This window comes from Vigna umbellata, chromosome 2, assembly GCF_029865625.1.
Source record: "Vigna umbellata cultivar VRB3 chromosome 2, Vumbellata_1.0, whole genome shotgun sequence".
NCBI classification, from domain to species: domain Eukaryota; kingdom Viridiplantae; phylum Streptophyta; class Magnoliopsida; order Fabales; family Fabaceae; genus Vigna; species Vigna umbellata.
In genome coordinates this window covers 24,317,113-24,389,201 of record NC_142166.1, presented here as the reverse complement: position 1 = coordinate 24,389,201, position 72,089 = coordinate 24,317,113, and the positions used below count along the sequence as shown (strand labels likewise).

Genomic DNA, 72,089 nt, shown 5'->3' with positions numbered 1-72,089 from the left:
TTTTCTTTATTTTTTAGTTGATTTTGTTGTTTCATCGTTCAAAGTGTTATCATAAATTAGCCCAATCTACTATGTTTGATATACATCTTGTGGCAATGGTGACCAATTTTGGGATTGGATTATCGTATACAGCGCAGTGTTATTTTGTTTAAAATCCTTACTTTTTGAATGTGTCAAAGAGGTGATGTGAATATTTCAGATCCAGAAAAACCCTCATTTCGGCTGGTTTTAATAAAAAATTACTTTTCAGAAAAGAACTAAATTGTTGTTGCTTCTTTCTAGAAAACGCCATTGATGTTGCTCCTTCACAAAAATACATAGGGGCTTCTCCAAAAGTCCCCCAAATCACGACCACCATAGGTTCCCTCTCACTCCTTTCTGCCTACAAACAAAATGCCTTTAACCCTTGTAAAATCGCTTTCTCTCTCTTCAATGTCTGTCTCTCTTTCTTTCTCTCCCTCTCTATTTCATGTTTTTTTTCTCTGCTGCAATTTTAGAATTTTAGATTAATTTTGGAAGAGAGAACAAATTGTTTGTTGAGACAGAAAAGACCAGAATATAAGGCGGGGAGAGTTTCTTCTCTCCTCAATGGAAGGCGGCGAACAAGTTCCTCCTTCGGCCACCGCCGCCATTACAACGGTCGTTAATGTCATCGCCTCGCCTCCTCCGCTCGTGGATCCCTCTGTTAATGTCACAGCAAGGAGAAACTACCTTGGTTGAGAAAGATCAGCTTTCGACCTGCAATCGGAGGCACCGCCAATCGGAAGCGTCGTCGGCCCGTTCCCTTCCTCTTCCAAAATGGGTTCACCAAATCGCGAGAAACGCCGAATCGTGCATCCACCACTGGCGCTCCAACCACCATTTCCACTTTTCTTTCCCCATTTCTTCTTTCTTCTTTATCTGTTGGTTCTCTCTTTGTTGTTTGTCTCTCTGGGAAGAAGATTTCTGGGTAGGATTTCTGGGTGATGTTTGTAATGGAGGATGATTTTTTTTTAATATTTTTAATCAAACATTTTTCAAGTTAAACTTAGGACATTCCACGTAACACTTAGCTTATGCCACATTTTAAAAAATTGACACATCAACCTCCCACCTGTGAAAAAACTTAACCCCGTTAAATAAATTTAACGGTAGGAGTTCAATTGATTCAAATTAACACTTTTAAGGACTCAATTGGGAATTCCAAAAAATAAAGGGTCAAAATGAGAAAAATCCACAAAAATAAGGACAACTAAAGTGTTTAAACCATAAATATATTATTCTCCTAAGAGTTCAATTCACAATACTCAACGTAAAACTCAATATTTAACTATGAGACTCGATTTTGAGACTGAACTCTCTAATATTTTAGTAGATTTTATCTCATTATTATTATGTAAATCTTATTTTCTTAGTGACTTAAACATTAAAGAGTTTTTTTTAGGTAGTTCTCTCATTTTCTTAAAATTTGAAGCTTTCTCACAAGAGACAACAACTTAGCTCTAGAGCCCTATACTTCACCTCTTCGTCAAAATTTGGTAAGAAAGTTTGGTGCCCACCGTGAGGTTTAGCTTAAACTTTATCCTATCTCTATATTTTATATATTACCATTACATGAAGTGATGACTCATTATCGAGATGACTGGTGAAGATAGTCCATAATTGCTAACAATTGTCTCACTCATGCTACATGAGCATTTACGGTCAAAATTTTGCAATACCTTTGAAGAGTGTTATCTTGACACTTCATCTCTATTTTACATTAACATTTCATTATAATATAATATGTTATTGAAAATTTATGGATAGTGGTGTCAAAACAATTTTTTTCCTTTGCTTTGATAATACTTCCCTTAATAATTGTTGCAAGTTCCAATAAAGGCCATCCTAAGGATAAGCGAGCCCACGAATACTATGGTCCAATGGTCGAGGGTGAAATGGTTTTACAACTACTCAGTACCACCTTCGCATGTAGCATCGCCACACCACTGTCAGATTCTTCCCAATAACGCCTTGACAATGCTCCATCTCGCCTCTAATTAGGACCAGGACCGAGCTTGGACAATGGAGACCCGTTTACACATCACGATGTTTGGTCCAAGTAGTGACATCTCCTTCGCACATCATCTTTGTGCTTTACCGCACGCATGACTTCCACATAGAGATTTCCATCTACTTCAAAAGCTTTGTCATTCCCTTCGGCAAGATTGACCTCTTCAACACTTGCACAATCTGGAAAGCATAATGGCAACCTCTATGTCGACACCTCCCTTGTCGACTTTGATGACCTCAAAATCTAGTTCCTTGACCAAAGCCTTCCTTTTCTCGGCAATGATAATCATGTACACGATGTTCACTCCTTATTCTCAATCAGGGTAGTTCTCCAACTACAATAAGAACAAAAATGCAGGTGAACATGTATGAGCTATTGCAAGGACTCTTTTAGGAAAAAAAATTACTCACACTATGCAACAAACTCCAAGTCACCTCTTTCAACTTCACTAACTATGACAAGAAAAGCACAACTCGTAAAATGCTATGACTCTCTTGATGTCCACCTCGAGCAGTGGTACGATGTCATTGCCTCCAAGAGCCCAAAGATCGTTGCATTCTTCCACTTCCCCACCAAAAAGGGAATCACCCAAGACTATAACTTGAACACCAACATAATCAAAACCCAAGTACAACCTACTTGATGACACATTGAGCCTGAATGACATCCCTACTCCTCGACATAATTGAAATGCTCCGATCCAACCTACTTGACGACATAATAAGATTGAGTGGCATCTTCATCCCTCGACATAATCAAAATGCCCGAGTATAGTCTACTCGATATGATGGCATATCCCTACAAATAGACTCTTATGTTGGAATGAATATTCTTTCCAACACTTACACCCAACACAAGACAAATAAAAGCTTCAAAGATGTTCCTAATCTCCAAGACCGTGATCATTTATTTGATTTAAGGTGTATCATTCTTGGGAGCTATATTCTTCATCTACTCATTATCTTAACACTTGTTCTAACCTGTGTTATAAGATGGGTATTTGACCGCGGCGAAAAAAAAGAGCACAATGACTCCAAAGAAGATGAAGAAGTTTGCCTTAGAGCAAGTTGAAGATTTGAAGGCAAATCCTTTTCAAGAGGGAGGGGATGATGGCATACCCCCTAGCCATGGTCAACCATTTACAAGAAGAGTTGAAGTCATCCATGAAGATGGTCTAAACTCTACCCTTTGGACCACCTTTAGAGCCATTATGGAGCATAGCTTGGAGTAGTGTAGGTTTCTTTAGACCATGTATTTTGGCCAAGTAGGTAGGTTTTCCTAAAGTTAGACATTCAAAACAAGTGGAAAGTGTGTGCCATGTGTCATGGTTCGATTGGAGATGATTTGCTTTTAGTAGTGACCACATGACACTCTAGAAATGGAGAGGATTGTGTTTTGTGAGTGGCCACATGTCCTTCCATCATTGGAGAGGATTTGTGGACACTTGTCAACTCCTTAGAAGACCACTTTTTTTGGCCAATGAGAACAAAGGTGAGAGATCATGCTTTTAGGGTTTTTAGGATACACCCTTAGCCTATAAATAGACGTGTCTCTATCATGTATTCATCTATGATGTTGAGTAATGTTATGCTGCCCATTTTTGGCCATACTATTCATCTTAGATAAAGACTAGAGCAACTCATGAAACCCCTTTAGTCACCCTTCTCTTTGAATTGGCCTAACCTCTCTTGGAGCCACCAAACACGACACTACCATCACCATATCTCCTAAAGGTCGTGAGCTTCTACCCCATCCACACCTTTGCTCATCAACCTTAGACCATTTACCACTATATTTCCACATCATTCATCCAAGGAAATACCCATCCATGCACATCTCCTAGCTTTAGCCTAACCTAGCCAAGGAGGTTGTTATCACGATGGCACGTCGAGCCTAAGTGGCATCCTCATTTCCTAACATAATTTAAACGCTCGAGTATAGTTCACTTAATGACACATCCAACGTGAGTGACATCTTGATGCAATCTCATTTGCTAGGTTAAGCCAAAGTTATAAGTGAAAGCCATGATGAAGGGTGAAGGGTGAGTGTTTGCAGAAGTTGGTGGAAATGAGAGCTAAGCTCATGGTTTTGTGTGGTTTATGCTGATGAAGGTGATTTTTGATGATTCTCTAAGAGAAGTTGGGCCAACTCTTGGAGGAAGGTGGCTAGAGGAGGCCACTTGGGTTGCTCTAGCCTAGGGTGACCTACAAGAGTGAATATGACAGCGTAACAATACTTTAAATCAAAGGTATCTAGAGTGAGAGACACCTTGATAGGATACAACCCAACAAGCCTTCCAGTGTCCTGCCACTGGTTCATTGATGCATATTGTATGGTAGTTTAGTTAAGCTTGAAGCATGGGTTAGTATAAATACCCAACTTCACCTTTGTAAAAAAACATTTTGTGCATATATGAAAAGCTATTATGTTGACATGACTTCAGAGCCTTTTCCTTGCAAAGTCGTGGCTACAAAGAGGGTTGACTTCCTCTAGCCACCTTCCTTATATAGGTCATCCTTTCTAATTTCATAATTCATTACAAACACCTCCACACCTTTCCCCCGAGCCATTCTTCTTTGTATTTGCCTCATAACTTCCATTACTTCATTCTGCTTCTGTTGTCCACAACTGCTACCTTCACTCGATCTACATCTGCTTGGAGTTTCTAGCTTCAAGGAGTGTATCATGTGGTATCAAAGCAAATACACCAAATGATAGAATTTACAAGTGGAAATGAAAAGGCAATCATAATCAAAATTTGGACTTAAGTGCACTAACCAAAATTTTGTTTTAAAAATGAATTGAATGGAATAAAAATTGTCCCTCTCGGTCATATATGAATCATTATTTTGTCCTATTCACTTAGCTTTTCGCACCGAATTGTATTAGTGAATTATGTTTAATTCTCCATTGTTGTCTCATTTTCTCTCTTTAGGCTTAATTTGACTAGTATTTCTTGTTTTAATTAATTTGAATTATTTGAGCTTAATTAGTCCAATTATTATCTGCAGGACAATTTTTGAATCATATTTTGGAACAAGAAGGGTATTTCCAGGTCATTTACCATTACCCATGTCAACATTTTATTTTTATTTCGTTTTTATTTCGTTTTTAATGTAATTGGGTTAGACTTTATGACTTTGGGCCCATTTTTGGTAAATTTGGAGAAGCCCAATGGGGGAGCTGAATTGGGGCTCAGGTTTAAGTACCCAAGGGGACCAAAAACCCTCTCTCTCTTCTTCCATTATTGCTTTTAGCTTGGGACGTTTTTCAGCTCCCCTCTTGGGGGTTTAGGTTTCCTTTTCGTTTCTTCTTTCCCTTAATGTATTGAATTTTATTTTAATTGAAGTTTCATTTCCGTTGTGTTATTGTTTCATTCTCGTTTTCCTATCACAGTCTCGTTTACTTTCTCTGCATTTATCTTTACAATTCATCTCCATTTACGTTTCCAACTTTCCATTCAGAACACATCAATGCACTCAGTAATCATGTACTAGCATAGCAACGAGTTTTAATCTATTATACACATAATGTAATTGGTTAAAACTTTGTTTTTTGCCTCTGATAAGATGTACTGATATATGATGAATTTTAACAGATTAATCAAGCAGTTAATCGATTATTTCATGCAGATATGCAATGTGCAAAGTGTTTCAACCAATGATTCATTCTCAATCAATGAATGGATATAACAAGTAGTTCAAGCACAACCATAGATATAATCAATCAACAATTTTTCCATTTTGTTTGTGCAAGAAATTATAAAACATTTCTTTTGTCATCATCAAAAACTCATATGTGAGATATGGGTTCAACTGTACAACTCCGCCTATCAACAATCTTCCCCTTTTTTGATAATGCACAACAAGAAACTGTTTTCGAGTTACTCTTCCCCTTTGGGCATTAGAAAAAATGGCAATACAAGTAACATGGAAAGAAAGTGCTTAAGAGATACATCAAAAGAAATTCTTACAGACCATTGAAGAATATGATGCTCCCCCTATCATGAAGTAGTGTAGTTTTAAACAGTAGGAGTAATAAAAAATAGGATTTATAACAGTATAAATCAGAGCTCAATGAATCAAATGAAACCAGTATGACAGTATATATATATATATATATATATATATATATATATATATATATATATATATATATATATATATATAAGAGTATATACTGAGTTGAAATGAGATACTAAGATGTATCATGTGCAATTTTGAAAAATACTCAATATGATTATGAAAATAATGTAAAGCACATAGTATAATTGCAAGATTAATGCATGATACTATCTTATATAGCAGCATAATTGATATAACATTTTTGAGAAATTTTGCAACATTTGGAGCAATTTTTCAAAATGAAGCATATGTATGATTTTCAAAATATTTTTGAACAATATGCAACACTTGAAGCTTAAGATGTATAAAGTAACAATCAGAGCATGTTAAGCAGTACATATAAGCAATTATAAGCGCATAAACCAAGTAACTAACTTTTAATTGATTACATTATAAGTGTAACTGATTATGCTCTTTGCTAAGCGAATTTTTAACATATTACTAGTCTATGTAATCGGTTAAATTTCGCGAAAGGGATCAAATGCACAATTTTGATCATATATCCTTTAATGATTAGTATTCAACCTACAAACACAACTTTCTCATCGCAACCATAACAATGATAGTTTGACGAAGATTCCTTGTTTTCCTTCTTTCTGCCTTTAAATCTTCTTGCTTTGGACTTCATGAACTTGTTGAACTTCTTAATAAAGAGACTCATATTTTCTTCATCTTCTTTAGAGTCTTCTTCTTTATTAAGATGTTTGCTTTTATCAATCTCAGATTTGAGCATCAGAGTCTTTTTCTTTCCTTTCTCTTCATCCTCGTTCAATCTCCCAAGATCCAGTTCATGTTCTCTCAACTTACCAAACAATGCAGCCATTAACATGGTGTTGAGATTTTGTGACTCACTGATGGTAGTCACGTTTGATTACCAAGTCCTATTCAAAGATTTAAGAATTTTGATATTTAATTCATCATTTTCAAAGGACTTACCTAACCCAACGAGATGATTTACTATATGCGTGAAGCGCTTGGACATCTATAATTGTTTCTCCCTGCTTCATGCAGAACATCTCATACTCTTGGATTAGATTATTTCTTCTGGCTCTCCTTACATCATCAGTTCCTTCATGGGTAACTCTCAGCATCTTCCACATTTCTTGAGCATTCTTACAAGTTGAGATCCTCTAAAACTCATCAACAGTTAAAGCAGATGACATAATGTTACGATCCTTTACATTCTGTTGGGATCTTTTTCTATCTTCAGCATTCCATTGTTCTCGCGGTTTGGGTTCCTACAAATTGTTAATAAATACAGTAGGAACAAAAGGACCATGTTAAACTAGCTTTTAGTCGCATCAAAGCCAACAAACTCAGTTTCCCCACTAATGTAGTAAAGGGATAACCAAGGATCAATCCAAGGACTCAACTATGATTAAGTTTCACAGTGTAAAGTTAATTCTTGTAATTATTTACTATTTAACTATAAAAACAAGGTGGGGAAATAGAAAATGAAACAATGAACTAAAAAAAATAAGAAAATTTGTTTGAGGAAAGAAAGAATATGAACTAAAATAAAAAAAATATATACAAGAAAATAGAAATTAAACTAATATGAGAATTATATGCAACTAAAATGACTTAAAACTAAAACTGGAAACAAGCAACTCAAATTGGAAATTTAAAAGCTATATGAACGAAATTGAATTTGAACTATAGAATCTTAATGCTGAAACAAAACAATACCAAATTAGAAAATTTAACATGCACAATTCAACTAATTCAAAACCTAGGGAATCAACACAGAATCAAGTCGATTAATATCAAAACAATAAAAAATCTCAAAGCCGAATTTAATTCACAGATAAATGCACATTAGAGTGAATAAAAGAGTGTTACGAGTCTCAGGAAGACATCCTGTTAAGGTGAATCCCACCATGGGGTATTCTAGCTCATATTTCAGAACCTAATTTTGACTATTTCCACTCATTCATTCCACCAATATACAAAACACCTCTGAACTAAATCAACCAGAAATCATGAAGCAGAATCAAAGAATGCTATTTCTACAAAAGTAAAATCATGTGCAATCAAAAGATTAACAAAAGTATAGACAGAATAGAAACACAAATTCAAATGACTCTTGCATTGGACTCATCTCTGACTCGAGAAGACATCTCGAAAATGAATGCTCACTACGGAGTCATTTGATTCCAGAAAGGAATTTCAAAGATGCAGAGAATCAGAGTGCAATTCAATTTCTCAAACATAACAAGCACAGAAATCAAAAAACAGTGAACAAAATCAAAACGCAAACGAGAATACGAATTTGAATTTTATTAATATGAAAAAGGAAAGTTACAAACACTTTACCAGAAATCATCGAATGAGGAGCTCACGGATTGTCACAGTTCCATGAATCTCATCAGCGAAATCCAGAATCAAGAACAGTATCCTATTCTAATAAAAGCGAATAAAACCCTAACTCTAGAACAGAGAACTGTAAACTGAAAAGGTAGAAAGTGTGTGAAGAAGTGTGTTTTTTTTTCTGTACATGGTGAAAGCCCTTTTTATAGGGTCAGAAAAACTAAAAGAGAAAAGAGAGAGGAAAAGTAAAGAAAGAAACTTGATTTCGACGCTTCCAGCTTCTAATCGGACGGCCACCTTTCTTTATCTACTTTGATCACCAGCCCTCCGATCATCTTCAACCTCTCCACCGATTCAGCTTCCCCTTCCGGTCACGTGCCAGTTAGCTCTGGTCATCTCCCTTTGCTTGCTGGTCAGCTCCGGTCCAGTGGAGCTCTCCTCTTCTTCCTCTCGCTTTACTCTCTCTTGGCTCGTGTGTGCTACTGCCTCCAAATGAAGTGATGGAGTGAAGAACCCCAAAGGAACAGAACACCAAAACGATGACGTTCCACTAAAGGGAAAAGCCCACTGCAGTAGCGCCAATCCACTCAACCCAATTCTCCAAGCCTGCACTGTCAAACCAAACGCAGCGTTTTACGAATGGCCTAATAATCCAAATGTGGCAGCAGCATTGTCAGCCCAAGGCTGGCTTCTCAGCGGCCCAATTGTTGCTCCTTGCTGTCCAATAGATTCAGCCACAAAACACCCCAAAGAGGGATCAGGGCCCAGTGTCTCTGCTGGCTATTCAAGCCCAAACCATATCCAATCTAAAAATGAATAAAAGAGTTAGAGTGCAAATAAGAAGAAATACTATGAGATTAAAACCTAATTAAAATAAAAAAAAATTATTAAAAGAATTTCAGAAAAATACTAATTTCCTAATTATTAACAAAGATAAAAATTACATCTAAAAACCTATTTTTAACTAAAATTTTACAATTCTAAAGAATTAAGAGAAAAACATAAAACTAACCTAATTCTAAGAAATTAAAAACTAAAGAAATCTAAGAAATGATTTTTAACAGATAAAAATATGTAAATCTAGAGTGTTATCAGACCATTTGTGACAGTTTCCCAAATCTCACTTCAATAGATTCCATGAAAATTTGCATTTTCACTTTCCGAAAAGCATAGTTTTCTCCAGTAAACAATGGAGGTTTGTTGATAAAGGCATCCTTAACAAAGGTTTGATATGTTGCCCCGTCATTTTGAATTACTATAAAAGAAAGCTCTGATACCTTTAATAATTTTCTCATATAAATTCAATTCCTTAATACCAAATTAAACAAATTAAAGAGTAAGGATGAAAGAAAATTGCACAGGTGATTTTTATGTTGGTTCGGATCACACAGATCCTACGTCCAGTTGTTAATCTCAACCGAGAACTAACGCTTCACTATCACAAAGCAACAAACTGTTACAATCACAAAGAAAATAAACAAGTTGAAGGTTAGAGCACCTTTCTTGTTATCCCAAGAGATGAAACTCACTTCCCCTAAAACCCACAAGGGATGAATACCTCCTCTAAATGTTTCACGAAGGATGAACACCTCCTTTGAATCTTCACAAAGGATGAACACCTTCTTTGAATCTTCACAAAGGATGACATACTTTCAACTCAACAACAAGAAAAGCACTCAATCACAACTCCAATAAAAGTTCTCGCTCTATAGCAACACCAAGTTCTCAAAGCCACTGCACAAATGTTACACAAACCCTAGAACACTTATCACCGCACACAACAAATAAGAATATCATATTTTAGATTGAGAGTCCCAATCTAATTTATAGAGATCTCACTCAAGGATATCTCCAAAAATTCGTTGTCAGCTATTTAACGTGTGATAATCGATTATCCACTTATGGTAATCGATTATGCATTTAATGAATGCACAACTGTCGAAAACTTGCTTTAAAATCTCATAATTGCTCGTTATAATCGATTATGGCAAGTCATAATCGATTTCTGATAATCAATTATCATTAGTTGCTAATCGATTATCTTGAGTATAAAATGAAGTTTTCTGATTCAAAACACATTTTAACGCAACCTAAGGTATACAATACAAAGAATCAACGATAAACTACACCATATACATAAATCTACTAAAGTACAAAAACTTTAATATAAAGCAAGTCTTCATGAAGATCTTCTTGAAACAAAAGCACTTGAGACTTGACTTTGAGATATCATCAAAACTTCTACTCTTCAGCTTTATGCTAACACATTTAACTCTTTGTGAGTAATATTCAACTCTCGAAAGGCGGCATCCAAGGCGTGTTGTGCATTAAGTTTAGGAAGAGATTAATGTTGACAGGGACAAAGGGTATTCGGTCATATACAATATTTGCTAATTCCATGAGTACATTTTAGAGAGCACATATGGACTTACACATAAAGATATCTTACTCTGATCAAGTTCTTGAAGGAATTGAAGATACATGGTTGATTTTAGAGTTAGAACAATATGAATGTTGTGACATGACAAATCAAATTACAAAGAGATCACATGAATGAGTTTTTAAATTGTTAAAAAGTGGACTTTAAGTCTCAAACGTGGAACTAAACATTAATGAATGGTCCGATAGCGAGCAACAAATTCAACAAACAATACACTTTGTTATGATAGGCTCTAACTCAACTCAAATAACTTGTTAAAATGTGAACTTTAAATCTAACTCAACCATACAACAAAATTGATTTGTAAGGTGAGGTTTGTATCTACTTAATATATTATAAATTGGTCTTATCTTTAATTGATGTGAAATTTTCAACAAATATTTATTACGATCGTAATTATACGAGAAACCTAAAATGAATGAAATTGAGCAAAATATGTGTGTGTGTGGTGTGTGTGTGGGTGTGGGTGTGGGGGTGTGTGTGTATTATACGAGAAACCTAAAATGAATGAAATTGAGCAAAATATATATATATATATATATATATATATATATATATATATGTATGTATGTATATATATATGTATGTATATGTGTGTGTGTTGTGTGTGTGGTATGTGTGTGTGTTGTGTGTGTATGTGTATATATATGTGTGTATGTGTATATATATATATATATATATATATATATATATATATATATATATATATATATATATATATGTATATATGTATATATGTATATATGTATATATGTATATATGTATATATGTATATATGTATATATATATATATATATATATATATATATATATATATATATATATATATATATATATATATGTATGTGTGTGTGAACAACAACACGTGCCTGATTTGATGAACACATAAATTTTCTTATACAAAGTGCCTTCTGCTTCATCAGCAAGATATGTGCATATCTTCAAGCGTAAGGTCCATAAGTGCCTCTGAAATGTAACAAATGCATGAAGTGCTGCTATAGAAATTGGAAGATGTGAGGGTGAAAGTAAGGTTTTGATTTATAAGGTGAAAATAGGGTTGTGAACATATATAGAGGTGAATTGCATAGATAGTAACACATTACCGTTGGGATCAAGGTGAGTTACTAGCTATATTTTCATCAACGAAATCTCCTCGAAGCTACTACGAAGGTGAAGAGAAATTTGTGAACCTCTGTTATCCTTGCAATTCTCAGCAACACTCGGTTTGATACCAAACAGCAACGGTGGTAGCTTCTTGTGGTGATACCAACAAGGCGTGCTGACTCAAGCCATGCATGAGACAAACAGTTTTTAACCTAATACTTTTCTTCCTCAAATGTATAATGAGGTTGCCGTTCATCATTTTTATGTATTTTGCAATTTTTATCTTCTTTATTTGTATTTTTAGCCTTTCATGTAATTATTAACTATCACGAATTCAGGGTTTACATACTTAATTTTATTCAGAACTGAGCTTGCCCTGTATAAATTTTTACATAAAATCTTATAGACACTTATGTAATCTTTTTATCAATAAAAGAAATTGTATAAATGAAATATTTGAGATATATTAATTAGTTTACAAAAGAATATATATATATATATATATATATATATATATATATATGTATATATATATGTATGTATGTATGTATGTATGTATAAAAGAGAAAAAAATTAATTAATAATACATTTATTTTTCTGTTCCTCTTAATCAAAACCAACTCCTAATAACAACATTTCTAGTATTTAATAAAGCTTCTTCATTTTGATAACAATCTATCTATTTTACCAAACTGACCATTAATTTAAGCTTGTGAAATTGACACTTTATTTCTACCTCAGACTCTAAGATTATTTCTTATTATCCAATGTAATTATAATAGATAGGACACAACGTCTATAACAAATAAATAGAGAGACTAATTATTTTATGTGTATTGTATCACTTTTTACTCATAAGTCACTTCAAATCTAATGGAAGACCTCTTCTTAATATCATGAAATAATCTTATCTACACATTGCAATAATCAGACACTAATTGTATCTCTGAAAATCACAATGCAGACCTACTATTGAGAATTTACTTTACTTAAAAAGCCACTTTATAAGATATTGTTTGTTTATAAATTATAAGAAAACCCTTTATAAGGATCAATTTTAGTAATAAAAAATAATAGATCACTATAATATTCAATTTAAATATATTTATAAATTAAAAATTATTGGTAACTAAAATAGTTTAAAAAAAATTATAATTAATTTATAAATTTATAAATAAAATAATTTCTATTATAATTTAGTCTCTAAAATTAACTATCAAGTTTATGACTATAAAAAAATTGGTCTTTAAACATATTTTTTGTCACCAAAATTTAACATTATTTAAAAAATTTCTTACAATATATAAAAAATTTCTATTCATAAAAAAAGAGATACTTTAATACATGGGTATTTTAATAATTTTTATTTTTAATTTAAAATAAAAAAAAATTATTCAAATACCCTTAATCTTACAACTTAGAATCCATGTATGATGTTATTTTTGTCAAGTAAAATTTGATACACTTTATAAGAGGTTACATAAATTAGCAAACCATATATATATATATATATATATATATATATATATATATATATATATATATATATATATATATATATAATTTTATCTTTTAATGCCTAAATGAAATAGGTATTTTTGAACTTTTAATTTTATTTTACAATCATAGTGAACTAGCTTTCATTTTGTGTAATTTAGTTTTTTTCCTTAATAAGCTCTTTGTTAGTGTATGTATATTTTTTTTCTCTCTAGTGTCTATATGGAAACAAATGAAAAGGCTAAATAGTGTATATTGTATTTGGTGTTATGATATTAAAAGCATGTGCTTGTAACAACTTGTAAGCGAAACACCTTGTTATGATTTTCTCAAAGTACACTTCTAAAATAATATGTATTAATCACTTCTAAAATCTCACATTTTAACAAAGTTTTACATTAAATCCCTTACTACATCAATGTTATATGTGAAAATTTATAATAAAAAAGTCTTATTTATTTTACGTAATCACATTCATTTCTGAAAAATATATATTCCTAAAAATATGCCTAAAGTCATGGACGATAAATAACTACTTTTTATTTTTTTTATTTTAAAAAATAACCATTACAGCAATTATAAAGTTATGGATGATAAATAATTATCTTTTATTTTTTTATTTTAAAATTATTAAAATATCCTTGGATTTAAAGTATGTTTTTTTAATGGGAATTTTTTTTAACTTAAAATTTGGTACACTTTGCTAAAATATACCAACTAAAAAAAGACTTTATATAAATTAGCAAACCACATATATATTAACAAGCTCTTTGAGTTTAATTCAAGTAAATATTTGAATTAAAATTTTGAGACGGTTAAAGTAAATTGTAAATTTAATTAAAATTTATCTTTACTTATATATTATAATTTTGTTGAACTTTTAGTTATTACGAGATTTTAACATTTTGAATCATAACACTCGTCAAACTACGGTTGAAAGTGTAAATGTATAAAAGAGGAAAAAGAGAGGGAATTTAAGGATGCAAATAAGGTTCTACAATTCTAATTATTTATAAGATAAGGATTTAAGTTGAATCACTGGTAATTAGGAGGGGTGTTGCTCCCTCCACCACCACACATTTCTCCCTCCACCTCCCCTTTACTATTTTGCCCCTCAGTAAAATTTTATTTTTAGGGTTATTATTTTTTAATTTTACTCATTCACAATCTATTTCACTAATAACCTATTCTAGTCCCGTACATCAGTAAAATACTTTTCTTTCATTTTAACATTATACTTCTTTCTCTCTTTCGTCGTTGTGAGATACTACAAGTTGCAAAGGTTGGTGGTGGTGGAAAGAATTATCAAGCAGTCTCCATCTCGTGGTGCAGTGCTTGTCGTGCTTCCTCTAGGTGCGTATTCGAATAAACCTTGAAAACAAACCCTAAAATAAAAAACGTAACCTTTAAACGGAGGTCACATCCTTCAACGGATGTCAACATCCGTTTAAGGTAAAACGGATAAACGGATGTTGACATCCGTTGAAGGATGTCACCTCCGTTTAAAGGTTACATTTTTTATTTTCGGGTTTGTTTTATTAGGGGACATTCGTTGAAGGATGTCACGGTCGTTGATGTATACTTCCTCACGTTGGTCGACGCTCTGGACGCTCCTCCACACCATGACGGCGACACTCCTTCGCACTATGGCGACAATGGAAGCTTTCAAACAAAAAAAAAAACTCGGAAGAAAAAGGAATGTAAGCGCGGGAGGTGGGGAGGTGAAACGGAAATGGGAAAAGGGAAAGAAAGTTCCGTGGATGGGTGCTGGGAAAGTAAAATTAAGGTTTCAAATTATTTAAAATAGAGTAAAAGTAAAAATCTTTTTAACTTAAAAATATAATTATATTTAAAATAATGTGGGGAGTGGAAAAAGTATAAGGTGGTGGTGGAAGGAGCAACGTCCATTACGAGGTTATAGAGCATAATTGCAAAGTAAGTTAACCCATTGCCGTGACGGTCAAGGGGAATTACTATTACTCACATTTTTCTTGGCAGTTTCTTTCTGCACCTTTATAAATTTCCTCTTGTATTTTTATATAAAATAATTCATCTTTACTTTTAGATTGTATTATCTAAAAACTATTTTCGGAAATAAGAAATAATTTTCAAATTATATAATTCATAAGTCAAATGACTTTCAGAATAGTCTAATCCAAAAAAAAAAGATTAATCCTTTTTTAACTTTCGAAAGTCAATTACTTTTAAATTATACAATCCAAAAAAAATCAAATTATACAAATTAAAAATAATTTTTATTTCCAGATTACAAAGGACAAAAATGGAATGTTATTATATGGAATGCAGGGAAAAAATTATGAGAAGCCGCCATTTTCTTGAACGAACTCTCCTTGACGCTACTGCGAAGATGCAGGGAAGTTTTCAAACCTATATAATAAGCTTTTCCTTTTCTTTTTCCTCCCCACTGCAGAATATTTTCTGAACAATTCATTCAATTTCATTTTTCCGAAGTGATGGCAACAAAGACAGCAAGGGTGATAAGTTCTTGTCTGTCATAAGTACAATATTTTGTTTTATTGACCAATAATGAATCACGCATGGGACAAAGATTTTTTTAACTTCTGAGCTATGTTGCTGTTACATTGAATGTGTGGAGTTATATTTGATGCCACATTGCAGGAATTTTACAATATAAAATCTATATCTATTTACGTAAATGTTGGTAGAGAACTAAACTGGAAATGAAAATCTCATATGGGATAGAATTAAACAAAAAAATAAATAAAGCAAAGAAAATACCTACATATTTATTTCTTTATAGTTTTGAATTAAAGTAAGACATAATCTCTTATCGGTAAGGTATACTAAAATAATAAAAGCAAAGAAATTAGTTAGAAAACGTAGAAAACTACACCGCCCGTGTTTATCTTCTTCTCACGCCTATCTTTCACTAAGCCTTCCTCCATCGTCCAATTTCTCTCAAATTTTTCTTCTATCTTCGTCTATTCAAATTTTGATCTTGCCATAATTAAAGAGATAAAGAGCATTTTGAACTGATTTGATTTTCAAAGCATAGTAAAATTTTATTTACTTTATTGAATTCTTCTTCTCTAATTTTGGTGTGTTTTGGTCACCAATTTTGTATAAACATTAAGAAATTTTAATTTACCTTATACTGAATCTTTTTCTTGTTTACATATTTTGCACTAGGCATCTTAATGGGGATAAACTCAAATTATATTGAGTTGATGAACCATAGACTTGAAGAAAACTATATTAAATAAGAGAAGCTAGCAGAAATACTAGAATACTAGTTATTCAAATTTATGGTGATAATGATAAGATGGTGATAAATGCCTTTGATATTGAACTTTGTTTATAAAAGTAATTTTAATGTTGTGATGTGTATTGTTTTGATAAGAAATGGGATGGGATAAATGTTTGGATATGAATATAATGTATTAAATTCATCAATTAGTACTATCTAAGCATAATTTGAATTAAAAAAGACTCATTTTGGTACAAGAAAGAGGAAAAATGACTGAAATAGATCCTATAGATCAATGATACCCTTAAATCAAATGTTGAATTTTCCCAAAGGTGTTAGGCACCAAAGAATAATTAAAATGACCTTTAGGGTTTTGGACTATTAGGTGAAAGCTAGATGTCAATGGGCATGCTTAGTCCATTGCGAGAGAGGTACATGTCATTGGGTACCAACTGGAACTTCAGTTTCAAGGAGCTCAAAACTTTATCTTCGTTGGGTGGGTCATTCCCTTGTTGGGGGAGCTTTTTCCAATGTTCAACGAGCCAACATTCATTTGTTACAGTTGAGGCCTTTACCTAAGCGAATAGAATTTTGACTAGACAAATTCCAAAATATGCTTAATTCATTGAGTCAGACAAATATTGGTTGAACGATTAAATGTTTTATAAAATTTAAAAATTTAAGTTTTTAAATGTTATAATAATTATATCTTTTACTGTTTTGATATATGTGATTGGAAATTATAATTTAGTATTATGTTAATGTAATACAAAATAAATGATGAATCATTTAAATTGAAATGTGATTTATGATGTGATAATTTTGGATTGATGTAAGATACGTATGTATGGCATGTGTGATGATTTAAATTCATTTCAGAATGTGATGATCTTTTGTGAAAGTGTGAAAATAAATGGTTTAAGGTTTTGAAATAAAAAAGGTGAGTGTCTGGCTGAGTAAAGCAAGAGTGTTAGCCATAATCTACTATTTTGTGTGGGTGATGGGCTAAGTAGAATGAGGATTTTAGTCATAATCTACTATTTTGTGTGGATGAAGTGAATGTAATGACTTCTAAAAGAATGCTATGTGGATATGATGTTAAGTAGTGTATCAAAAGGGTTTCCATATAAAGACTATCATGATTGTTAATATCAGATTCCAATAAGAAAAATGTCTAGTATTGAAAGTCGAAAAAAGTTCCTACAATCTGGAACTTCGATATGAAAACAGATCGCAAATGTCAATACCTTAGTCATAATTGTGATGGATTGTGATCTTATTATCTGAATTTATAGTTATAGCTCCTAAGAAACATGAGTGAGATATGACTGGTGCATAGTCTTTGAATTCGTTCAATGGTCTTCCAGAAACATAGTCAAATGAAAATGTTTTGATTTAGCCAAGAGGGCTATGATATAATGATTGAGCTATAAGAACTGTCAAAAAAAGATGTGTTGTGTGATAGACATTTAATTTTTGATGTAAATTGTTGGTCTTGAGCTAATAATGTTATTGTTTTATGTGGTATTATATAATTTTCACTAACTTACCCTTTGTTTATGTTGTGATTTTTCCACCAATAATAATTGTATGTTATGCCTTAACAGAAGACCCTACAGGTGATAGTGAGAAGCAAGGGTGAAGGTTGCAGAGTTTCTTTTCCTTTTTTTTTTCTTTTTGGAAAGGTAAATAAAATATATGTGTGTAATTATACACCTTTGTATATGGTAGAACCTCTTAGACATATTAAGTTAGGTTCTTTTTGAAAAGCTTTCATATAGAGTGCACATGTGTGTATATTATATATGTACTTAGTACTGTCTATTACTGTTTATGTTCTTTTTGTGAACCAAGGTAACATAAGAAATGCATTTATGAATTTGAACAAAATTTAACAATAAAATAGAAGCAAATTGCCACTGTAAACATGAACTGCAGAGGAAAATACAAGTCCAATAAAGTTCAACTAGATGCATAGTAGAGAGTACCCTCTCTACTATAGACTAAACTTCTAGATGCACCTGCCTCTGATATGAACAAATCCCCCAATTACCATTCTAATATAATCAGTCAACAATAAAGTATGTGAGATCTAATAACTAGTTTAGTCAAGTTTGGAGACGTCTAATTCACTGAATTAAGTCCCTCACAGAACCTATCCAAGCCATCAAAGCTAAACCAATCTTTTTTCATCTGCAGAATTTCAAGTTTCAAGGTAAATGTCAAACATAACTGAATGAAAATGCATATTTTAATAATACATTTTAAGAACAGAAAATGGATAGCTTACAAAGTAAGGGTATCCCTCCATGCTGAAGTTATCAGGAGCATGCTCCAAAAACAAATTAATGAAATAGAGCACGAAAAATCCACATTCATTACCATCTCTTTGTTGTGGCACCTACAGTGTTTTTTCTTTTATCATTGGTTATTTGGTTACACTTGGGCTGAAAATCATAGGAAGGGTGATAATTACCTCAGGCACCAAAAATGGAATTTGGGATACAATTCGTTTTGTCTCAGGCCGGTCCATTGATTCATAAATATCTAGTACAAATCTGAAAATGAAGTCAACAGCTTGCTTGCTTATCAATATTTCAACTGGGCAATGAGTAGATATTGTTGAGTAATAACACACCTTCTGATCTCAGGTTCAAGTCGCCTTGGATTGGCCATTTCAAGTGAATCCAGCAACAACATGCACCGTGATCTAGAAGTTGATTGCGAGCTCTCACCAAAATGGCAGAGGATCAAAAGGCTCCAGTGACCCCTAGAACAATTGGGATTTCAAAGTATGCATTCTATGAATTAACATTTAACAGATAAAGAAAAGACATTTTGGTTAGAAAGAAAATTGAGTGCATTTACCAGCAGACTATGGGAACAAAAACATATGCCTTGGAGAAAATAGGTTCTTTTTTAATCCAAGTCAGCACCTTATCCTTAGATGAAGAAGTCCTGTAAAGGCTAAACCATAAGCTGTCAAAGCACATAAACTGTGCCTTCCTGTCTTCTGGGAAAATTTTCCACATCTTCCTGCCAGAAAATTTATATTACAAACAAGGCCTCAATTTTGGAGTTGCTCCATTGAATAAAAAATCATTATTAGACTGCCACTCACATCAAGAAAGTATAAAACATTCCACTGTCTAGCTTTTCCTTGGGTCTAGAAAATGCTTCCTTGGGTCTAGAGGGTGCTTCCTTTGGTCTAGAGTGCACTTTGTTGGGTCTAGAAAGTGCTTTCTTGCCATTAAATTTTCTCTTCCGTTTTGTCCGCAATCGCTGGGGAACATTGCTCCAATCAAAGGGAAATGGCGAAGAACTAATTTCCATCACCTAAGGCTTCAATTTTTCTTTCTTTGAGGAGTCGAAGACTGTCTTGTTTCTATATCCTTAGTTGATTTTCTTTGTTGTTTCACATACACTACTCTCATGAAGAATAATGACAGACAGAATCAACTTCTCCATTTGGTTCTCAAAGCATGTCAGCTTTCTAAACACCAACAAACATATCACACATTATATTAATACAAAAATAGTTAAAAAAAGAAGAATAAAACTAACCTGGAAATGCAAGAAAACGCAAACTAATCAAGGAAACCTAGAAATCACCCGCATCAATTAGGCCAGATACATACCTAATAAACAAATTCACATGTTCATTAAACTACTGAGGTTGTACAGAAACATCACACACAAACTAATTATACCTCTGCTCAAGCAATTTTTTTGTACAGGTATTAGGGCACAACTATTATACTAAGATTCAGTGTTTTGTCCGCAAACAAACTGATCATGTGTGTGGCTGACAACTATCATCATACAAAAAAGTAACATTATTTGGTCAAAATTTGGGGAAAAATAGAAACCCTCAAAATGAAGCTTACTACACTTTCTTTCATCACTGTTACTAAAATTGTATATCAACTTATTCTTCATTTAATAGAAATAAAGAGTGTGATTTTGCAGTGAATCAGGTTGTGATGGTTTTAGTTTCAAAAGTGTTGTTTCCATTTGAAGAGTTACAGAACAGAAAGGATTTATCACATAACAATGATATTAACATTAAAAAGATAAAACAAATAGATACTAACCAGGAAGCAGAGGGTGCTCTCAACACTTTAAGAGTGTTCCGTTGGAACAATCTGCTGATGGCATAACCACGTTTGAACCCAATGATGGTTCTAGTTTTCGATAAAAGTGCTATGGTTTAATCTCTAATTCTTATGAAAACTTCATAAGATTTTTAATTTTTATTTGATTCAATATCGTGTTTTAATTTTTTAAAACGATCTAGTTATATATTTTTATTAAATAGATGTTAGTTAAAATTTATATATTAAATCATTTTATTTTAAAAGTTTAAATTTTTAAATTAGGTAAAATGATTTGATATATAAATTTTAAAAAATATCTAACTTTACTTTAACATAAATAAATTAATTAAATCATTTTTAAAATTAATAAACTAAATTAAATTAAATTAGAGGTATAATTTAATTGAATTTTTTTATAAGAATTAAAGAAAAAAATAATTTTAGTATTAATTACTTTTTTTATTGTAATTTAAAAATCTTTTTCTTCCTCCTCATGATGTTTACAAATACTTTCTAGAGTTGTTATACTCTAGTTTTAATTAGTGTTGATTTTAATGAATGGATTATTTTAATGAATGGTTTGGAGAGCAAATAAAATTTAAGTAGAAGACACAAAACTAAAATCAATTATGGTATACAAAATAGAGTAAAACAATGCTAGCAAATTGTTGTAGATTTTTCATATCGTAGTTTAACTCTTACAAGTTACAAAACAAAAATGTCAAAAAAATATAAAATTTTTTATCTACATTGCTTAAAGAAAGATGTTTTTTTTTTTCAATACTTTTAATGAAAGGGGCTGTTTTTGCATGTTTCCCATAAATATATGCAGCTTTGAAAAAACGGAAGGCCTATTTTTTATTTTAAATAATTTTATTAAATTGTAATTTATCTATTTTTGTTTTCTTAGTGTGGATTTTTTTTGTAATTAATCTTTGTTTATTATTTCAATATATTTTCTGCATATAATTAGTCTTGCATTTCAATATATTTTCTGCACATAATTAATCTTATACATTTTTGTAATTTATAATTTACTTTTTTTTAATAATATTTATGTATTAATAACAATTTATAAAAAAATTAAATTTTATATCTATTAATTTATAATCTTGAGTTTATTTCTTAAAATTTATACTTTTTTCTAATTCATTTTTATCTTTTTGTGAATTATTCTTAAAGTAATTTATTCTTTGTCAATATATAATTATAATGTTATATAATTATAATATCATAATATTACATAACAAATCTAATTTAATATTTTCTTTATCGACAATTCAATATATATTTATCTTTATTTTTATATATAAACAAAAATATGGTTCAAAGTATGGCTGTTTACATTTTTATATTAGGTGTGTTTTTTTCAGCTCATTTTATGTATTTTTAAACCGCCACTGGTTTTATGGTTAAAATAATAGTTTTAATCATGTAATACTTTTATAAAAATTTTCATAAATTTAATAATTTAAATGTATTTGTAATGAAAATGTATAGGTAATACTTCAATTGAGTAATAAAATAAAAGAATGATATGTTACATTTATATTGTCTTGTAAAACAAAATAACTTTAAATCAATCCCAATGTTATTTTCTATCCTCTCTCGAGTCAATCACGTCCCTGGAATATCTGTAACATTATCTGCTCACGTATAACACATTATACGATCATCGCCATAATTTCATTCACAAATACACAAACAGAAACATGTATGGGATAAGCTATCGATAAAACAATCATAACAACAAGATATATACATACTAATTATATCAACCATAATCAAACACATAACAAGATACACATCTTCTAATTATACCAACCATAATCAAACACACAACAAGATACATACCTTCTGATTATATCAATCATAATCCAACAACCCATACATAGTAGTAATAACAATAGGATTCCTAATCCTCTAACATTAACAATTCAATCATACTGAATTACTCGATTCTCAATCTCTGATCCTTGAACTTCGATCATCAATCCTTGATATCTAACCCTTGATGTCATCACTAACAACTCACACATAAATCTTTGATCTATCCATTCATTAGCACTCATGCTAACTATTTATTATAACCATTATAGTAGCACCACTATCAACATAACATAATCTGGAGCATCTAAAGTACCATGATCATCATCATAGATACACCACCATCATGACTATCCCAATCATGAACAACACCATGAGCATCACCATACTATAATACAATAGTGGAAAGTTCATCCCACTCATGTACCCTACCTCACCGACTGTAGTCGCTCCTACAATCCACCTGTAGCCTCTCCTACAGGACATCTGTAGTCTCCCCTATAGATCATCTCCTTTCAATGCACACAAGACAAAAGGAAGCACTTATCCACAGATAGAACCAGAATTTACGAGGTACAACAAGTAGACTTACCATCCACTCTCATGCTCATCAATCACATACTCAGGTACATCTCAACACTCACTCATGTTCCACTCTCAACCACAAGTCAAACTGACCCTAAACATAACCACTAATCTCAACCTTTGATTATCATCATGTTCCACAACTCCTTAGGCTTTGTTCGTGTCCATTCTTCATCAAATTCGTCATTTTTCACCAAAATGCATTGTGATAATCGATTATTACTTAAGATAACCGATTATCTTAGTGAAATTAACCCAAAAACATCACACAGGAAGGGATAATCGATTATCATCCTAGATAGTTAGATTATTCCCAAAACCACACTCAAAATCAACGTGTAAATAATCGATTATAACTAATTATAATCGATTATTGTCGAATCGAAACATATTCTGGACATGATTCAAGCACTCAAACATACATACATTAATCCTAGATCACGTGGAAACATAGTTAACACATCATACATGCATTCAAGCATCACATACCCATGTAAACATACTCAAACACATATAATACATCACTTGAATCACCAGATCCAATCATTGACATGTTATACCCCAATAATAGGGTGCAAAAGAGTCTGTTTTCTCCCAAATTAGACCTCCAATGGACAATCCAAATGGTCTAATAAAGAACCATACGTCTGGAACCCACTGTCCAAAAATCAACCCGATCCAACGGTGAACGACTTCACAACAACGAAAACACCAGTGTAGATTTTATGAAATTCTCCAAAATAGAGCTTCTTATGCGAGGCTGTTTTCTTCCAAACTAGACCTCCGATTGACAATCCGAACAGTCCGACTGAAGAACCATACGTCTGGAACCCATTGTCCAAAAATGAGCCTGATTTAACGGTGAACAACTTCACAACGATGAAAACACCAGTGCAGGTTTTATATTATTCAAGAATGACTTCTTATCTTCCTTTCTGAAGTAACTTAGAACAGCCCAAGGCCTGAAGTAACTTCCTACCTTGGGTAAAATACTAGTACACACTAGTTTCCAAGATCAGGCAAACGTACCCCATTTGAAGTAGTTTATGGGAGAGGCCATCCATCCCTAACACAATTCGTGTTTAGGGAAACAACAATGGAGGCAGTGGCCCAATAGTTGTAGAGCTGAGATGAGACCCTCAAACAACTACGCTATCACCTATTAAGACGCAAAAGTAATTGGTGAAATTTGCCAACAAAAAACACAAGTCGTCGACAATAAAGGTAGAATATTAGGTTTATTTAAATATTAGACCTTATAGATAAGTGTTAATGTCACCCAGACTACATCCAAAACTCTCAGCCAAATACTATGGCCCCTTCCAAGTGCTCTAACAAATGGGATCAATGGCTTTCTACCTCCAGTTGCCAAAGACAACACATATTCATCCAGTCTTCCATGTGTCTCAACTCAAAGTAGCGGTGGAAACTCATGAAGTAAAGAAAGACCTGCAAAAAGACTTGGCAATTTGGTTTCCTATCAAGGTGCTAGAGAGGAGGACCAGTCAACAACAAGGAGAACAAAGGCAATTTGGTTTCCTACCAAGGTGCTAGATAGGAGGACCAATCAACAACAAGGAGAACAGTACAACATGTTCTCATTGAGTGGCAAGAAGGGATATCAGCTAACGCTACATAAGAAGAGAAGACTATACGGGATCAATTCCCAAAATTTTACTTTGAAAACAAGGTTGTTTAGATCGCAAAAGGTAATGATAGGACCATGAGGATCTATTTTAGGAGGGGATTAAAAAACAGAACATAGACTATTATGAGGTTTGGGGATTATAGGTGGTTAGGTTGTTAGGTTGTTATAGTGTCCCTTGGAGGGAAGGCCATATAAAGGAGGAAAATGTCTTGGGAAGGTTGTAATTGAGTAAAGAAAGACAGCGTCTGTTACATCGTGTGAGAAGGGAAGTTTTGTCCCTTGGCTATTTTCGAACATCGATATTGTTTTGGAATAATAAGACTCTTTTCCAGAGTTGAGTTTGTTTGCCTGTTGTGTTTCAGAACCAAACCAGTACAATCTGGGTTTCTTGTCACCAAGAAACCTAACAAAATAATGATTAAAAAGCAGCAAGTAGACAAGCAACAAAACACATTAGTGGAAATTGGTTCATTTACTTTTGCTTATTATAGTAGCTAAATATGATTTTTTTTTCTACATATTTGAATCATTAAAAATGTTTTCTTCACTTAGGGTGTCGAAGCTCTCAAATATATATGGTGGCATCTTTCTCTAAGAATTTTATGCCATCTTCACTCATGAAAAGGTGAATGCGGTTTCGTCTGTATAAGTTGATGACTAATTTCTCCAACATTATCATGGAATGGAAATCTAATCATCCTCCAGCTTGTTTTCTTGTCCGCAAAAATATACTCAGGATGTCATGCAAGCTCCACATGATGTGAACGAAACACGCTTCAGTTGGATAGGAATATAGAGTGCGTTGCAGTAGTATTTTAATTTCTCACGCTCAACCTCCCTTGCTATTCCATTTCGTGCACAAACTAACAGCCATGCATGCATTTTCAGCATCAGATGAGACTCGTCTTACTAGAATGCTCTATGAACATTTTGTCTCCTATACTTCGTAAGTCAACACTTGATCTGGTTGCTTACATACACATTGTTTGTGGAGGTAATCCGACTTCTTGATCATCTAAAAACGGTGCATTATGACTTGCTTGACTGAGATTTCCAAGCGGAATTTCCACTATAGTTCTGCGTCACACCTTCTCTATGACAAGATAGATGCCGTTAAATAGTTTCAATATAGCAATAAGTATGGTTGAAATTATTAACAAAAGTTAACTCATATATTTCTCGTACAATAAGAAAGATTCTCAATAAGTATCAAAAACCAAAACGGATTCGATCAAGTTGATCAAATGTTGTATATCTTTCCCTTCTATCATCAAGCAAATATAAATTAGTTAAATAAAATTGAACTTTTTATAATTGAGTAATTATATTAAGTACCTAAAACTGGTGGAAAGAGACGAGAACCTCAAAATTAATAGGAAAGGAGTAAGAATAAATAAGTTTTAAATTTCAAATGTTTCTGAATCAGAATATAAACTTTAGTGCTGTACCAATATAGAATACTAAAATATACAAATCCCTAAGGGAAAACGAGGAATATCATATTTGAATACAGATTGTATCTCATAATTAAAAGGGACCCTGCCTTTTTTTGAAAAAAAAAATTACCATTTTTCTACTTTACAAATTATAAAAAATAGAATAGCGTATAAAATCTATTGCTAGAATATCAAGTTCATTTTCATTTATGTCTTTACTTTTAAAAGAAAAAGGTTTTCATTATATATAAGAAAAACCGAAACGTAAAAAAAAAGGATAGATTCTTATGTAGCGAATGAATCAATGACTATTCACGATTCGATAATTACATACTGTATCTAAGCTAAGGGAATGGAAAAAAATGTTAAATAAATAAGGAGTGGCAGAAATAGCATGACTTACAATTTATATGTTGGGCTAGAAGCCACTCACTATGGCCAGAAGCATCTTTAATCCCCATTTAAGTAGGGAATTTTAATGGTAACATTGGATGTGCCAGTTGTAAGTGCAGGCCCTGCCTTGAGTGAACTTCTTGCTGACTCCAAAGCTCGGGAAGTTTGAAGAGCCATCTCGGCATGTAGTTGTAGACATGTCATAGCCATCTAAACAACAACAAAATCCTTAAACATGGCATAGCCATCTATAGTTAAATAAAAAAATTTATTGGGAACAGGAAAATAACAGAAGTTAAACCAAAACATAGAAGAGGATAGGGGGCTTTGCAAAGCTCTACAGCAGAACAAAAATGACTGAGTAAAAATTCCTAAGGATAACAAGCTACCTGGGTTAGTGTTAGGTTTCTGGGTATGGAACCTAACACTCTCACAGCACTCACTCACACAAAGGCACCCGAATGGTAAGAAAAGAATGAATTATATGTATTCTTATCAACAAAAGTAGTGTACAATGAAGCATAACATCCCTCCACAGGACCAACGTTTCTGTCTATACTCAAATGAATACAAAAATCAATAACCCCCGTACAGAACTCATTCCCTATTTATAAAGTTTCTCTTCCCCTTCCCACTGACTAACTGTCAAATAACTCTTCCCTCCTAACTGCCCTCTCATTTCCTCTTCCTTCTATCTTAAACCCATTATATCCTAACCCTATATCCTATCAATTAGGAATAGAACTCTTGACAGATGCTTATCAGTTAATACTTTAAAAGCAAATATATTGTCATGAACAATTAAAATAAATATCAATAAAAGTCCAGAATGAGACCAATATGTAACCTTAGCACCATAAAATAACAGTAGACCAATGCAGAAAAATCTAAACCTTTTCATATGACCAAAGTACAAGCAGATATAATTTAAAAGCTTGTGAGAACTGGCAGAATGGATTTAAACCTCTTGGAACCTTCAAATTTTCTTTTGCTTACCGTATAGCATTCTTTATCTGTGTCTAACTCAGCTATATCAAGGGCCCATGTGCGAATCCATTCAAGGCCAGTAGAAATTTCAACATTCCCATCAAGCAAGGCAGATGAAATGGAAGTAGGGTGAAGGGAAACCAATACACATGAGGCAGCAAAAAGAACAGCTCTTCTCACATACGCTTCCTGGTGATGACAAACCTCTCTGCATGGATTAAAAAGCAAAGTTGAAAGTTTTCCTACTTTAGCACACTAGAAAAACAATATAGCAAGAGGTATAAACATATACAACTAATAGGACACCAAATTATCAACTCCATTAGCATGTGCAAACACAGACTTTTTTGGATTATGTCAATCCTCATGCTGTTTCCAATTAAATAAACAACTTGTATCTTAGCCAGTACCTGGATCTTAACATATTCAGGAGCAAAGGAGCCAGTACAGAAGCTTCTGGATGCATGGCTACAGATTTCATACAAACCCCAAGCATGTAAATGAGTTTCCCCAAGACAATGAAATCCCTGCCAAGCAAGTCAACACCATGCCTTTTCTTATCATATCCCTCCATGGCAGGAAGCATGAATGCAGCAGCATACAAGGGAAACTTGTTATGGGAATACTCCATCTGGTTTTGTGGTGCAGGAGATCGCAGACTCCACCTGCGTGTTTTCCCCTTCTTGTTCTTAACCTGATTATGTTTAGGGGGAAGGTCCCTCTCGTAGCTATTTGACCAATTCAATAAAGAGCCAGCACCTGAAATCTCTTTCCAGGAACCAGCACCAGCAGTCCCTGTGCTGCTAGGTAGGAACCAAGGACGGGTATCAGAAACAACTGAAATAAGGGAACTAGTATGATGTTTGGGTTTCATAGTTTTTGATTCAGCAAGCTCTTGAGCTGCTTCTGTCATAACATCTAGAATCATTATGCGCTGACTGATATCAACATTAGGTGAATACAAAAGCTTGTTTAGTGTCTCAAGGGATTCAAATGGGCAGGTGACTGCCAAGGCAACTAATGCTCTTTGTCTTTTGTCTTCAGTTGATTCTTCAGCACCTTCTAAAGCAATATCAGAGCACCGAACCTGAACAAGAGTTCTGGTTAGATCCCTTGCTGCATGTTTTAGTTCGTCTGGGGATGCTCTTATGAGCTTTTCAGCTACATCAATAGCCATTTCCACCTGTAATAAATTTTTAAACATCAAACTTCAGCAAAAAAGTAGGATTATCAAGCGAGAAGTATAAACTGATTTGTTCAATAGCTCAGTCTAAAGTCTAGACCCATTATATAATACTTGGTAATTGCAGTAATTCTTGAACCCTGCAATTCATAACCAATTAATTTTTCTCACAAGAAATAAAAAAAAAACATTAAGCATAGACATATTTTCTGAAAGCAAATTACAAACCCCTTCAGCATCATCAGATTTTCTAAGAGCCGCAACAACTTCAGCCAGCTGTGAAAATTTTCTTTTCAAATCTGAGTCATCATCTTCCAAATCATACGGCTGTAAAGATGAATCACTTGAGGAATATGAATTCTCACTTCCACTGTCATCAACATCCTCCTCATTTTCGTCTGAGTCATGATTCAGTGATGCTGGATCAATAATCTCATCTGGATCAAGCACATTAAACTTCAATAACTTCTTTTTGCCCTTTACATGTGTACTTTTTCCTTTATTGGAAGGGGAATTAGTGTCCTTCTCTGGACCTGAAACTGTAGATGTTTTAGTCTCTTCAATACCTTTTTCTCCACAATTTGAGGCAGCCACATTCCCTTTCTTGAGGATAGTGAATCCAAATTCCCAATCAATTGTCTCCTCACTGCAGCTATCATCAAGATACAAGGGGTTCTTTGGATCAATAATTTTAGACAATGCCAAAGCAACACAGCTAGCCATTTTTCGAACTAAATGATTAGGACTCTCCAGCCTACCTGAAATAATTACACAAAAAAAATTAAAAAACAACTCATTCTGGGAATAGGAATACCAATTTTACAGGACTACGGAATTAGTGTATATGCACAGGACATGCAGTACCTTCTAAGCTGAGTTTATTTTCATTGACAGTTGTTGTCAGTTAGTTATTCTTAGCTGTCGGCTATCAGAATTGGATTTCGCTTCACATAAAATTACCTGATATTTATTAAAAAAAATGATTTAAACCCTCTCTCTTTTCCTTTGCTCTTTAACTTTCTCATATTTTCTTGTACTTTCTTTTCATAAGTTGATAGTGGAGATTACTCTGAGTAGGAGTGGGATGGAGATGGATCCACAACAATTTCATCACAGCAGTCAAAGTTTTAGTACAAACCATTCTATCTTGTTTTGCAGTATTAAATTTTCTTAATGAAACTCCAGAATATGTCTAGATAGCAAATAGAAAAACTTTTAAGTGATAGGTTAAACTATTTGTAAAACTGAAAAGAAAGGTTGAATCAGATAGAAAAACAATCTTGGCAAGTAATTGAATACATTTGTTGAGTTATTATTGGAATTTATTCATGGTTACTAGTTCTTATTGGAATTAATTCATGGTTACTAGATTACTAGCACCACCTGGATACTGGAGAAAAGTCCTTAATGCAGCATACTTTCTTACACAGCAAAAAGTTACAAATATAGCATGGAAATGAAGATTTGGGAAAGCTATCATATAAGCCCTACAGTTGTTACAAATTATATACTTCAAACAACTTAATTTTGATAAGATTGGCACATTTAACTTGACAAAATGCAAGATCACACAATAAAACAGCCAGTTCAAATGGAATCATTCCCTATATCCAGACGGCCCCAAATTACACAAATTGTTCCAGATCTAACACATGCTTCCAATGAGCAGGGCCTGCTATTAAAAGCATTATGAAGGATTAAGGGTAGGCAATATGCAATAGTTCCAATCCTGCATAACCTCTCTTTTCATCTCTAGTATCAATAAATTAAACAATTAAGTAAATGATTTGTTGTAATTAGAGGAAATATCTATAGAATCTTCTTAATTAGAGAAAATATCTATAGAATCTTCCTAATTAGAGAAAACATTTGTAGGATCTTCTAGATTACTTTTCAGTGTATTGTTTCCTTATTTCCTTTTTTTAGAAGATTAGATTGTTTCAAATAGAGGTAAGGAGAATGTAATTGATATCAATGAAAATAATAAAGTCACTCTCTTTTTCAAGTTGATATTAGAGCTTCCGATCTTGGGAGCTCTGTTTCCACTGCAACAATACCTACCGCCGCTGATGTCCAATGTCCTATCATTTATCACTCTTGATATGAAAGCTTATAAGGAGGAACCCGAGCGCTTGAAAGCAATGGTTGAATCAATGAGTAAGCCTCTCGATCATGTACTCTGTCCAGGAAAGGTTAGATTTGTCTTGATATTGTTGGTCATGTGTCTCAAGATATTTGGATTTTTGATTCAAGAGCAACTGATCATATGACACCTTTTCGTGTGTCCTTCGATTCATATGGCAAAAAAAATAGAAAACAACTTATTACAGTTATGAATGGTCAGGGTATATCTATATGTCGCTTTGGGAATATAATTTTGGACTGATCTATTGTATTAAAGAATGTTTAACATGTTCCATAATTAGCCAACAATCTTATCTCTGTGAAAAAACTCACAAAAAATTTAAATTGTTCATATTAACCTTTTTCTCAACTTATTGTGTTTTTCAAGACTTTGCCAAGGGAAGACGATTTTAACTGCTAAGAAGCAAAGTGGGTTGTATCTGTTAGAGTTTGATGACCAAAGCAAAACAAAAATCATGAGTCAACAAGTTACATTTGGACGTGGGCAAATTCCCAAATATGGTTACATCATAAAAGGCTTGGGCATCCTTCATTCAATCTTATTAAGTCCTTATTTACCAAGGAGTATGTTGAGTCTTTTAATTGTAATATTTGTCAGTTGTCAAAACACTATTGTGTATCTTATCCTATTAGTAATAAAAAGAGTACTTCTCCATTTGATTTAATTCACTCTGACCCTTGGAGACCTGTCGTAGAATTTATTTCCAGAGCCAAATGGTTTGTTACCTTTATTAACGATTGTACCCATGTCATGTTGACATACCTTGTGAAAAATTAATCAGAAGTTTTTCAAATCTATTAATTTTTTTCGTCTTTTCCAAAATCACTTTGGAAAAAACATCAAAAGAATCAGGTCTAATAATGCCACGGAATCTATGAATCATGAATTTTTCAATTTTTTGTCTCATAATGGTATTGTTCATGAGCTAACATGTGTAAACACCCACCAACAAAACAGGGTTGCGGAAAGAAAGAATCGTCATCTTCTTTAAGTAATTAGAGCTCTTCTTTTTCAAATTTCTGTTCTAAAAAATTACTAGGGAGTAGTTGTGTTAACTATCACATATCTCATCAACAGGTTACCCACCCATATCTTAAATGGCATTAGTCCTATAGAGTCTCAGTTGATTTTTGTTCCTTCTTCCCCTCTAATAACGAGTCTACCTAGTCAAGTCTTTGGATGTATCGTTTTTGTTCACTCTCATCGACCTAACCGTAGTAAATTAAATTCTAAAGCTCTTAAATGTGTCTTTATTTGATATCCTTCTAATAGAAAAGGGTACAAATGTTCTTCTTCAGCCGCAACTCAAACCTTCTCTAGGGATTTTGATTCCTCCAAATTCTTTGCCTAACATGGTTCTTCAAAATGATATTGATTTGTTGAATCCTCCCGCTGAGATTGAGAAGAGGAAACACAAACTCAAGCATCTTGTTCAATCCCCAAACTCTTCACCAATGGATGTCACCTTTCATGAAACAATCCTTTTATGTCAATCCACCACTCCAGGGGGAGAAAGCACTTAAAGTGGATAAACTCTCCTTCCTGTCATTACCATGTTTGCCTTCGCAGGATTCCGAAAATCTGAGCAATGAAGCTACCATAGTCCACCATAGGAAGAAGAAGAATAAAATTTCTTTGGCAAAAAAATATGAAACAAGAAAACAACCCACTTTGATTCTAGAGCAAGAAAAATTGTCTAATCCGGAGGTGAGGATCCCTGAAGATAACAATGAGGTAAGTATTACTCAGGATTTACCCACTGCCCAAGATCTAAGCAATGAAGCTACCATAGTCCACAGTGAGGAAGAGAAAGAAGACAAATTTTTTGGCAAAAAAATATGAAGAAGAAAACAACCCACTTCAACTCGAGCAAGAAAAATTGTCTAATCTGGAGGTGAGGATCCCTGAAGAACAATGTGGAGGTAAATATTACTGAGGATTTACCCATTGCATTGAGAAAGGAAAGAAGATCATGTCCTAAATATATTATTTCTCAGTATATTTGCACTAACAATCTCTCTGATAAGCATAAAAGCTTTATTGCTGCCATTTGTTCTACAAAAATTCCTACCTCAGTCCAGGACGTCATGAAACTTGAACATTGGAATCAAGCCATGAAAGAAGAGATGAATGCACTAGAAAGAAATACAACTTGGGAGATTATTGATAAGCCAAGAGACAAGCAAGCAGTAGGGTGTAGATGGATATTCACAGTGAAACATAAGGCAGATGGGACAGTAGAAAGATATAAAGCTAGATTGGTGGCAAAAGGATATACCTAAACTTATTGGATTTACTATGAGGAGACGTTTTCCCCAGTGGCAAAGATGAATACAGTTTGAATTGTTCTCGCTTTGACTGCTCATTTTGGATGGGACTTACACCAGTTGAATGTGAAGAATGTCTTTCTTCATGGAAATCTAGAAGAGCAAGTGTACATGGAGATTACCCCAGGTTTTGAAGTTAAAATAAAAAAAAACAAGGTATGCCTCCTAAAGAAAGCATTGTAGGGTCTTAAGCAATCCCCTATAGCATGGTTTGGAAGATTTACAAAAGCAATGGTTTCCTTGGGATACAGCCAAAGCCAAGGAAATCATACTTTATTCATAAAGCACTCTTCTACTGATAAACTCACTCTATTGCTTGTCTATGTGAATAATATTATTATTGCAGGAGATGATGAAACAAAAAAAATTGGCATTAAAAGAAAAATTGACAGCCCAATTTGAAATGAAAGACCTAGGAAAACTCAAATATTTTTTTGGAATAGAGGTTGCTTACTCCAAGAACGGAATTTTCATCTCCAAAGAAAATATGTACTTGATCTCCTCAAAGAAACAGGAAAGTTGGGATGTAGAACCTCAACAGTTCCTATAGAACAGAATCACAGAATTAGAAGTGAAGAAAGTGCTCCTACAGAAAAGGCCCAATATCAGAGATTAGTAAGAAAATTGATTTATCTATCACACACAAGACCAAACATTGCTTATGCAGTTAGTATAGTGAGCCAATTTATGCATGATCCAAGAGAGAGACACATGCAAGCGATTGACAAAATTTTCCAATACTTGAAGTCAAGTCCAGGAAAAGGGCTATTATTCAAAAGGGAAAACAAATTGACTTTGAAAATATATATTGATGTTGACTATGCAGGTTCTATTACTGACAGAAAATCAACTTTTAGGTATTGTGTGTTTCTTGGAGATAGTCTGGTGACGTGGAGGAGCAAAAAGCAAGATAGAGTATCTCGTTCTAGGGCAGAAGCTGAATCCCGAGCTCTTGCTCCAGGAATCTGTGAAGAACTCTGGATGAAAATCATTTTGGATGACCTTAAAGTTAAGGTGGACAACCCTTTGCAACTACACTGTGACAATAAGTCTCCCATTAACATTGTCCATAATCTAGGACAACATGACAAGACCAAACACATTGAGATTAATAGACATTTCATCAAAGATAATCTAGATAGAGGCTTTGTGATTACAACTCATGTTCCTACAAAACTTTACATAGAAGATATTTTTATAAAAGGGCTCCCTCCGGGTAGATTACAAAATCTTGTAGACAAGTTGGAAATGATTGATATTCACTTACCAACTTGAGAGGAAGTGTTGTAATTAGAGGAAATATCTATAGAATCTTCTTAAGTAGAGAAAATATTTATAAAATCTTCTTAATTTGAGAAAATATTTGTAGGATCTTCTAGATTATTTTTCAGTATATTGTTTGCTAATTTTCCTTTTTTAGAAGATTAGATTGTTACAAATATAGGTAAAGAGAATGTAATTGATATGAATGAAAATAATAAAGTCACTCTCTTTTTCAAGTTGATTCTTACAGCTAACCCCTTGAAGAATCAAATGCATGCCATTCTTCATCCCATCCAATTCCTCCTTAGACATTGTCTCCAGAGAAAGACCTAGAGCAGCAGATATGTCTGAGATAGATATAGGAAAAATAAATAAATATGGTACCAGATCCAGTGAATACTTAGAGGAGGAAGGTACATGAGATTGTCATAACTACAATGCAAAATTGGGTGAGCCATGCCACAAAAGGAAGGCCTCTAGCAACTTGATGAAGGTGAGATGTAGTGGTGGAGAAAGCCTTTCCAGTTACAAGGGTAAAAGCAATAAACTTGCCCTTCCCAAATCCCACAATGAAGGCAAATTCATGCACTAAACCACCCTTTCAAACTCAAAACTAGAAGCTATGTATTCCTCTATTCACATGCTTTTCACTTTCAGTATACTGGTGAAATTAAAAAGGATACAAGCTTGTTGCTCAATAGGTGCTGTTTGCACAAACTCTTTCTTAGACCATACTGCCATCAGACGTTGGACAGTATTCAAAAGCCCAGGGCGATTATGTTCTGATAATAAGGAACCAGGTGGGCATTCATGAACAGCAAATTGAAGGATCCATTTAAGGCAGCTAACAGGGAATACTTTCCATAGCAGGAATTTGTCAACAAACATAGACCTGAGGGGAGACAAGGCAACATAGCAAAAAACAAAGGGGCATAAGCATACAAAAAGTATTAGTAATACTGAAATTTCATTACAGGTTATTAAACAAAAAATAAATAAACAAAAAGGAAAAAGTGCTTATGATGGTGTCAACATGCCTACAGGCATGCTGTGTCCCAATAGTAGTCAATGGTGGGAAATGCCGGCATGGCAGAGGTTTAGCCCCTATATGACAAAAAATCACTGAGTACCAGTTTGGCTTAGAACATGGCTCTAGCAGTCATGACTCTTTTTCAGTGCAAAAATCTCTTATGCGGACCTAAAGTGGTGTCATTTTGGTGTGGCTGTTATAGGAGGACAATCTTGAGATTGTTCCCCTTTTTTATTTAAACAGAACAGAGTCAGGAACCTTATTGGAACCCATAACTTAAGTTACACAAACTTAACCCCCACTCTTCTCTCCAATGATGTAGACCCAACTTCTCTAGCGCCAATGCCAGATTTGCAGCCACATAGTGTTTTCAGGCAATTTTTAGCAAAGTCATCTCTGATGAGCTTGTGCAGCTATGTTCTGAACTACACAGATTTCTCAAGGTATGAAAGAGATCTGCTACCTCTTTGTTCTAACCTCTGGTCTGTTGTTCTTGTGATTTCTGCCCTACAATGTACCCTATATTTAATTTTATTTTTCTAATTGGGTTTCGTCATCCTAGTTGAAGTATGGTAATTGCTTCATCCACTCAACCACACGGATCTACACCAATCACTGCCTCCACCTCTGCATTAGTTTCTTTCTCGTACACTGAACTCTGCATTTATTTTTCAAATTTTGACTTTTGATCACCAATTACAAATGTCTTTAGTTTTAGTGTTTTTAATTTAATTTTTCAGCACACAAATATATAATGTGTATCTTAAAACTTTAGACCTGTGGTCATCCAGTAGCCAATACAGCTTTTTCAGAGTCAGACACTCTGCGCCACTATTTAGAATTGACTGGTTGTAGCTCATTCCGAACAAAATCAAAACAAAATGATTATTTCAATCACCTGACAGAAGCCTGAAGCTTAAAAATTCGATGGAATAACAACCACAGCAGCCAATACGCATGAATATCATTAGCATCTTGAGTAGCTAACTTCTGCAAAATCACCTCAGAGATTCTTTCTGTGGTATAAGGATCACTGATGGATTCCATTATTCTTGACCAAAATACCATGATAGGTTTCGACACGAGCAACTCCTTAGTAATTGAATCATTATTTGATGATAAGCAACCATTGACAAGCCTTAGAACTTCATGTATTAATTCACTAGATAGAAGATCTACAAGAAAGAGACTGAATTAGGAAACAATAAAAAGCTAGTCCAGACAGAGACTAAAACATAATTCACAAGACTACCAGCATAGGAGTAGAGTCATAAATAACCGCAAGTCAAAAACTTCATTTATCTCCTTCAGCAATATAAAAAGTAGATTTATAGTGTTTTCCATTAAATATAGGATAATAGTTAGAAGACAGTCAATTTCAACATGATATTTCCAGTTTCTCAAACAGTAGTTATTAGTCCTGATCACAATGGGGAGTGGCCAAACATAAAAACACATGGCTGGATGGTCACTATAACAATGGTTAAGTATACAAAATAATCAACTTACACGACACAAATATAAATACTCTGAAAAATAAAATAAAAAAAAAACAAAAGTAAGAACATTCATAATTAATAATCAAACGTCATTTTATAGAGTATGTGGGGGAGGGGAGAACAAATCTATGAAATGTGAAGAAAGAACATAATACGCTAAAATAATAAAAAAACAAAAACAGAGACCTGCAAGCTACATTGTGGAATTTGAACTGATACCAAAGCATAAAATAATAGACATGTGGGAATACTGAATAGAGACATAAACACAACTGTTGGAAGAACATCAGGACCTGTTGGAAGAACATCCGGATATGTTGCATGCACAATTTACTCTACTATTTGCAGATAAGCTATTCTACACACATCCACAGATATACAGATCAAATATAAAAAGTGGACATTAGAGACAAAGGAGATATTCACAAAATGTTCTTCACTTAAAGTCATGCCTAAAAAGAACGTGCAACCTACTTCAAGCAAAGTAATGAAAAAACATGTCTGCTCTGACAAGTTGACTTACCCAACTGTTGTTGTATAAAGAAAGAGAAAGCACGAGTATCAAGGCTAAAAGCTCAAGTCTACCGGACATATATCCATGAAGCCTTTAAATAGAAGAGTTTTCAAAAGAAAAATCAAGAGGATAGCTTAAGAGGATAGTCAAGTGAAAAGCTTACAACGAAACATCCATCCTACAAGCATTCAAAAGAGAAGAAAAGAAAAAGCTCAAGACAAAGAATACATCTGAGTTGAAAAAGAGAAAAAGAGAAGAGAAGAGCAAAAAGAAAAAGAAATACTCTTGAGCTTCATTGTAATATTGCTTACTATTATAAGAGAGAAGAGAGAAACACCTGCAAATATTTAGACTGCTTTGTATTGTTTTTACATCCTCTTTGTGAAAGTTATAGTCTTAACTACTTATAAGCAATCGTTGATTGCAATTCTGAAGAAGAGATTGGACATAGCTCAGTTGGAGTAAACCAGTATAAAAATATTTGTGCAATTATCTCTTCTCTTATCTAAATGATCCTCTTGCAAAAACATGCAGTTCTATTTTATTTACAAATATAAGAATCTTCGTAGCTAAACGATTACCTTTCATAAAGGAAGTTCTTACAAAACGCTGCAGCATACATATCCTGAATAGCACGATAAAAAGCAACTATCATTTTCCAACATTTATCATGTCGAGCGTCTAAGCTTTCAAAAAAAGAATTTCAAGCTCAATAAAATGTTATATCAGAAGGGTTGCGAAAAGTTTTCCATTAACACTATTCAACCCCCTTCTAGTGTTTTTCAGGTACTTCACAATAGGATTTTGTATGGTATTTTGGATTATAGGAGTAGAAGACTCAATTAATGGGACAGGTAGAACATTTTGAATAGAATTAGAATCTTGAGTAGAAGTATGGAAGAAAGGAGATTGCTCAAAAAAGGTGACATTGGTAGTCGTATTATTGGATATCAGATAACAGAAAATCTTGGAGGACTCAAAAATTCTTTATAAAGTTATAACACAAACCATAATTGGTTATGGGGGAAACATTGCTTCCAAAAGATATATAATACCATCACACGTAATTCTAATGCAAAACTAATGATATTATAGTGAAAATAAGTAATTTTTTGAAGAATAATTAGAGGGAAAGTGGAGAAGAAGAAAAATTTTTTAAAAATTGAAAATAAAAAAAAAAAGATTGGCCGGCGGGACTGGCAAGCAGTGGCGGCAGCAGTGGCTGTTGGTGGCAGTATGTTAGGTTCCTTCTAAGAACCTTTCTCAAACAGACTTAAGGGCACACAACACACCCACACCCAGAAGAAAGAATGATATATTCTTGTATTGATAGCAAAAGAATACAGAGTATGTGAACTGTGAGAGCTTAACATCCCCCCTCAGGAATGATGAATTCCTGTTAGACTACTACAAAACAATCAACTAACTATTCACAACTATTCAGTTAGCTATTTATACAAATGAATACCCACCCCTCCTAACTGCCAAAACAGTTAGGTATTCCCAGCTTTATTCCTTCTTTCATAAACCCTCCAACTCCTAACACAGTAAGTTAGGGCATCTGGAAAAGAATAAAAGAAAAAGTGTTTTAAAGTTGTGTATTAGAGTGAGTTTTAAATTTTTATTGGGTTGACCCAATATTTAACTGTGATTTAAAGATCATTTACACTAACAACAACACTAGAGCAGGGGTTTAGTGGCCGGACAGAAAACAGAGGTCACCATTCCATCTTACATTGAAACAAGGCCAAACTTCCAATTTTTTTTTCAGAAAAGAAGCCCCACATATTTATGATGTAACACAAAGGTGAATAAAAAATCTAGGGGCAAAGAAAAGTATTATATCACTGCAAATAGATAGCACCCTCAACTGCTGCAATTTTCCAAGATAACAGCTTAACTGAAAGAAACCCACAATAGAAACCTTGCAGTGATACTGCTCCATTGCTATAGCTCATAGTTCACAACTACGCCTAAAAACAGCATTTTACATATACGAAATAGAGAAGACCTAAATCCATCAAAACAACAAGATATCTTTCAACTGAATTATCTATTTTAAAACAAAATTACCAAAGCAGACTCTTGCAATAATTTTTTGATTTGCCATGAACAGTCTTTAATTCACAAATTGTTGAGATTACATCGATGCTGACAAGATTAAAACAGTTATGTTCAGTGCACACACATTTGCCATTTAATAAGATATCTACTCTTAATAGAACACAAAAATTAATATATTCTACTTTCAAAATATCAGCATCCAACATATTTAACCTTTTAGAGGGGTTGCTTAACATGGATTCACATCAGTGTCAAGTTACTAATCAAATATTACAATTGGGATTTGGCACTTTATTAGAGACTACAGAGTCATTTATTTACTTGGGTTAGTTTCACTACTACTCACATGTTGACCAAGACTTGGAATCTTGGCCAAGGAAAATAGATACAACCACTAGGTGGTATCTTTACCATGTAGATGAGGAAACAAAAATGTCAAACATTTAATAGGTTACAAGCTTGCAGTGGCTCGTAACCACATGCCACGGCACTTTACAACAATGCATTTCAAACTTTTACAAACTTGGTATTGGTGTCAATTTCACATTGATAATTGGTTCACTAGCTTCTTTTAGTTTTGTCAAAAAACTCGGACAAATAATGCTAATAAGAAACCGAATAGTATGCCTTCTGCAAACTATAACCCACTTGACACTTGCTATCTTTTGAAAGCTAACCTTTATAGAAAGTGAAGAAAGCAAATTTTTTTCTACCAAATGGTACAGAAATTGCAACATATTGTGGTAATAGAAAAAACATGACATGGCAAAGGATGATAACTAATTCAAAATAATCTAGTGATACTTAATAATATAGGTAGTTCAAAGAAAAAACTGAAGTATCAAAATTTCTATTTACCAGTAGAGCCACGGCGACAAATACGAGAAAACATTTCCCCTACAAAAAACATTGCACCATTTTTGTCCATTTCATCCATTTCTACATTGACTAGCAAGATCATCTCTCTTTCTTCTGCCAAGGAGAGTAGTTGCACAACAACCTGCTTGAAGAACACACTGAAACTCTTGGTGAAAAAAATAGATCAAGTGCTTAAAAGTTACTCAAACAATAATAGTATTCAACCATTGAAAACCCACAAACTATCTAAACCAAGAAAAGAAAAGGAGGATACTGTGATGACAAGGAAGTGGATGAGTTCATTCTTGCTTTGTCCGGAATAGATGCAACAATCTGTGCCACCCTTGATACATCCATCTTGGTATGTACATCGGTAACGTTTCTCAATTTAGAAGAGCCACCAAACTCTCTTGCTAACTGGACCACCCCTTTATTTTCAAGCAAGCACAGTACAAGCAATCTGTTATACATGTGGAATCAGAATAAGTTCTTCCCACTGTCATTAAATCAAATCAGTTTATCACTTCACACCAAATTAAGCACAAGCAAGCGGATAGCTTTCGAAAACGAGAAACTTCATTCATTGCACAATGCGAACATCCATACCTTTCAGAATTAGAGAGGACAGCATTAACATCTAGACCATCAACCGCATTCAGCTGAAGAAAAGGAACCAAAATCTGCAGCACCTCAGAAACCAATCCACGGACAAAGAAAACATCATAAACATATTTCTGCGCCGAAAAGGGAAAACAACCCAGCCAGTTCGAGGCAACATCTGCAGGAAGTTCCATATCCCATGAAAAAACAGGAGCAGCAAAATACAATATCATTTTTGAGGAACTCAAAATTTGGAATGGAAAATAAAAACCCTTACCAAGTAATAGAAACCTAGCCAGTGTGGGAAAAGCAGCTCCTCTATAAAACGCACGCCACCAACCATTTCGCTTTTCTGCAGTAGGAACTTCGACACTGAAGACCTGAACACAGAAGAAACACGAATTTACGACTATTTCGTCATGACAACGGCAAACTACGAGAAAAAAAAAAACGGGAACAGACCTGGTCTCGGTAACTTTCGTCGATGCTATCTGTCACGATGGAAACATGCATTCGAAATCAAAATTCTCCTTCAAACAAGTGAAATAGTACACGTTCCTTAAAAGTACGCAGATAGAGAGTATCTGATTCAAGTTAGGGCAAAAACCAACGAACCTGAGCGAAGAGAAGGGTCTACGGGGAAGAGAATGGTAGCAATGGAATGAAGGGCGCAAATAACTTGATCGACGTGCTTCGCGTTCTTTATAGCCGAAATCACTTCGGCGACGTTGCTAACCACCTCATGTTCCAATTCTCTCTTCTCTGAACCCTCCTCCATCGGCAATTTTCCAAAGCGAAGTTGCTTTCACTGCGAATTTGCACTCAGCTTCTGCACTTCAGGATGAGTCCACTTCGTTGCGGAAACTTTGGGGTTACTAGACGGCGTAGTTCAATCCCAAACGCTGTATCATAGATATAAATAAATAATATTACTATAAACCTATAAAATAAGTTAAATTTAGTGTTTTAAATAAGTCTACCAATTCGAAAACGCTATAATCTGACATGTTATCTTAAAAAAAAAGGTTAGGGGGGTTTATGAGATGTAACTATAATTAGACTAATTAAATATATATATATATATACGCCTGATAGGTCGGACGTCTACAGTGGACCAAACAGCTAATTAACCAGGTTTAAGGTAAGTTGAGGTTAAAAATTATTGGGCTGAATTTGGGCTGTGATTAACTTTTCAGGGTGTTGCTCCCTCCACCCCCACACATCTCTTCCTCCACCTCCCCTTTACTATTTTGCCCCTTCCTCCACCTTTCCTTTACTATTTTGCCCCTCAGTAAAATTTTATTTTTAAAATTGTTGTTTTTTAATTTTATTCATTTATAACATATTTCACTGATAACCTACGTAGTTTCTTGTATGAGTAAAATATTTTTCTACAAAGCTTGGTGATCGTGAAAAGAATTATCAAACAATCTTCTTCTTGTTCTCGGTGCAGTGCGTTTATGGTGTAGTGTCCTTGTCGTGGTTACTCTCCAGGTACGTAGTCATAATCCTTCCAATAATCCTAAACCCTAAATCCTTCCCATACTTCCAATAATCCTTTTAATATCCAAGCCTATAATCCTTGCATGAGCCGCAAAACGTAGTAAAATAAAAACGAAACGTAAAAGGAACACTGCCTATGGACGGATGACATCCTTCAACGGATGTCAACATCCGTTTAAGGCAAAACGGATGTCGACATCCGTTTAAGGCAAAACGGATGTCGACATCCGTTTTGCCTTCAACGGATGTTGACATCCGTTGAAGGATGTCATCCGTCCAGAGGCAGTGTTCCTTTTACGTTTCGTTTTTATTTTATTTGTTTATTTTATTTACAGTAATTTATATTTAAATTTATAATTTTAAATGTTATATATGGTTAGTTTTTAAACGTAATAATTTTGTTAAAATATGAATTTGTTAAAATATGAATTTGTTATAGGTGGAGAAGAAGCTTAACGGAAGAGAGAAAGGTAAACGAAAATGGAAGAGAGGAAGAGGTGCAGAGGGAAGTAAATCAGAAGTTTTAAATAAATTAAAATATTAAAATAATAAAAATAAAAAATTTTAACTTTTAAGGATATAGTTGTCATTTTAGAAGGATATAATTGGCATTTTAAAAAATTGGGGAGGTGGAGGAAGAGACGTGTGGGGGTGGAGGGAGTAACACCCAACTTTTCACTAATCCCAAGCCCATAGCGAAAACTATAAATATAGATCTAGGGTGAGTGGTACATAGGTTGTGTTTAAGGAGGAAATTGAGGACTTGAGTACGGAGAACCGGACACACGAAGCACGAACTGAGGAGGACGTGGAGATATTGGACGACACAACCCCTTACATCCGAAACATATATATATATATATATATATATATATATATATATATATATATATATATATATATATATATATATATATATATATGTGTGTGTGTGTGTGTGTGTGTGTGGGGTTTGCTAACGTGTGTACGCCTGTTTTTCAGTGGATACATTTTAGCAATGTGTATCGGGTTTTAGTAGACAAAAATACCCTTACATGGATTATAAGTTTTAACGTTAAGGGTATTTTAATAATTTTCATTCTCAAAACTAAAAAAAAGAAACCCCTAAACCTTTACTCACCTCTCTCATTTCTCTCAACCATTTCTCTTTCATCTTTGTCACTCCAACCTTTTCTCTATCATCCCTATTGTAGTTCTAATTGAAAAAATCAGAAAAACTTGCAGTTAAACAATTTGCCTTTGTAAAGAGTTGAGTCATTGATATATTCACCTTCAGGCAAAGGTTCATGATTTCTTCAATTTCACCATCTTCACTAACCTCTCTAATTTCATCATTTGCATATGTTGAATCATCATCTCTAAAAAAACCCCAATTACCAATTCTTCGAATGTCATTATACTTGTGAAAATTAGATAAAATTATATACGACAAAAATTATAAAATGAAAACTCATTATAAAATCATTTTTTGTAAGAAATTTTTTAACAACTGAGTGTTTCTGATTTTTTCCGGCCAATTACCAATTCCTTTGATGTCATTATGCTTCTGGAAATTAGATAAAATTAGATAAAACAAAAATTATAAAATGAAAACTCATTATAAAATCATTTTTTGTAAGAAATTGTTTAGCAACGAATATTTCTGATTTTTTCCAAGTCAATTACCAATTCCTTTTTGCTTAAATTGGATAAAATTAGATAAGACAAAAATTATAAAATGAAAACTCATTATAAAATCATTTTTTATAAGATTGTTTAATAATGTTTCTGATTTTTTTCAGTTAGGACTACCATAGGATGAGAGAGAAAATGTTGGAGTGAGAGAGATGAAAAAAAAAAGGTGGAGAGAAATGAGAGAGATCAGCAAGGATTTGGAGCTTTCTTTTTTTTTTAGTTTTTAAAATGAAAATTATTAAAATACCATCAACCTTAAAACTTAGAATCCATGATATATAAGGGTATTTTTGTCTACTAAAACTCGATACACATTGTTAAAATGTACCAACTAAAAAATAGACGTACGCGCGTTAGCATACCCATATATATATATATATATATATACTTGAAAAAAATTATATACTTTACATTTCAACCATCAATTATCTTCTCACCCACTTAAAAAAATCAATTATTAACTACTCGTAAAAGAATCTTAAAATAAAGAGATTCAACTTCTAATCATGAAATTGTATTGATCCAACACAAATTCATTAATATATTCATATATTATTATTTTTGTGTTATATTGTTATAATCTTATTATCTCACCAATTATTAACAAATTTGATAGGTCAATTAAATCTTATATATATACTCAATAGATATTATTACTTAATATTAAATATTTTATACATTCATACTTTTATACTAACTTAAGTATTATAGAATTTTATGTAAATAGATTTTTCATCTAATCTCCCTTTAGTATGATCTATAGATATTATTGACTCTCCTAAAAGACTCTTCACCAAAATTCGTTAAAAACATTTGACACCTACCATAAGGTTGGGATAAAATACTTTCCTAGCCACAATATTCATGGTATTCACCAAAATTCAAACTCAAGCATTTCTCAATAATTGATATGAATTCTAACGTCATTAATGTCATTCAAAGTCATGTCAAAACATCCTCCAACAAAACAAGCAACTTTGCATTAAGCATTGTAAGACACATAAACGTTCCTAGCTCAACACCATAAAGATAAGAGTTAGAGTGAGTCGCAATTTTCTATAATAATCTTTTCTCAAATTTTGTTGTTCTACCTTAATACAAAATTGAACTAGATCATTTAAATCTTGGTAAGGTAGAAGTTCTAGTATATATCTTATTTCAAGACTCAAGTAACCCATGATCCTATCCATATTCCAATCCGGATTATGTATAACTTCATTTATTTGCCTATATTATTTTAAATTCATGTTCTTTTGATGAAGTCTTTTGAACTTATCCATAAATTTCTTGTTTTAGTAAGATGAGACACATCTCCTCCTTTTCTTACTAACTTGGTGACAAGCAAGCCACTATTCCACCTTCACATCTCAATTGTGGTAGACTTCTACATCATCTTTTCCATATAAGTGAGGAAGGTAAATCATAAATTCCCTAAGCTTCGTTCCTTGAGGATGGTTTATAAATTTTTTTTATGCATAAACTATCCTTACCTTCAATCCCCTCTAACATAAAGCCTTAAGTATTCTACTCTTGCTTAATTTTATTTTTATTTTTTTACTTTCTCCCCTTTGTTTCAAAAATCTAATTTCTTCCTCAATAATAGAATGATTAATCTCTATTTTAATTGCTTTCTTCATAGTTTTAGTTATTTAAGTTGTTGAGTCAAGTGTGTTAAAGTTTTAACAAAAGTATTTGAATCATTATCACTATGTTGTGAAGGATGCCTAAATATATTGAATCAAATGTGTGTTAACTCTCAAAATAAAACAACCAAGACTTTATCCTAGTTTTCAAGCTCTTGGGTGTCATTCCCTTCAAATGTGGACAACTTCACTCCTTTAACACACGAGAAAAGTGATTCTTCTTCACCCTTCCTAGTTCCATTATTGTCAATGGTATCCTCTTCTCATTTCTCCTCCTAATTGATTGAATTTTTTCCTCCATCTAAGGGTTTCTTTGCTTTCTTGATGTCTTGCAGACTATTTTTCTCAGCATCCATACCCATCTTTACCTCTTTCTTTCCCAATCTATTATCTCCATTAATTGACCCCTGACTTCCTTCAAAACTTTTATCTTGGTTCCTGGATTTCCACCCAAGAGCTTTAGTCAATTCTTTATGTTCTTGATGAATTTCCCTAGTTTTCTTCCTTAGATTCATTGCTCTTTCAAATGTGCTGACTTTTCCTTCCATTTCTTTCTCCCTTCAATGATCTAACAAGTCAGACCAATTTTATTAAAACCAAGAATTGGAAAGAGAAAGAATAATAATATTATTTATTATATAGACTTAAAAAAACACAAAAATAGGAGAGCACTCTCTCCTTGAAGGGTTTCCCCTTCACAAAGAGCTAAAGCTCAATCTACAAAATTATCTCCAAAAGTTTCCTCATGTCAGGACCCCAACTATATAAAGGAAACCTAACTCACTTTAAAGTCTAATTCAACCCCACAAAATCGGCTTGTAAAGTGAGGTGCACACCCACTTATATATTATAAATATTGGTCTTATCTCTAATTGATGTGGAACTTCCAACACACTCCCCTCACGCCGAAGTACATACATCTCGAGCGTGAGACTAGACATTAATGGGTGGTCCGATGGTCATGCCCAACAAACATAGCTATGATAGGCTCTAACCTGGTTCTGATATCATGTTAAGAAATGAACTTTAAGCCTAACTCAACCCCACAAATTTAATTGGCGTGTAATGTGAGATTTGCACCCACTTATATATTATAAATTGATCTTATCTACAATCGATGTGTGACTTTCAACAATATCCTATCATAATATAGGTGATGTTTATTTTAAGGCTTATTAAGAAAACTTTGAATAAAATAATTTCTCTACCGCATAAGCTATTAAAGTTATTTCTTCTGGCTTCCTGGGTTTCGACATCAATTTTGAGCACAATCATCATCAATAATAACAACGGCTGCCAGAATAGCATTTGAGAGAGTTATGCAATGTTTTGTAGTTCAAAAAAGTGTTGAATTCTCCTATGTTTATTGTTCATTTTGAGAAACAATGGGAAAAGATTGATCAGGATATGAAATGTGAGGTTAGAATTCATACGCAGCTTTATGAATTGTTATTTATGATAGTAAGAATATATTATTATTATTTATGATAAGTTAAGATTTTTATTGTTAATTTTGAGTGGGATAGGATATGAAATTGAGATATACGATAAAAGAGCATGAAAAACAACAGGTGAGACATTGTTGAAAAAACTGGAAATTCGTTGACTTCATGTTCTAAGGGAAAAAGATGTAGAAATTTCACAAGCCATAAAGAAAATGTTAAGAGTTAGAAAAGTATTTGAGAAAGTTACAGGCAAAAAAACAAGTGGCAAAGGTTGGGTCAAGAGAAGAAAAACATGGCATTGTCCCTCTACAAAACACAGAAGTTGGAAAGTTTTTTGAACAATGGGGCAATGAAAAATGATGTTATGTCCTACTGTGGTGAAACTAAAGGAATAAAAGAGACAAAAGAAGAAGGACAGAAAAAGGTTTAGAATGTGGAGAGATGAAAAATTGAACAAATTACTAGAATATAAGGAGTATGCTTTGTAAAAGTTGTCATTCTAGGAGCTTGTGCTTTTTGTTCCTTGCAAGTAGGCACCTTTCTTCTTACAAAGTTTGTAATGGTTGTCATGCTATCTGTAAAACACCAATAAACTAGAACTGTATAATAATATTATCTTAGGGAGGGTATTGACCATACTCTCAGACTACACTTTTGAAATTAGTTGAATTAATAATAAACCATAATATATTGATGGAAGATAATAAATAACAATAATATATAATAATAATGATAATAATAAATAATACAAATAATAATAAATAATAAACAATTACAAATAATAATAAGTCATAATAAATAATAATAAGCATGTTTATTAGTATATTTTAAGATATTTTCTTTCAAAATTAACATTTTAATTATATTTAATTTTTTTGTTACGAGAGAATATCAATACTATATTACCAAAAAATCAGTAAAATTTAGAATATTTTATTATAAGTAAATTATATTACTCAATTAAACAATATATTAACAAGAAATTAGTAAATTTTGGAATAATTTATTATAAGTAAATTATATTATTTTTAATTTATTATGTACATTATTATAATATTCAATTATTTATAAAATTCGTTTTGTTTTAAATTTTAAGTTAAATGTAGAGGACATTTTATTATAAAAACAGTGATAATAAAAAAATTATATTTTTTAGCTAAATTTTATAATTTATTTATAGATATAATAATTAACTTTAAATTATATATATATATATATATATATATATATATATATATATATATGAATATAAACCACAATAAATAATATAAATAAATATAATAATAAATAAACATAAAATTTTTTCGGTAGGGGGGTTTAAAATATTGGCTCGCCGCTCATTGGGGTTGTCCTCTAAGCCAATCCACATATTTGACTAGAATTTATTTTCTCAATAAATAACAAGTTTCATACTTTACAAAAAAAAAAATTCACTTGTATCCACTGGTTGAATAGTTTTTGCAAATTTTGCATACCTATTTAACAACTTTAGCAAAATGAAATGGTTGAAGTTTTATACTATTACATTCTAATCAAACTTAATAGTCATACGTGAAGTGGTTGAGATCGTTATTTGAATGTGTTGCTACAAGACAAGAAGAGATCATGAATGTGGCCTTCTATGTTGTGTTTCACAATAGAGAAAGATAAATGTGAAAAAGAAACAAGAAAGGCAAAATAGAGAATAAGTAAATGAGATGCGTTTTTGGGAATTAGAATTTTAAATTGTTTGCGGACCAATGGGCAACCCACCCACCTCATCACAGGCCTGCACATGCTAGGGCTATGTGGGTCAATAAACTCATAACCTTAAGAGAGTTACTCCCTCCACCACCACATGTTACTCCCTATACCTCATCATTCCCATTTTACCCTGTACGGATGTGAGAAACCGTTGATTCTACTCCCGACACCTTTATTTGGTTCTCTAGTTTCAGCTTCTTATTCAATACTTTGGTTTCTGATTCCTTCTCAGTATGTCTTTGCAACGCTTCTTGTAATTGTGATTCTACTTATAGAATGCGGGATTCATTTGCACTTTGAATTTGAGTGGATTTTGATTGTAAATCATTCAACTCAGCAAGACTGTTCTTATGAGCCACAAGTTCTTGAGTAGTGGCATCCTTCTCTGATAGTGCACGGTTCAATGATTCCTCAAGTTTATCAATTTTGGTTCTTAGGTCGATGTTTGTTTCAACCAATAATTTATTTTTGAGAAAAAGACTGAGAAATCTTGCTCTCGGCTTCTAGAACTTGTCGCTTCAAAACTTCATTTTCACTTTATATTTGCTTCGGGTTTGTGCAAACCGAGACGTATTATGCGGGTTAGAAAACCTTTTTTTTACTAGTGCAGATTGAATGCAAGTCTTTACACCATTACTCTCATAGAGAGGATGTATATATATAATACAATTCAATTTAATAGACTCTCAATTTTTTCTCTCTTCTTACAAATGTAAGCTAAGCTTTAAAGTATATTTCCTTTTTCTTTTGAGCTTTTCTTTTCTTCACAAATATCTTCTTTTGTATTTGTGCGCTTATTTTCTTGCTCTTTTCTTTTACATTGTTTAATATGTAGGCTTTAAGAAAATGCCTATTAGATAATACTTTGCTTTGGTCTTCAGATCTTCTTAGTTTTGTCGGAAGTAGCAGTTGTTGGTTAAAGTCAACTTATTAAAGCAGACATGTTTTTTTAGTTCTTTATTAAAAGTAGGTTGTACAAACTTTCTAGCACAACTTTTGATAGAGAGAACATTCCGTGAATGTCGTGTTTGTCTTTAACGTCCACTTTTGATTTGTATAGGATGAAGCAGGTGGATACTTGGCATCGGTAATCTGCATAGAGTAGAGTAGATATGCATGCAGGAAAATATGTCTTATTTCTTATCACTTTTGTTGTTTTTAAACATTGTGCATTTACACTTTGTTCACTTCAATGGATTTGAGGAAGAGTGATTGAATGGATTTAAGAGGATTTGAAGGTAAATTTTTGTTGTTTATTTGAGTGGACTTTGGAGGTAAGTTAGTGGATTTGAAAGTAACTTTTTTTAATCTATTACATCAATCAAATCCTACACTAATTCTCACAAACTTTACTTTCAAATCCACTCTCACTTCCTCTAAAATTCACTCAAATAAACAACAAAATATTTACCTTCAAATCCTCTCAAATCCATTCAATCACTCTCCCCCAAATCCATTCAAGTGAACAAAGTCTTGGATATGCATGCAGGTGGATACTTGGCATCGGTAATCTGCATAGAGTAGAGTAGATATGCATGCAGGAAAATATGTCTTATTTCTTATCACTTTTGTTGTTTTTAAACATTGTGCATTTACACTTTGTTCACTTCAATGGATTTGAGGGAGAGTGATTGAATGGATTTAAGAGGATTTGAAGGTAAATTTTTGTTGTTTATTTGAGTGGACTTTGGAGGTAAGTTAGTGGATTTGAAAGTAACTTTTTTTAATCTATTACATCAATCAAATCCTACACTAATTCTCACAAACTTTACTTTCAAATCCACTCTCACTTCCTCTAAAATTCACTCAAATAAACAACAAAATATTTACCTTCAAATCCTCTCAAATCCATTCAATCACTCTCCCCCAAATCCATTCAAGTGAACAAAGTCTTAATGACATTTAATGCATGCTCAGAATGACAAAGTGTTTTTCAAGTTTTCTACTATTCAAGCAACATTTGATCGTTTAAGCTTTTCATTAAGATACCAAGTAGTGATAAAGACTTCATCATTGAATGAAGAAGATTGTTTGGCACATAAAGTCATTTAGCCTATGTAAACGCTTCTTTAAGTTATCTCTGTTTCGTTCAAAAATGTGTGTAGCAAAGTTTCTTTCATTACAAGTTTTGGACATCGTTTAAGACTTATAGCGTAGTTTCTAAAAACATTTTTTGACACTTTTATCTATCAAGACATGTTGAGAGGTTGTTTGATCATTGTTTGGAAATGTATAACATTAGTTGCATTCATGAAGACTCTCATTGATGCATTTATTCGAGAAACCGTTTAGTGGTTCGTCTGTTCATGTATTGGTGTGGTTACTAAATCTTTTCTTAAGGTATTTAGTTTTCAAAAAGCTTTTTCATAAACCACTTATATTTTAGTTGTATTACTTATCTAATGATAACATTTTGTCATATACTCATTTCGTTTATTATTGTTTGTTAAACTTCAAAATATATGAGGACGTTTAGTCATTTTAGTCTTATAGACAATATTTTCTTAACAAAACCAACAATTTTATTACCCATCTGCTGAGAATGAATGTAAGCCATGCACCACTTACTACACCTTTCCATCTAAAGTTTCACGTGTTGCCCCAAAACATATACTACCAAAGTTAACATTACCCACATCAACCACAAATCAAATCTACAACCACACTAAAGACACATTCTCTCCCTCATTCTTTTCTCTTCCGTAAGGCTCCTCATTTAAACCATGCACACCTAGGTCTCCATCTCTTATCCTCCTTCACGTAAGAACCAAGAACATAACCCCATGCCTTCACGTAACATCCCCCTTTCCCACATAAAGAACACCAAGAATTCAGAGTAGAATATGTTTCATACAATACCTAGCTTGAAACATTAGTAGGAAGCAAAAGAACAAAGACTAACATGTATCATAACACCATGGTTCCAGTGAAACAAAGGAAAAGAAACTACCTAATCAAAGTACCTAAGCTAGATAAAGGAAAGTGAAACACCGACCAAACCAACTCCCACATATAAAGACAAACCCAAGTTAGCACCCACTAATATTGTTTAAGGCTTTCCTCATATAACCCTAATCTTCTTTACGACTTTCCTCATGCAACCCTAATCACCCTTCTGAACCGTTACTACTCAATTCTCACATGCATATGACCAATACAAACACACAAAACATAACCCTTGAACTGAACCTCAGTTCTACATGAGTGGTTTACAACACCAAAACCCCACTATTTGCACAAGGATCACATGATCTAGGCTACATACATCATACACAATCACAAACATAGAGAGTTAGTTCCCTTTACTTGGATGAATTCAAACCTTCCTCCTTTGCTTCACGTCTACGACCTTAAAGTCCCCTTCTTCAAGCTCTTTCTTCCTCTTCAATGTCTTCCTACGGTGCATAAACAATCCCTCCACGATTTCATTCTCTCTTCCTCACAACTCTCTCCCTCTCTTTCTCAGTTTTTCTCCCTTCACCGGTTCTTCCCCCTTATCTATGTATGCCCATTCTCCACAAAAAACAAACACTAGAAGAGAAACTCTTGCCTTTTATCTGTATGGCCCAATCCTTCTTTCTTTAATCTCTTGAAGATATCTATAACTACACTTTTTTTTCTGTTATAGTTTCATATTTCTCTTTCTGATAGAAGGTTCTGCTTCTTCTCACATGAGTCCTAGGTGCACATTTTTCCTTTCTATTTAAAAACACAACTATCCTATCTTATGTAGTCTCACGTTCCATCTCTTTAGTTATGTATATTATTCCTTTGCATATATTCACGCTTTCAACTTACACTTCTGTTTTAAAAACCTTTTGATTTCATGCACCTTTTTTTTCTCTCTCACTTTTAAAGTCGAATCAAAGATTCATATTAATATATATTACATACTACAATTTTTCACGTGCAATTCTCTTTATTTCATAAGACCTTTAGGCACCACTCGGTCAAACCTTTTTAAAAAACCAATACCCACTGGTGGGGCCACTTGTCCATGAACCAAAATATTATAAACCCATCATGGTCCCACATACATAGAAACAAAATGGCCGAAGAGAAATTTGGTCCTGTCAAGTTTCGTGACCTAGTCCATACATCCTCCTAACGGGGTTTCACCCTAAACATCCAACCCCTTCTCCATACACCTCCAAATTTTTACAAAATACCCAAATCGCCTCTATTTAAAAGCTTTTAATATTTAAAAACGAAAAAAAAGAATGATCAAAGATTCCTTTGAAAATAACTTTGTCAGTGCAAATTTTTGGCACAGATATTTCTCTCATATCTCATTCTTTATCTCTATTCTCGCTTCTCTCTTCCTCTCCTTTCATTCTTTGGTTCCTAGCATACATAGAGCTTTGTTTGGTATTGTTCGTGCATCAACACATTCACTTTGACCCTAAAGGTTGGTGCATAGTCAAGCATATTTCTCTCTTGCATCAAATCTCATTCTCTCTTTTGATTCTCACTTTGCTTCATTTCTTTGTCGTTTTTGCTTCCAGGCACACACAGGAAATTAATGTTCTTCGTGGAGGTTGAAGTTGGTTTTCTTTGTGCAACCACACAACCACACACTGTTTCGTGTTTGTCACTCGTCTTCATGCATTGCTCATTGCTTAGGTTGGTGCATTTGTTTTTTTCAATTTTATAGTATGTTGTAATTATGGTAGAAGACCTACTGCTTTTGCTTGCAAAAGGCATACAAATGCTCAACCTAATGTTCATGTTGAGGAGTACGAAGATGTCAGGTTTGAGGAGAATGCAGTTTAGGAGCATCCACTTGAGAAGCATGATATTGAGGAGGACCACCATCAGGATGTTCCTGAAGGTGCATGTAGTGGAAGTCGAGTACAAGATTCAGTATTGATACATTACGTGAACCATGTTACTTATGTGATATGGCATGGTCAGGTAAGTGCAAAACTTTAATTAATATGGTTATTGTTTAGTTGAAATAAATTTTATATTAAATATTATTGTTTAGGACCGGGTGGAGATCAAGTTGATCTCCCACAAGAAGAAGTTAAACAAACTAGGATCCTGCTTCGAAGGCATTAGAGAAATCATGTATGGTTCCGGTTTAATGTCTCTGGCTGACATCTCATATGACTACGTCAATAGGGGTCTCCTGTTGGCATTCATGGAGAGATTTCATTTCGAGACCAACAATTTCCATCTCCCGTGGGTGAATGTCGATGACTTTGGATGATGTGTCATCATTGTTGTATCTCCCGGTTCTAGGGCAATTTATTAATCTAGAGGAAGTGGACTTTAAAGAAAGTCGACGCGCCATTGTCGAGCTTTTAGGCGTGGATGGCAGGAGAGCTAGTGTTGAGTTGCATGTAGCTCACGATGCGAAAGTCAGACTAAGCTAACTTTGAGACATCTATGCTAAGCATTGTGAGGAGCAGTAGTGGGAGTACGCTACCCGGACATATTTGTTGCATTTAGTTAGATGCACTATATTTGCTGATAAGACTACCACGTTCATTCACGTATCTTACTTTTTGCTCTTTAGAGATGTACACGGATGTGGCCAATATGCTTGGGGTGTTGTTGTATTAACGTATATGTATGAGCAGCTAAGAGATGCCAACTTGACTTCAACATCCAATATAGAGAGAATCAGATTTTGAGATCTGATGTTCTTCCTTCCGCATTTCGATATCTGAGGCATACACATCTTCATATCAATTTTGAAATTTTCATAATTTTTTTATATCAATTTTAAATAAATTTATTTTTTTATTAAATTAAATAAATTCATACAAATTATTTTATACAAAAAAACTATAACTGATACAAAAATTTAATATTTAACATAAAATTAAAAGATAAATAACTAATACAAATAATTCAACATTCACACATAATCTATTCAAGTTAAGAAAACTAAACTAAACATTTAAAAATTATCTAACTAAACAATTTAAAATAATGTAATAAACAATAATTAAACATTACAAACCAACATTCAAAAAACATGAATCCCTAAACCATTTGAAGGACCACTGAAAGAAAGGAAAAAAGATGAAATGACGGTGCAGAATGAAGGCTATATCCAACGTTTCGTTAATGAATGCACTGAATCCCTAAACCATTTCCGTCAAAATGACTTAATGCATAACCATTTCAACAAACTTATTGTAAGGATATTTATGAAATTTGGAAATGTAGATGAAATAGTTGGAGGTGTATGGTGAAACATCCCTACTAATATACCCCAGTCACTAAGCCATAAGCTTTTCATTAAAAAATACTCAAAACATAATCATATAAATCATATAAAATGCACCATTTATTTATTCATCCATGATCTTTAATACGAAACCATACAAAAACTAATTTATTTTATTTTATATTTTTTTCATTTATATATATATATATATATATATATATATATATATATATATATATTTTCGGCTTCTACAAATATTCTTTCCTTTTACATATTTTAAAAAACATTATATTATATTAATGATGAAAATACACGCGTGTCCAATTATTTTATAATAAAAATAAAAATTATTATTATTATGAAAATAAACATAAATAAATTTTATAATTTTAGTAGTTTTTATTTAAGAAGGATAATTATTTTAGTTTACAAAATGGTTAAAATGATCAAATTAAAAATAAATTTTAAATAGAATCATTTATAGAACAAAATTATTAAAATAATTATTTAAATTTAGAAAAGCTATTATTTGAAAATAAAATTGGTAAAAAATGTGTACACTAAAAAAAATAATCATTTTTATACAATGATATAGGTACAAAATGATATATATTAGTGAAAATATATGCATGTATATATTTTTTTTGTTTTTATGATAAGAAAGAATTATATTTTTATAATTATTAAAGAATATAATCCATGTAAATGATTTTTATAATTATATTATAGGTAAATAATTAAATATTAAAAAATAATTATATTATTTAAACATTAAAATAATAAAATAATTTATACTAATAAAGATAAATTATTTAAAAAATATATATACACAAAAAATAATTATAAAGCGATAGAAAAACCATTCTTTTTCTTAACTGTTATAGATTTATTAAAAGTTATAAATATAATACTGTTATTAGTGGTTTCAAGTAATGATTTAACATTTTTTAATCAATGTCATATAATATTAAACCTAAAATATAGACTTAAATTAAACAAATTGATACAAGCACCTGTTATTATGAGAATTAACTTCAAGTGGAAAGAGAAGGGTTTGCGAAATAGCTTACCGTTGCACTCCTAAAACCTCGTAACTGCATTCGTTTGGGTTTTCCCTGTGTCTATGGCGGCGGTGGTGGAGGCGAGGAAGGCCCCGCGGCCGGGAAAGGGCGGTTACGAAGCGCATGGCCTGAGCGAGGAAGAAGCGCGTGTTCGAGCAATCGCGGAGATCGTGGGCTCCATGGTAGACCTCTCCCACAAGGGCCAGAACGTGGACCTCAACGCGCTAAAGTCCGCAGCGTGCCGCAAGTACGGCCTCGCTCGCGCGCCTAAGCTCGTGGAGATGATAGCCGCGCTCCCCGATGCGGAGCGCGAAACTCTCCTCCCCAAGCTCCGCGCCAAACCCGTGCGCACCGCCTCCGGAATCGCCGTAGTTGCCGTCATGTCCAAACCGCACCGCTGCCCGCACATCGCTACCACCGGGAACATCTGCGTTTACTGCCCTGGCGGTCCCGACTCCGACTTCGAGTACAGTACTCAGTCCTACACCGGTTACGAACCAACCAGCATGCGCGCGATTCGTGCGAGGTAGGGTTGTGGTGCTGTTGTCTTTTAGTTTAGGGTAAATTGGAATGTTTCAGGGTTGATATTTGAATTAGTTTTATAATTAGGCTCGAGGTTCGTAGATTGTTAATTGAGCATTTTGATCGGTAAACCAGTTGTTGCCTGTGTGTTTCATCGTCAAGAATAGCTGATTGAAATTAGAATGGTCGTTTGGAGACATTAGACATGGTTTTTGTAGTTAAATTAGTTCGTGAGTGTGTATTTCGTTCTTCAAATAATTAGTAAGTGACCTAAAGTTATTTTAACCAACAAAAAACACATCTAGGGGTATCAAACTTAAATAATTATTAAATCTATGTATGCTTGTGTAATCATTAAGTCTAAAGAAGGGAGTAGTGTGTTGAGAAATCTCTCCCAACTGTACCTAGTTCTGTGCCTAGCAGTGTAGGACAGTACTTTGATCTTTGAAATCCCTATTGATCTTTGAAATCCCTACTGTATCAGATCGTTATCATTATAAATAGATAAACATTGGAGGGTTCTTTTAAGCCCTCCAAATTATATTTTCTCTCTGTTTTTAATCTTAAGTCAAACATGTGGATTTTGTCGTCGAAACTATGTTGGCCAAGCTTAAGGGGCTTTTAATCTAGTTTTCACGTTATTAGATTACTTTTACTATTTCCTAAGATATTAATTCAATTAGAACCAACATGGTATGACATGGCTGACCTATAACCTTGTTTTTTAAGTGTATTTTCGGAGTTTGATTCCTTCTACGAATAAACATATGTTGGTATAAGACAAAAATGGATCTCAATTAGAGCTGTCAAAACGGATTACCCGCCTGACTCGGTCCGGTCCACCAATCAACCCGACTCATTTATTAGCAACCAAAAAATTCGAATCCGGCCCGACCCACCACGGGTTGGTGGATAAACGGGTTGCCTTACTGGATCACTTAATTACAATTTTTTTTAAATAAAAAAATTACAAACTTTCTATAATTCAAATCTAAACAAATTTCACTCTCAAATTTCACTCCCAACGTGGGTGTTTAATTAATTTTGAAAATAAGGAACTTAAATAATTTTTTCAAGCAAAAAAATATTTTTTTATAAAATTAAAATTAAATTTTAATAAAATAAAATTAGGTAGTTGGGTTGGTGGACCAACTCGGCCCACTACGGTTCAACCCGCATGAGCCGGATTGAAATCTGATCCGCATAAAAAAAAATACAATTTTTCAAACCCAACCCGACTCGAACCTGTGGTAAATCGGGTTGAACCGCAGGTTGTGACCCATTTTGAGAGCTCTAATCTCAATCAATGTTGTCAATATCATGAGTAAACTATCAAACTCGCTCTATCCTGCGAGTAGGGAGGAGGCTGCTAGCTAATGCGAGCATAGGATCAAGGTGGTGCAGTTTGCGATGAGAATGGGATGCTGCTCGCCAAAATGAGGGATCCTCGCAGATGCTGCCTTCAAAGTCACGCCCTTTGTTCCAGTCACTCTACTGTCCTGCTATCTCTTTTGCTTGTGCTGTTCTGCTCTCTCTTTGATTCTTCTACTGTTCTCCTCACTCTGTTTTTTCTTCAAATTCTAAAGAACAGAGGACTATTTTTAGCTGTAAACAGGATCCCACTACCTAAGACTTATTATGGGTTATTTTTTTTTCATCTATATTATTTTTAATGCATGGACACTTTTATGAAAATAAATTTTTGTATATTTGTAAGTCATATCAGTTGAGTTACGATCTTTTATCCCCTTTTTGATCCTCTTACTAGACTTGAGTTTGATAAAATTGATATCAGTACCTCATAGGATTAGGTTTTGACTCTTCACTGGGATGCAAATACACTAGAATGACCGAAAAATATTGCAAAATGTGACGATTATAATTTTAAATTAGACATCTAATGACTTGAACATCACTGTTTGGGGAAAATTTAGGGGCTAATTTTTTGCATTGTGGAACTTGAACTAGGTATAATCCATATGTTCAGGCAAGGAGCAGGATAGATCAGCTTAAGCGTTTGGGTCATAGCGTAGACAAGGTTTGGAGCTCATTTTCGTATCTCTTGAATATTCCAATTCAAGTGCATGAAATTAGTGTAGATGTACTGTTTAAGTTTCTTATAATTATGGTCATTGTTTTCAGGTTGAGTTTATATTAATGGGTGGTACCTTCATGTCTCTTCCAGCTGATTACCGTGATTACTTTATAAGAAATCTTCACGATGCTTTGTCTGGGCATACTTCTGTCAATGTGGAAGAGGCAGTAGCTTACTCTGAGCATGGAGCAACCAAATGTATTGGCATGACAATTGAAACGTAAGTTGTCTTTTAAGTAATTACATCTGCATTAAATGTGAATGTTTTGAGCCTTGGTCTGCTGGTCATGTGCAGTTGTAAATGAATGATGTTCATTTGTCTTTTCTTTTGGTTAATATAAATAATACATCTTTTGCAGATCAACAATTTTTTGTGCAGCGATTAAAATGATATACTTAATATGAAAAGTTATCACTCAGACAGACTGTGTTATGAAATTTCTAGGGTGTTTCTGCATTTCTTGTTTGAGCATATCTGTAATTAAGTTAGTGGAAACATATTGGGAAATCTACATGGCACTTGAAGAGTTAGAGAAGATGAAGAGTCTTATATTTTTTCACTTAGAAAGCCTAATACAACTTACTACTGTATTTATAGGAGACAGTAGTTTTGAAATGTAAAAGGGCGGAAAACCCCTAACAAAGCCCTAACATAAATATTAATAATAATAAAGGCACTATACTTCAACACTCCCCCTCAAGCTGGAGCATATATATCATATGCACCAAGCTTGGAACATATAAATTGAATTCTAGGCCCCCTTAGAGATTTGGTGAGAATGTCTGCGAGTTGTTTATTAGAGTTGACAAACTCAGTAACAAGATCCTTTGACAATAACTTCTCTCTAATAAAATGACAATCAATCTCTATGTGTTTTGTTCTTTCATGAAACACTGGATTGGAGGCAATGTGAAGGGCGGCTTGATTGTCACAGTACAACTTCATCTGCTCATTTTCACAAAATTTCAACTTTTGAAGGAGTTGTCTAATCCACACAAGTTCACATGTAGTTAGAGCCATAGATCGATACTCAGCTTCAACACTAGATCGAGCAACAACACTTTGTTTCTTACTTTTCCAAGATACAAGGTTCCCTCCAAGTAAAACACAATATCCTGTGGTAGATCTTTTGTCAATTGGACAACTAGCCCAATCTGCATCACAATATCCCTCAACTTGAGTACTTCCCTTGTCCTCATACAACAATCCTTGTCCTGGGTTCCCTTTTACATATCTGAGAATGCAAATCACTGCATTCCAATGATCAACATGTGGATTTTGCATAAATTGACTCACAACTCCCACCGGATAAGAAAGATCAGGTCTTGTTATGGTAAGATAGATAAGTTTTCCAACAAGCCTTCTATATCTGGGTTTAAGAAAAGTTCACCTTGGTCTTTCATTAACTTTTGATTAGAGTCCATAGGACTATCAATAGGCTTGCAATTTGTCAGGCTTGTTTCCTCCAAAATATCAAGAGCATATTTTCTTTGTGAAATGATGACACCTTCCTTTGGTTGTGCCACTTCAATACCAAGGAAATATTTTAGTCGACCCAGATCTTTGGTTTGAAAGTGGTTGAACAAATGATTCTTTAATTGAGCAATTCTAGTGACGTCATTTCATGTAATGACAATATCATCAACATAAACCATAAGATAAACACATTTATTAGGAGAAGAGTGACTATAAAATACTGAATGATCCGTCTCACATTGTTTCAATCCAAAATTCTGCACAACCCGACTAAATTTACCAAACCAAGCTCGAGGTCATTGCTTCAAGCCATAGAGGAAACAATGTAATTTACAAACTAACCCAGACTCCTCTGAGCAACAAACCCAGGAGGTTGCTCCATGTATATCTCTTCCTCTAGATCACCATGAAGAAAGACATTTTTAATGTCCAATTGGTAAAGGGGCCATTGACGGATGGCAGCCATAGCAAGCAAAATACGACAGTACTGGTTTTAGCCACAGGAGAAAAGGTATCACAATAGTCGAGGCCATAGACTTGAGTATATCCCTTAGCTACCAAACGAGCTTTGAGACGATCGATTTCACCAGTAGGACCAACCTCAATAGCATAGACCCATCTACAATCAACAGGCTTCTTACCAGGAGGAAGAGGAACAAGGTCCCAATTGCCATTGTGTTCAAGTGCCTGCATTTCATCAATCATGGCTTGTCGCCATCCAGGATGTCCAAGTGCCTCATGAACATTATTAGGAACCTTAATGGAAGATAAGGAAGAAACAAGAGAAATATGGAGGAGACAAACGATGATAACTCAAAAAGTTATAAACAGGATAAGGATTACGAGTAGAGCGAATACCTTTCCGAAGGACAATGGGCCAATTATTATCTGAGTAAAGAGAGGGTGAAGAGGGTGAAGGATCCATGGTTTGGGAATCTGATGCTGGAGGATCTGAGTCTCGAGGATCTTCAGTGTTCTGAGTTTGAGATTGTGTCCGACGCTGATATGTGAGAAGAGGTGGAGGAACAATGTCATTTGCATTTTGAGGTTGAGGTAAAGAAGCAGGAGTAACCAAGGGATCACATGATGGTAGATGAAACATTTGTTGAACATATGAACGGTCCTCCATGGAGGACAAGAAAAACGGTGTATCCTCAAAGAATGTGACATCAACAAACATATAATACCTCTTGGTTGAGGGAGAATAACATTTATACCCTTTCTGAAGGCGAGAGTATCCCAAAAAGACACACTTAATAGCTTTTGCAGAGAGTTTATCAAGACGTGGGGAAACATTATGAACAAAACAAGTACACCCAAATATACGAGGAGAGACATGGTAAAGAGGGTCATTTGGAAAAATGACAGAGTGAGGGACTTTATTCCCAATAGAGAAAGAAGGCATCCTATTGATCAGAAAACAGGTAGTAAGGACTGCATCACTCCAATGATGAACAGGAACATTAGTATTCAACATCAGGGAGCGTGCAGTTTCAATGAGATGTCTATTCTTTCTCTCTGCAATGCCATTTTGTTGTGGAGTGTGAGGACATGTTGACTGGTGTAAAATTCCTTGGGAAGATAAGAATGAAGAAAATTCTGCAGAAAAGTATTCCTTAGCATTATCAGAGTGAATAGTTGAAAAGGAAAAATTACATCGCATCTCATACTTTTTAGGATAGGAAGATCTAACATGTTTTCCTAACTGACAAGACTCACAATCTAAGACTTGAATGTGTTTGAGACTTGGAACCATCATCCTCAACTTGGATAAGCTTGGGTGGCCCAACCAATTATGCAAAAGTTTTGGGGATGAAGTTGCAAAACAGGAAACTGAGGAGTTAGGTTTTAAAAAATAAAGTCCTTGTGACTCATGTCCTTCTCCAATCAGACGACCCGTACCATGTTCCTGCATAACAAAGGAATTAGCAGAAAAGGTTACAAAACAATTTAAGGAACGAGTTAATTGACTCAAAGAGATTAAATTGTAAGGACAATGAGGAATATACAAAACAAAATTCAATTTTAGTGAAGGAGATAGGAAAACTTTTCCAATTCCCTGAGATGCAACTTTGGATCCATTGGCAACAATAATGAAATGAGGAGTTTTCGGAGAGGACATGGAAGAAAATGAATGGATGTTATCAAAGATATGATCTGAGGCACTTAAGTCAAGAATCCACAGATTGAGAGATGTAAGCAGTTGACACATTTGGCATTGAGGAGGATTGGCCAAGATTAGAAGATTTCTCAGACTTGTACCTCAAAAACTCTTGGTACTCTTCATCAAAAGTTCTAGATTCTGAATTATCAGATTTAGACACATGAGCAGCTTTGTCTGGAAAGCCATGCAAGGAATAATATTTATCTTGGGTATGACCCATTCTCTTACAATATGAGCATTGAGGACGTCCACTTCGACCACCACGTCTACCTGCTCCTCTTCCTCGTGGTGTCACCATTGCTGATGTTTCAATAGCATCACTTAAATTCTTGTCTTTTACCAATGTAGGTACCTGAAGGAGTCGAGTAACTAAGCCATCCATCGACGATATTTGATCACCAGCTAAAACTTGATCACGTACATGATCAAAATCAGGGTGTAAACTTTTCAAAATTAGGACCATGTAAAACTTGTCAAGCTTTTTGTTGAGATTTTCTAATGAATCTGCTACAAAGAAGTTCTTTAACTCTTCTACCGCAGCCCGAGCTTTTGCTATATGGGAAACCATATCATGGTTGACTTGTTTGAGAGAAGTTGCTCTTTGGGTTGCATCGAAAAGACGTTGTACATCATTAGTAAAAATATCTTGGGCCCTTTTCCAAAAAGAGGAGCATGTCTTATAGGGTCTCAAGATATCTAGAACCTCTTGCTCAACCGATTGCCACAAAACAGCACATAACTAAAAGTCTAATTTCTGCCACTGAGATTTTTCTTCATCTTGGGACCATAGAAATATCTTGTTCAAGGTGATTATGGTGTCCTTGACCAAGAAACCACAATTCCACAGTAGAGGACCATGATAAATAATTTTTCCAATTCAGTTTTGCAGATGTAATGATAGGGGTGGCAGAGAAAGAGGAATTAATTCCAGTAGAAGAGGCCATTTTAAAACTGTGAGAAGAAATGGGACTTAGGGTTTCAAAAACGTGAGGGAGGAAACCCTAGGTATGAGCCCAAGCCTACGAAACGGAGAAACAAGAACCAATACACACTCAAGGAGCCCTAGAGAGACGATATGGAGTGACGTGGTGCAACTCCGACACCGGGAAGGCGGTGTGTGCGGAACACGCGGCTGAGACTGGCCGGAAAGAAAGCGGCGCGTGGCGGCTGGTGCGGAGGCTTCAAAGGACGGGACCACCAGGGTTGGGTTGCGCTTCTCAAGGCGCACCTAACCCTTGACTTCGCTGGAGAAAGCGACGCTTGGCGGTGGTGGCAACGGCGGCGGCGGACAGCGGATCGAACGGTGGAAATGACAGAGACGATGCCGCCCACAATAGACAAGAAGACACGGTTTGGCTCTTGATATCAACTTGAAGAGTTGAGAGATGATGAAGAGTCTTATATTTTTTCACTTAGAAAGCCTAATTCAAACTTACTACTGTATTTATAGGAGACAATAGTTCTGAAAAGTAAAAGGGTGGGAAACCCCTAACAAAGCCCTAACATAAATATTAATAATAATAAAGGCACTATACTTCAACAATGGCATAGTGTGCTGTAACACATCTATGATGAGCTTATCAAGTTTGTGCTTCGTAATTTATCAGGAGGCCAGATTATTGTCTTGGGCCTCACTTGCGCCAAATGCTTTCTTATGGTTGTACACGATTGGAGATTGGAGTCCAAAGCACCTATGAGGATGTTGCTCGAGACACAAACAGAGGACACACTGTAGCTGCTGTAGCTGATTGCTTTTGCTTGGCTAAAGATGCTGGTTTCAAGGTTTCTTACTCTTATTTAAATCTATACATTCAGTAAAAAGCATAACTTTGTCCTGACCAACCATTCCCGTATGTGTCTCTGCTGCATCTTTTTTATACCAATATATTGATACATATTTCTAGTCATGTATTTTGAATCAACTTTTACTGCCTCATCATATTTGTATAGATTATAACTGGAACAAGTTTTAGATAGATTTATTAATATGATAAGTCAACTTAGGCGCTACAAATATTTGATATTTCTGTAGTTGTATTTCCTTTTATATCGTGGACTAGGTTAGTCATGTCTCATGAATTTTATCCAATTTTCCCCTTTTGTCATTTGGTTTATGCTTATTTTCTCCGGCTTTTGCTTTAGGTTGTTGCTCACATGATGCCTGATCTTCCAAATGTTGGCGTTGAGAGGGACATGGAAAGTTTTCGGGAGTTTTTTGAGAGTCCCTTGTTTAGAGCAGACGGGCTTAAAATATATCCTACACTTGTAATTCGTGGAACAGGGCTTTATGAGCTCTGGAAAACTGGCAGGTATTTCAAATATTTATTTTTATTGGACTACTTCGTTTCCAGAACTTTTTAATTTTTCTCTTTTTTCTTTAAAAAATTAAACTGTTCTGTAGAAGATAAAAAGAATCATCACTAAAATTGTAGGTACAGAAATTATCCACCAGAGCAACTTGTGGACATCATAGCAAGGATCCTTGCAATGGTTCCACCATGGACACGTGTTTATAGAGTGCAGCGGGATATTCCTATGCCTTTGGTTACCTCCGGGGTTGAGAAAGGGAATTTGAGGGAGCTAGCATTAGCTCGAATGGAAGACTTGGGATTGAAATGCCGTGATGTTCGGACCAGGGAAGCTGGAATCCAGGTTATTGTGCAGAGCTGATTTTATTTGGGAATTTTGTGTAAAAAGACTGCTGACACAATTTATTTTCTGATACCATTTTGGAGCACCGACAAACATTTTCTATCTCTCTGTAGGATATTCACCACCAAATTAGGCCAGAGGAGGTGGAGCTTGTTCGGCGTGATTATATGGCAAATGAGGGTTGGGAAACATTTCTATCATATGAAGATACACGACAAGTAATTTGATCTCCCTTCCTTTTTCTTTGTTGCTTGTGCCTTTTTCCCTCTTTAATTGTGAATCAAGTGGTGTCTCAACCTGTTGCCCAAACACAGCAATGACCTTGAGCGAACTCTGTTCTTGCAAACAGGATATCCTTGTTGGTTTGTTGCGTCTGCGAAAATGTGGCTGCAATACTACATGTCCAGAGCTTATGGGGAAGTGTTCAATTGTTCGTGAACTCCACGTTTATGGGACTGCCGTACCAGTTCATGGACGGGATGCTGACAAGCTACAACACCAGGTAATACTGTGTTGCACATATGGAGAGGACATGCAACTTGAATAGAAATTTTCACAGGATTTCATTGGATCAAATCAGTGAACAGTCTGATTATATTTGCTTACACAATTTTAGAATCTGCAAGCTGCCAAGTTTGTTTATGTAAAACTCTTTAGATATTCATTCATACTGTGGCTTTTTTTATATGTAATCACATGTCCTTTTTCTATTCTCTTGCCTGACCTAGTTTGGACCAAAATTATTGTTAACAGGGTTATGGTACACTTTTAATGGAGGAGGCAGAGCGTATTGCTTGCAGAGAACACAGATCAACAAAAATAGCTGTAATTTCAGGGGTAGGCACACGCCATTATTACAGGAAACTGGGATATGAGCTTGAAGGACCTTACATGGTGAAATATTTAGTGAAATAACACACTAGTTAATTCTTATGTAATTTTGTAGCATAAGTTAATTATATGTTTCATTTGCCAATCAAAAGACATTAATTTGTGCAGAGGTTCCCTAACGCCCCCTCCCCCCAATTCTCTCTCGGCTAGATTGGCTTTTGTACTTCTCTAGGTTTCTTGAGATTTATTCAATATCTTTATTATAGGTATCTTTTGAAGTTGATCAATTGCACTACAAGTTGGTATTCATTTTCTTGTACAAGTTTGTCACTATAGAGATGTCTCCACTTGCCATCATATAATCTCTTTCTGGGTGAATGGACATGTTTTAATAATGAAGAGACCTAATTTAATTTTATATTAATTTTATCTGAACTAGGAAATTCTTGGTCTGTTTCGTTAGAGGAAGGGAAGCGAGAGATTTAATTTTGTTTGTTTGGTTGAGAGAGAATGAAAGAAATAATTTTAAAATTAGAGGGATCTATTAAACTATTTTTTTATTAAATCAATCCAATTATCCAATATTTTGATAGTTTTTTCTTTTATTTTTCAAATTTCTTCCGAGCTTTTTGAAACATAATTAAATAGCTATATTCAATTTTGTTCCGTGATTTTTTTTCCCAACTTGTTTTTCATCTGAATTTCTTCAAATCAAATGTCATTTGTTGATCACCAAGGATTAATTAATCAACATTAGTATTCCTTTGAATGATAGATATTTTTCAGTACATTTTTTTTTATTTTGAACTTGAATATCGAAGTTCTGATAAATGTTTAAAAGAGGTAAAATAATCTACAAACCATGTCAAATTATGTTAGTTATAAGAAATTTGCATTGTAATGTTTTTTTTTTAAATATTCAGATTATCGATTAGGATAATTTGAAAGATTCATATTTTCTGCCCCAATCGTAGTTTTAAAATCGATATAGATTAGTTTTAGAATAATGTTTGACTAGTAAAGTCATGTGAGCACAAATTAGAGATTTGGTGGTAAGATTTTGAATATCTTGAAGTTTATGACCAACGACAATTAGTTTAGATTAATTAGATAAGTTTAACCAATAATATTTTAAATTTAATTTGCTGTGGTGATATTAACTACTATATAGAATTGGTTATTGTATTAAATATTGAAGAAAAAGGCAGGTTAGAAAGGAGAGAAAAATACACAAACGTTAAAATATAATAAATTTTAAGAACTTATTTTTTTTAACCATTTCAATTTCATAAAGTTATTTTTAAAAGACGAACTTTTTTTAAATAATTTAATGAGTTTTTTCTATTGAATAAATGGAATATTTCTCTTTATAATTCATTTTTCATTTTTTGTTTTGTTTCTTTTGACTTGTTCTTTAAGCTTGTTTCAAGTAGGAGAGTCTTGAAGTCACATGAAAACACTAGAAAGGGAGAGTTTGAATGATTTTTTGAAATTCTGTTTGAAACATAGCATATGATAGATAAATGTGAATGAGAAGTTAAAGACATTAGACGCTAGATTTTATAGATGTTTAGAAGGATTTCACAAGAAGCATCATGTATAACTTTAAACTAGTGATAGAAAGAAGTGTGATAGGTCTACTGTCTCGATTAAGTCAGCAACCGAGACATAAAGCATTGCCAACTCACCTTGCTAGCAATGGTATATGTTGTCAAACTTTTTGAAAATCACATACTGCCTTGGTTACACTCAGAATCGAGGCGTAAACTGACACGTACCCTCTCCAACCACTGCAAATTAGCGGCAATCAGAAACTTCTCTAATTGACAGGGATACTGCCTCAGTTATCTATAAAACCGAGGCATAAAGAGTGTCTTTATCACATCGGTTTGGCGCCAACTGAGGCATATAAGGTGAATATATTTTCAAAATTGCCATTATATTTTTAATTTTTAATTATTTTCTGATAGTTTACTCATTAGGTAAGCTTATAACTGAGTCAGTATGGCTGTATTACCTCAATTAAGTGTTGAACCGAGGCAACATAGTTTCGTATAAACTGAAGTTGCCCTTGTTCATCTTCTTCTCGCGCAAACTCTCCCCGCTCATCGTTCTCCCTCTCCAACTGCCCTCCATACAACGCCGTTTCCGCAAGAAGAAGCCTCACATTGCCTCGCGCTGCCTCATCGCTAGTCTTCTCGTGCAACCGTGTCGCTGCCTCGCCACCAGTCCCCACGACCAGGTGCCCCACTCCTGTTGTTGTCTCCGTCGTTGGCTCAACCTTTGGGCATTATAGCCACCACTGCTCCTTGTCTCCATGCCGCGCCGCTGCACCATTGCACCTTGCCTCCCCGACGCGCCGCTGCACCATTGTCGCCTTCGCTACTGCTAGGTGCACCACTGCCGTGGTTTGGACCGTTCTTCATCCACCATTGGTGCTGCTGTTCTTGTTGGTCCGGTATGTTCTTTAGACCATCACTATTTTTTTGTTTGATAGTAATTTGTGTATATGTATGTTGATAGGAATAACTTAGGGAATAGAATTTAGGAATATAGAAATTGGGTTGAATTTGTGTATAATTTTGAATTTCGATAATGTATTAGAAAATAGAATTTAGGAATATAGAAATTAGGGAATGTAAATTGATTGAAGATTTAAATTGATTGAAGATGTAAATTGGTTGAAGATGTAAATTTTGAATTAGGTATATAGGAATTAGAAATATAGAAATTAGATATATAGAAATTAGGGATTAAAATTTGAATTTTTTGTATTAAATTGGGGAATTTGGTGATGAAATAAACTTTTAAGGTTAGAAATCATGATACTAATCAATGTGTTGTTTGTTTTTGTCTAGATATTGTATTTTTATGGTGAGGTTTTATAGCTTCTTAAATGCGGACATTCTTCATTGTTGACCAACTTTCACGCTCCCAAGTTCCTATTCTTAAAATTTTCCTTTTAATATGAACATGTAATTATTTGTTTGCTTTAATATATTGTTTGCTTGAATATATTGTATGTTGTATATGTAATTATTTATGGTTAAATATATTATTGTGCTGAATTAGCTTTAGTTTCCCGTTTGAGATTCAATACAAAAAATATTTACTATCTCCAATTTTTTTTGAATAAATGTACTTTTTAAAAATGAATAAAAAGGAGATGATAATAATAATTTACAAGTATTGAATCTTGAATTGTCTGGTTGGACAGTTTAAGAAGAGTAATAACTTTTTTCATAATTTATTAATATATATCAATTTTAATATACATATCTTAAATTTCATGAAATTTTGCAGTTGTGTTTTGTATTGATCTTCGGGTGCATATTTGATTGGGATTTATAATCACTTTCATTTCGTGTAACCTAAAGACCAATGCGAAATGCTAGCAAAATTTTTGTGAAATTTTAGATATGTTGTTTAAAATTTATATGTTTAATAAACTAAAAAAAGTGAATCTTCTTGAATGGGATAGGGTCATACCTTGAATACAAACACGATCAAAGTGATCATTCAAGACTATTGAAATTATGTAAACAATTTTAGTAAACATGCATACAGATCGAGGGTGGACTAATCTACCACGCATCAGCACTGAGTATGAGAGATGGGTAGAAGAATTTATACCGTTTGCGCAACATAATGCAAGTACAAGTGATGATGAAGTCAAGTTTAGATGTCCTTGTGTCAACTGTTTGAATGTGAGGAAGTTGAGCGCAATCGATATTAGGGAACATCTTATCTATGATGGTTTCATACAAAGTTATACAATATGGATATGGCACGGTGAATTAACAGACTTTCCAACTGTCTTTCTAACTAAAAATGTATATGATTCCACCATGGATATGGAAGATTGACCAGAAGAAGAAAGTTAGAGGACATGATCTGCGATGTTGGCACAAAAGCTTTTGCCCAAGCGCATGTGTATGAAACGATGTCCACTGATGTGGAGACTCGGTTGTATGCCGGTTCAACTAAGTTTACACAATTGTCAGCGATGTTAAGGCTCATGAATTTAAAGGCGACCAATGGATGGACTGATAAGAGTTTTACAGAATTGTTGTTGTTGTTGAATGAAATGCTGCCAGATGGAAATACATTATCCACTCGTAATTATGATGCAAAAAACATTCTTTGATCGATGGATATGGAGTATAAACGGATATATGCATGTCCGAATGATTGCAAATTATATAGGAATGAGTATGAAGTTTTGACAAAGTGTCCAAAATGTGGGTTATCATGATACAAGTCAAAAAAACAACAATGAAGATAATGGTCAAACAGAAAAGAATGATTTTGCTTTGAAAGTAGTTTGGTACCTTCCACTCATGGCCAAACTTAAGCGTTTGTTCGCGAATCCCAGAGACGCTAAAAACCTAAGATGACATGTAGATGATAGAACAACTGATGGACTGATTCGTCATCCATCTAATTCAAAGCAATGGAAAACTATTTATCAAGAATTCTCCCAATTTGGTCAAGAATGTAGAAATCTTAGGTTTGACTTAGCTACTAATGGAATGAACCCATTTGGTAATTTAATTACCAATCATAGTTGTTGGGCCGTTATACTGATAATTTACAACTTATCTCCTGGATTGTCAATGTTTATATCTGGTCCATAGCAGCCTGGAAATGACATAGATGTTTATCTCAGGCCACTAGTTGAAGACTTGAAGTTGTTGTGGGTTGATGGGGTTGAAATATTTGATGCCTTTGCTTCAGAAACTTTTATGATGCATGCCATGCTATTTTGCACCATTAATGACTTCCCAGCTTACGGTAATTTGTCGGGGTATAGTGTGAAGGGTCATAAAGCATGTCCTATAGGTTAAGAAAACGTTGCAGCTCATTAATTAGAACACGGAAGGAAGACAATGTATATGCGTCATCGACGATTTTTACAATCTAATTATCCATATCAAAGGTTAAAGAAAACATTCAATGGACAACAAGAGAAAGATAATGCACCCATTCCACTAACTGGACTTGAAGTTCTTGAAAAAGTTAATAAAGTACATCATGTATTTGGGAAATCGTCCAAGAAATCTTCTGTAACAACCCCTTGGAAGAAGAAATCAATATTCTTTGATGTTCCATATTGGTCAAAGTTAGATGTTAGACATTGCATAGATGTCATGCATGTAGAGAAGAATGTTTGTGATAGCTTGATTGGTACACTACTCAACATCCAGGGAAAAACAAAAGATGGAGTGAATGCTTGTTTGGATTTAGTTGACATGAAGATCCGAGAAGAGTTGACACCAAGAGAAATTGGTAAACGTACTTATTTGCCTACTGCATGTTACAAAATGTCCAGACAAGAGAAGATAAGTTTTTGCCTTTGTTTAAAGAGTATCAAGGTACCACAAGGATACTCTTCAAATATCAAGAGCTTAGTGTCAATGCAGGACTTAAAGCTTGTTGGACTCAAGTCGCACGATTGCCACGTCTTAATGCAACAATTGTTATTGGTGGCAATTCGTGGAATTTTTCCCAAAAAAGTTAGGCAGACCATAACTCGATTGTGCTCATTTTTCTCGTCAATTTGTAGTAAAGTCATCGATCCTACAAAGTTAGATGAACTTCAAGGCGACATTATTATCATCTTGTTTCAGCTAAAAATGTTTTTCGCTCATCCTTTTTTGACATCATGGTGTATTTACTTGTTCATTTGGTCAGAGAAATCAAGTTGTGTGGACCAATATACTTAAGATGGATGTATCCTATTTGCCTCGTGGTGGATACATGAAGCTTGAGGAAAAAATAATGAAGCAAAAGTCAGATAATAGACTTCCACTTGTGATCCTCCTCCTCCTCCTTTACCACCATCTCGTCACGAGAAATGGAAGTTAGCCCGTATAAGATCATCGGGCTCCTACATTCCGACTCT

At 33.9% G+C, this 72,089-nt stretch overlaps 3 protein-coding genes and 1 pseudogene across 10 annotated transcripts; 2 read left to right on the top strand and 2 right to left on the bottom strand.

Moving 5' to 3' along the window:
• Window positions 1-18,607: 18,607 nt before the first annotated feature.
• On the bottom strand, window positions 18,608-20,968 carry LOC124825318 (Cysteine proteinases superfamily protein). 6 transcript variants are annotated; one of them, XM_047297904.2, is made up of 8 exons: window positions 20,831-20,951; window positions 20,301-20,374; window positions 19,858-20,229; window positions 19,605-19,772; window positions 19,375-19,506; window positions 19,213-19,294; window positions 19,027-19,137; window positions 18,608-18,929 (listed from the first exon to the last, which is right to left on the bottom strand). In XM_047297904.2, the coding sequence occupies exons 3-8, from the start codon at window positions 20,067-20,069 to the stop codon at window positions 18,861-18,863; spliced, it is 774 nt and encodes a 257-aa protein (XP_047153860.1). In that variant the 5' UTR covers window positions 20,070-20,229; window positions 20,301-20,374; window positions 20,831-20,951; the 3' UTR covers window positions 18,608-18,860. The 6 variants fall into 6 exon arrangements, with proteins under 6 accessions (XP_047153860.1, XP_087962598.1, XP_087962597.1 ...); XM_088106472.1 differs by having other exon boundaries at window positions 20,301-20,337; window positions 20,831-20,891; XM_088106471.1 differs by lacking the exon at window positions 20,831-20,951 and adding an exon at window positions 20,447-20,809.
• Window positions 20,969-25,332: 4,364 nt separating this feature from the next.
• EMB2423 (telomere length regulation TEL2 family protein) lies at window positions 25,333-42,087 on the bottom strand. 3 transcript variants are annotated; one of them, XM_047297905.2, is made up of 14 exons: window positions 41,809-42,087; window positions 41,656-41,684; window positions 41,471-41,573; window positions 41,200-41,371; window positions 40,868-41,053; window positions 40,594-40,751; window positions 36,557-36,833; window positions 35,312-35,520; window positions 34,877-34,975; window positions 29,121-29,650; window positions 28,120-28,892; window positions 27,719-27,917; window positions 26,733-26,932; window positions 25,333-25,986 (listed from the first exon to the last, which is right to left on the bottom strand). In XM_047297905.2, exons 1-13 carry the CDS (start codon window positions 41,969-41,971, stop codon window positions 26,780-26,782), a joined length of 3,051 nt encoding a protein of 1,016 aa, XP_047153861.1. In that variant the 5' UTR covers window positions 41,972-42,087; the 3' UTR covers window positions 25,333-25,986; window positions 26,733-26,779. The 3 variants fall into 3 exon arrangements, with proteins under 3 accessions (XP_047153861.1, XP_047153862.1, XP_087962593.1); XM_047297906.2 differs by having other exon boundaries at window positions 25,333-25,981; XM_088106467.1 differs by having other exon boundaries at window positions 25,333-25,981; window positions 41,656-41,723; window positions 41,809-41,947.
• A 4,869-nt stretch (window positions 42,088-46,956) lies between these two features.
• Window positions 46,957-54,413, top strand: LOC148203664 (uncharacterized; annotated as a pseudogene).
• A 1,994-nt stretch (window positions 54,414-56,407) lies between these two features.
• LOC124828286 (elongator complex protein 3) lies at window positions 56,408-66,471 on the top strand. Its single transcript, XM_047301543.2, has 9 exons — window positions 56,408-56,969; window positions 58,934-59,003; window positions 59,108-59,280; window positions 64,309-64,483; window positions 64,844-65,010; window positions 65,134-65,353; window positions 65,467-65,571; window positions 65,703-65,855; window positions 66,107-66,471. Exons 1-9 carry the CDS (start codon window positions 56,506-56,508, stop codon window positions 66,266-66,268), a joined length of 1,689 nt encoding a protein of 562 aa, XP_047157499.1. The 5' UTR covers window positions 56,408-56,505; the 3' UTR covers window positions 66,269-66,471.
• Window positions 66,472-72,089: the final 5,618 nt, after the last annotated feature.

Bases quoted from the DNA above. Each gene is read 5' to 3' on its own strand.
- LOC124828286 (XM_047301543.2), top strand. From the start codon at position 56,506: ATGGCGGCGGTGGTGGAGGCGAGGAAGGCCCCGCGGCCGGGAAAGGGC. The intron at 56,970-58,933 runs GTAGGGTTGTGG...AACTTGAACTAG, and splicing joins ATGCGCGCGATTCGTGCGAG to GTATAATCCATATGTTCAGG. The intron at 59,004-59,107 runs GTTTGGAGCTCA...CATTGTTTTCAG, and splicing joins TGGGTCATAGCGTAGACAAG to GTTGAGTTTATATTAATGGG.
- EMB2423 (XM_047297905.2), bottom strand. From the start codon at position 41,971: ATGGAGGAGGGTTCAGAGAAGAGAGAATTGGAACATGAGGTGGTTAGC. The intron at 41,372-41,470 runs GTAAGGGTTTTT...AACTTCCTGCAG, and splicing joins GGCTAGGTTTCTATTACTTG to ATGTTGCCTCGAACTGGCTG. The intron at 27,918-28,119 runs GTACTGGCTAAG...TAATCCATGCAG, and splicing joins CTGAATATGTTAAGATCCAG to AGAGGTTTGTCATCACCAGG.
- LOC124825318 (XM_047297903.2), bottom strand. From the start codon at position 20,069: ATGGAAATTAGTTCTTCGCCATTTCCCTTTGATTGGAGCAATGTTCCC. The intron at 19,773-19,857 runs GTGAGTGGCAGT...ATTTTCTGGCAG, and splicing joins ATGTTTTATACTTTCTTGAT to GAAGATGTGGAAAATTTTCC. The intron at 19,507-19,604 runs GTAAATGCACTC...CAATTGTTCTAG, and splicing joins TTTGTTCCCATAGTCTGCTG to GGGTCACTGGAGCCTTTTGA.